The sequence below is a fragment of the Polypterus senegalus genome, chromosome 6 (assembly GCF_016835505.1).
Source record: "Polypterus senegalus isolate Bchr_013 chromosome 6, ASM1683550v1, whole genome shotgun sequence".
In the NCBI taxonomy this organism is placed as follows: Eukaryota; Metazoa; Chordata; class Cladistia; order Polypteriformes; family Polypteridae; genus Polypterus; species Polypterus senegalus.
The window spans coordinates 38,215,035-38,287,123 of NC_053159.1; the positions used below are offsets into that span (position 1 = coordinate 38,215,035).

At 36.8% G+C, this 72,089-nt stretch overlaps 3 protein-coding genes across 4 annotated transcripts in view; 2 read left to right on the plus strand and 1 right to left on the minus strand.

Annotated features, from left to right (window-relative positions):
- Positions 1 to 9,747: 9,747 nt before the first annotated feature.
- maip1 (matrix AAA peptidase interacting protein 1) lies at positions 9,748 to 21,505 on the minus strand. Its single transcript, XM_039755860.1, has 5 exons — positions 21,150 to 21,505; positions 20,836 to 20,907; positions 20,091 to 20,217; positions 16,456 to 16,606; positions 9,748 to 10,515 (listed from the first exon to the last, which is right to left on the minus strand). Exons 1-5 carry the CDS (start codon positions 21,444 to 21,446, stop codon positions 10,437 to 10,439), a joined length of 726 nt encoding a protein of 241 aa, XP_039611794.1. The 5' UTR covers positions 21,447 to 21,505; the 3' UTR covers positions 9,748 to 10,436.
- Positions 21,506 to 30,522: 9,017 nt separating this feature from the next.
- Positions 30,523 to 58,136, plus strand: tyw5 (tRNA-yW synthesizing protein 5). Its single transcript, XM_039755861.1, has 8 exons — positions 30,523 to 30,792; positions 32,801 to 32,955; positions 38,858 to 38,927; positions 49,874 to 49,918; positions 50,852 to 50,989; positions 51,221 to 51,308; positions 52,132 to 52,248; positions 54,048 to 58,136. The coding sequence occupies exons 1-8, from the start codon at positions 30,712 to 30,714 to the stop codon at positions 54,302 to 54,304; spliced, it is 951 nt and encodes a 316-aa protein (XP_039611795.1). The 5' UTR covers positions 30,523 to 30,711; the 3' UTR covers positions 54,305 to 58,136.
- Positions 58,137 to 62,514: 4,378 nt separating this feature from the next.
- Positions 62,515 to 72,089, plus strand: part of vps16 (vacuolar protein sorting 16 homolog) — a 100,895-nt gene continuing 91,320 nt past the window's right edge. The window contains exons 1-3 of one of the 2 annotated variants that reach the window (XM_039755871.1): positions 62,515 to 62,649; positions 66,700 to 66,785; positions 70,494 to 70,591. In XM_039755871.1, the coding sequence (XP_039611805.1) occupies positions 62,600 to 62,649; positions 66,700 to 66,785; positions 70,494 to 70,591 (234 nt within the window). In that variant the 5' untranslated portion in view covers positions 62,515 to 62,599. Of the gene's footprint in view, positions 62,650 to 65,091; positions 65,184 to 66,699; positions 66,786 to 70,493; positions 70,592 to 72,089 lie in introns of those variants that run through there. The other variant, XM_039755872.1, reaches the window with a different exon arrangement.

The window sequence follows — 72,089 nt, forward strand, 5'->3', positions numbered from 1 at the left end:
GAGCGCTTGTGTATTAGGTTTGCTGGTGAGGTTGGTGTTGTCCCAATATTTTTTTTATCCTTCATGTTTCTTCTTTTTTTCTGAGTGCCCTATTACAGCCATCAATAAAAAAAAATGAAAAACTAGTGTTTTAATACTAATAGACATTTAATATTTTCCACTCCATAAAGTATTTAATAGACATTCTAAGGAACTCAATCAGCCAAATGTTCTTACAACACCCACTAGCACAGAGTGTCAGGGGACTCTCAATCGTCAGTCCATCGTTTAGCCAGCTCACTGCCTAAACGTTAAAAGTACCACATGTTGTTTCTGCATTAGTTGGAATTCATACGTGACTTTGGCAGACTTGATGTTGTTCTAAGCTCCCCTGCAGCTGGCACAGAAGTTGTCCATTTGAATGATGGAATTCCAGCTCATACTGATGGTGGCTCATCCCCAGGCTAATGCAATGTATCAGCACCATGACACACGTTTGCTGAACGCTATCAGCCATGTCTGGTTAGCATGCCATCTTGGACACCTCCATCCCCATTAATGCATTTGTTATAGGGGCAGCGCTGATCAGAGTACACATCCCAGCATTATGGGATGATGCGGGAGAGAATTAGGGAAAGGACAAGGATCTATGAAATAGGAGAAAAAGGCAAAATTCAAAAGTAGAATGCTAGAAATGTTGAAAGATTAACAAGCTCCCATCTATTCTTTAAAAGAATAAAAGAAAGGAGGAAATGGACTTACATAAAACAATTAAAGTATTGTGAACTCTGGCCCTGGCACAGACAGACGGACATCATATTGTCACCACACACCATTTATTATATACACTATTTACACAAAGTTTCCTCACGTGCACCCCCAGTGCCTTCTTGCACCGATCTCCCCAAGTCCAGGCCACACAGTCCTTTTGCCTTCCTGGCCGCCTCCCGTCCTCTCTCTCCAGTTCAGTCTACTTCCTCCCGACTTCCACCACCGACTGGAGGGAGGCGGCCCCTTAAATAACGCTCCCGGATGAGCCCCAGGTGTTCCCGGCATTCGCTCCTTAGCCACGCCCCAGCGCATGCAAAGTGTCGGCTGTCTTCCTGGCAGCTCTCCGGGCGCCACATAAAGTCTTCCCCCGGCACTTCCGCCACACCAGGAAGCACTCCCGGGATAATTAGGCACTGGGGCGCCGCCTGACGGTGGCCACGGGTCCCTACAGGGCTGGGCTTCCAAGCCCTGTACCCGAGGCCCCCTGCATAACCAGGACGGACACCCCCACTCGGTCTGGAGGAGGCACTCGCCCTCCTCTGGTCCTCCAAGGAGTCCCGGCCGGGCTCCAGCCCCAGCCGAGGACCGTACGGGATAAACCGGCATCGGGGCGCCACCTGGCGGTGGCCACGGGCCCCTACAGGGTAGGGCTTCTATGCCCTCGACCCGTGGCTCCCAACAGAACCAGGACGGACGCCCCCTCGCGGTCTGGAGGAGGCACAAGCCCTCCTCACGTCCTCCTGGGCGTCCCGGCCGGGCTCCAGCCCCGGCAGGGGACCACAGTATCAAAAAGGACACCCGTGACAAAGAAGAAAAGATTGAAATAGCAGACATATTATAAAGACACATACAGGAAAACCACGGAACAGAAAAGAAGCATTACAAGAAACTCATGAGGTGTTAAGTGAAGAGGAACAGAAAGGATTAGAAGAGGAGATAACAACAGCAATGAAAGAAAAGATGATAAAAGCATGTGGGAAAGGTAAGACGCTACAAACAAACGGAGTGTCAGTTGAGTTTTATTCAGTTTTTTGGAATCTATTGAAAGAGAATCTAGCTGAAATATTTCAAGAAATTATGGAAGGCTAGGAGGTACCAGAGTCCAGCAGAATTTACTTCCAAAGAAGGGAACTCCACAGAAATTGCAATTCAGCTACCAGTAATTCTGTTCTGTTAGAATTATGAAATCTGAAGCAAAGTGATGATGAATAGTTTAAAGGAAACACTGAAGAATGTATTGAAACAAAGCAGGCATGTGCAGTACTAGGCAGATCCTTGGAACATCATCATATATTGATAAGGGACATATCTGAGTACTCAAAGAGCAAACAGTTTCTCTTAGGACTGATGAATATTGATTTAGGAAAAGCTGATAGATCATCAGTTCATATGGGACAATTTCACAGTAGTGGAAATTCAGGCGGCAAGAAAGAATGTCATGGAAAGATGATTCAAAGCAGGAACAAGTAAGGTGATGATAAATGGGCACCTGTCACAAGAAATAAATACCCAAAGAGGTATTAAGCCAGGATGTCCTTTATCTGCTGTTTTGTTTGTTATGTGTATAGAATACCTCACAAGATGCACAAGAAAGACCTGAAGATTATGCGGCAGCATATTGTGAAGACTTACTCTCAGTGTCGATGAACGAACAGTGATGACTGTTATCATTACAGACAGAGAGAAGACTCCGACTGCTACAACAATAATAAACTCATCCCTTTACACTGGCTCTGTGCCGCTCACTTTTAAAATTGCTTCTGTAACCCCAATGTTAAAAAAGTCTGGTCTTGATGCTGACAATCTTAACAATTTCCGGCCTATTTCCCACTTACCTTTCCTGTCAAAAGCTCTTGAGCGTGTTGTAGCTTCCCAGCTCGCCAATTACTTAACCACTAATAACTTGATGGAACCCTTTCAGTCTGGTTTCAGGCCGCAGCACAGCTGTGAAACTGCTCTGCTACGGGTAACCAATGATTTGCTTATGGCAGCAGACTCTGGACAAACCAGCATATTAATTCTATTAGACCTCAGTGCAGCATTTGACACTGTCAGACATGACATTCTACTGTCCAGAATGGAGAACATGCTGGGTATCTCTGGCACTGCCCTCCAGTGGTTCAAGTCCTATCTGACTGATAGGCAACAGTTTGTTAGTCTTGGCAACAGCAGATCCAGTCACACAAGGAGTTCCTCAGGGCTCTGCCATCGGTCCTCTGCTTTTCTGTATTTATATGCTTCCCCTTGGCCATATTATTCGTAGCTATGGACTGGGCTATCATTTTTATGCAGATGATACTCAACTGTACTTCAATGTTAAAAGTGGAACTTCATCAGAGCTTTCTCAGCTCACAACCTGCCTTAGTGAAATTAAAACCTGGATGGAGCAGAACTCTTTAAAATTAAACTGCAACAAAACTGAACTCCTGCGAATTGGGACTAAAGTGCAACTTAATAAAATGAGCTCCTTCCTAGTCGATCTTGGAGGTGAGCTCATCAGACCTGCCTCTACTGCAAAGAATCTTGGTGTCATTTTTGATTCCTCCCTTTCTTATTTCACCCAAATAAATCACATTAAGAAACTTTCTTACTTTCACCTCCGTAACATATCCCGTGTTCGCTCCTTCCTCTCCTTTTCTAATGCTGAGAAACTTGTCCATGCTTTTATCACATCCCGCATAGATTATTGTAACTCGCAGTTGGCAGGTGCCCCATCTAATCTTATATCACAGCTCCAGCTTATTCAAAACTCAGCTGCAAGAGTCCTTACTCGAACCAGCAGCAGCAAGCACATCACACCCATCCTGCTCCGTCTTCACTGGCTCCCTGTGTCTTACAGAATCGAATATAAAATTCTATTAATAACCTACAAAGCCTTAAATAACCTTGCACCAAACTACATCAGTGACCTTCTCCATCACTATGTGCCTGTCCGCCCACTAAGGTCCTCTGATTCTGGCAATCTTGTTGTGCCCCACACTAATCTACACTCCATGGATGACAGAGCCCTCAGCTGTATAGCGCCCAGACTCTGAAATGACCTGCCAAAATTAATCAGATCAGCCGACTCCATGAATTCTTTTAAAAAACAACTTAAAACTCATCTGTTCAGGAAGGCTTTTAGCTCTACTTGACTTCATTCCCCTTCTCTCAGTTTACCTCTCTGTCAAGATGCTCACGTAATCTGTGTGTGTGTGCTAGACCATCAATTCTGTTGTCTGTTAGGCTTTCTCTGAATTTACTGTCTTAATCTTCTTTATTTATTTATTTGGTTTGTACAATGCTATACGCTGTATACCCTGCCGTTCTTTCTTATATTCTGTAAGTGCCTTGAGCATGGGAAAGGCGCTATATAAATAAAATGTATTATTATTATTATTATTATTAACTCAGAATCAAATTTTAATTCATCTTTCCAGAGCCAAACGCCCTCATAGAAAATGAACAGTGACACCTAGTGGACAAAATAAAGACTGCACCATTAACATGAAATTATATGTATAAAAAGACTTGACCAATACCTTTCTTTTTAATAAAGGCTTTATTTCAATAATAAAGGATGGAATGAAATTGTACGAAACAGATATAAAGTACATAAAATTCACTGATATCTATACATATCAAAGCAAAATTGTACAATTGTGGTTCTAAAATAAAATAGAAGATAATAAAGAAGTAAAAACTGAAGCATTAAGAATTGTGACAGGACCGGTTTAGATTTAACTAAACACTTTATATTTTGAGCACACTGCCATTGTTCTAGCAACTTTTTATTCAAAGATGGAGATATTGTATCTTAATGTTTTATTTCCTTCATGGAAACAGTAAAATGAAACACTTCATATTACAAAGCATTTCACAGAGGTGTTACATATTGGTGACACCAGGCAATTGTTAACTGCAATATGACCACATTTTCTGTTCATAAGAAGTACTTACTGCTTTAATATCACTTCAGTTTTTTGTTGTTTTTTTTTTGTCCATCACCTCCTGACTTATCGATACAAAAAACTCCCACATACAGTGGTGTGAAAAACTATTTGCCCCCTTCCTGATTTCTTATTCTTTTGCATGTTTGTCACACAAAATGTTTCTGATCATCAAACACATTTAACCATTAGTCAAATATAACACAAGTAAACACAAAATGCAGTTTTTAAATGATGGTTTTTATTATTTAGGGAGAGAAAAAAATCCAAACCTACATGGCCCTGTGTGAAAATGTAATTGCCCCCTTGTTAAAAAATAACCTAACTGTGGTGTATCACACCTGAGTTCAATTTCTGTAGCCACCCCCAGGCCTGATTACTGCCACACCTGTTTCAATCAAGAAATCACTTAAATAGGAGCTGCCTGACACAGAGAAGTAGACCAAAAGCACCTCAAAAGCTAGACATCATGCCAAGATCCAAAGAAATTCAGGAACAAATGAGAACAGAAGTAATTGAGATCTATCAGTCTGGTAAAGGTTATAAAGCCATTTCTAAAGCTTTGGGACTCCAGCGAACCACAGTGAGAGCCATTATCCACAAATGGCAAAAACATGGAACAGTGGTGAACCTTCCCAGGAGTGGCCGGCCGACCAAAATTACCCCAAGAGCGCAGAGACGACTCATCCAAGAGGTCACAAAAGACCCCAGGACAACGTCTAAAGAACTGCAGGCCTCACTTGCCTCAATTAAGGTCAGTGTTCACGACTCCACCATAAGAAAGAGACTGGGCAAAAACGGCCTGCATGGCAGATTTCCAAGACGCAAACCACTGTTAAGAAAAGAACATTAGGGCTCGTCTCAATTTTGCTAAGAAACATCTCAATGATTGCCAAGACTTTTGAAAATACCTTGTGGACTGATGAGACAAAAGTTGAACTTTTTGGAAGGCAAAAGTCCCGTTACATCTGGCGTAAAAGGAACACAGCATTTCAGAAAAAGAACATCATACCAACAGTAAAATATGGTGGTGGTAGTGTGATGGTCTGGGGTTGTTTTGCTGCTTCAGGACCTGGAAGGCTTGCTGTGATAGATGGAACCATAAATTCTACTGTCTACCAAAAAATCCAGAAGGAGAATGTCCGGCCATCTGTTCGTCAACTCAAGCTGAAGCGATCTTGGGTGCTGCAACAGGACAATGACCCAAAACACACCAGCAAATCTACCTCTGAATGGCTGAAGAAAAACAAAATGAAGACTTTGGAGTGGCCTAGTCATAGTCCTGACCTGAATCCAATTGAGATGCTATGGCATGACCTTAAAAAGGCGGTTCATGCTAGAAAACCCTCAAATAAAGCTGAATTACAACAATTCTGCAAAGATGAGTGGGCCAAAATTCCTCCAGAGCGCTGTAAAAGACTCATTGCAAGTTATTGCAAACGCTTGATTGCAGTTATTGCTGCTAAGGGTGGCCCAACCAGTTATTAGGTTCAGGGGGCAATTACTTTTTCACACAGGGCCATGTAGGTTTGGATTTTTTTTCTCCCTAAATAATAAAAACATCATTTAAAAACTGCATTTTGTGTTTACTTGTGTTATATTTGACTAATGGTTAAATGTGTTTGATGATCAGAAACATTTTGTGTGACAAACATGCAAAAGAATAAGAAATCAGGAGGGGGCAAATAGTTTTTCACACCACTGTATGCTATTCAGCTCGTCTTGACTTGAAGTTGTGAATGCAAACCCCAGAAAGTTCATCCTTCAGAGCCCCTTTGTCTCCAGGCTTGAATCTTTTTCACATTCAGGAGATCTTTTACAGTAGCTCCTTAGTCCAAGGCTTGTTGTTCGGAAAGCAGCACATAGTCTTTGAGGGTTACTACAGTGTTGAAACAAACGTTAATATGGTTTATAATGCAGTGACTGAGCTTCTTAATGCCATTCCCATGCAACTCACACATCATTTCCCAGTCTGTGATTTGGAAGCAGTCATTCAGAGCCATTTCATCTCTTCAGGCTCTACATCATCACTATCCTGGTGTTAACAAGTTACCATTTAATAGCAGGCTTGTACTTCAGAATAAGATGTATCAGGTTGTGGTCAGAACTACGCAAAGATGCTAAATGTTTACATTTAAAGGCATCTTTAAAACTTCAAAAGAGCAGGTCCCATGTGTTACTTCCATGAGTGGAACGAATCACAGACTGACAAAAGTTTGTCACTGTTGCTTCCAAGTTCCGAATAGTCATTATTAGAATATTGGCAACAGTGTAAATCATTTTCTTTGCTGCATCCCCATTTGTAGAGAAAGGAATAAAAACATTAATAAGAATGATGCAACTTATCTCCCTGTATGGTGGGACAGTTAATAGTGCTGCCTTCTCATGGATCCTCAAACCTTGGTTTGAATCACACACACACAGCATGTTGTCTCCCTGTGTCTGCACAAGCCTACATCATCAAACATATGCAGGTTACATTAACTGGCAATTCCAAACTAGCCCAGTCAGAGGAGTGTGGGAGTATGGATAAGTGGGCAAGGTAACGGCTTTGTCCCCTGTGCTACTCGCATAGGCTCTGGTTGTCTGTGACCATGAGCTGGATCAAGTAGGATTGAGAATGCGATGTTACTATACAAGACAGTACATGAAAACTGTACTTCAGTCTTCTGAGGGCTGATGGTTATTAAACTCCAATCTAATGACAATTTGCACAGACACACCAGTGAAAAGTGGATTGTAGCATCCAGTACTCAGCTCATGATGACAATACATAGCATTTTTACATCAGAGGGTAAGAAAAGGGATTTAAATAAAGCATTATTTCACAGGCAGTAGAAAGGTTACAGATCCCTAAAAAATGTACACGTTGCAACGCTGAAATGGTTCTGTAAGGAGAAGTAGGCAAAACCTCCACAACGTTGTGAGCAGTCAATGAGTAACTACAGTAAACGTCTTTGTAGCATTATTTGCAAGCAAAGAGGCACAATCAACAAGTGAGTAACTGATACTTAATTCAAGGATATTACAAGAAATGTAAATGAATCAAAATATTCCATAATCTGGTTGTTCACACTCCCTGTAAAACATCATATACTGTACTCGAACAACTGAAAACACTCAGTGAGAAGAATACAATGTTGAAAATCAAATAGATTCCAGATTTCTAAATCCATCCACCTATCTATTATCCAAACCTACTATCTCATAACAAAGGGTCACGGGTTCTGCTGGAGCCAATCCCAGCTAGCACAGGGTGCAAGGCAGCAACAAATCCTGGGCAGGGCGCCAGCCCACCGCAGGGCACATACACATACCAAGCACACACTAGGGACAATTTAAGATTGCCAGTGCACCTAACCTGCATGTCTTTGGACCGTCGGAGGAAACCCACGCAGGGAGGACCAAGGAAGCGAACCCAGGTGTCCTTACTGCGAGGCAGCAGCGCTACCACTGCTCCACCCTGACTTGTAAATCTTTATAGATTATCAGTGCACACTGTCACTATTTATAACTGATATTTTTTCCCAGGATTTTTCTGTAACAATACCACCATATCATGTTACTTTAAATAAGACAACAAGAAATACATTTGATACACTTGATGGTTAATTTGTAAAATATACTGTGATACCGGTAGAACATTTACTGAAGCCTACAGTAGTGGAGATTTAAGTGTGTGTCATTTGAAATACTGTCTACATGCTTAACTTGCATGTAAGACACAGTGAGGCAAAGAGATCTGTACATTTCACCAGTTTACTTTAACAGTAATCAAAGTAAATTGGGGAGGAAAAAATGAATCATATATCACAAGAGTTTTCATTAACTAAGAAAATGTCATTTTCATTTTGTTTACTCTTCCATGGTACAGATACATCTACACTGTAAGATAAATAACTGCCCTACCTGGTTTATATCACTAAAGACATATTTTCAGGTTGTCATAAGATGGTAGATTATGTTGCCAAACTTAAATCTCATACATTGCTGGCGTAATTATACAAGGAAGTAAAAGGTGAGTGGTCTAAAACTTATGTTGGGATGCAGGTTTTATTGAAATCAGTTTCCAAACCGTGTGAAAGGCGTCATTAAAAGAAGATATCCTTTGTCACATTGTTTATCAGCTGGGTATTTATTTCTTTGTCCCTTTCTTAAAACAATTAACAAAAGATTCAAATCCGTTAGCTGCGGTGGACTGGCACCCTACCCGGGGTTTGTTTCCTGCCTTGCGCCCTGTGTTGGCTGGGATTGGTTCCAGCAGGCCCCCGTGACCCTGTAGTTAGGATACAGCGGGTTTGATAATGGATGGATGGATCAAATCCGTTCGTACCTGCAATAACACAGATCTCCTCTTCCTAAATATTTTTTTTTTCCTAACAGCCACATTATAAGTAACTAACAGAGCTGCAAACACCTATGTAGCTGCAAACCTTCAGCAAATAAAGCTGCTTAGCAACACAATTAAAGACCCCTGACTTGGGCGAACCTTGACTGAAGACATTTTTAATAGTAATGTTGTAGCTAAATGTCATAACATGATATTCATGGTTTAAAGAAAATAAGTTGTATTTTATGAATTAGGGAAAATTTGGTTAACCATTAATAAAAATAAATAAAAATGGAATTATAACTAACCACAGCAAACTTTACACTTATGCACTTTTTAATGAGATTAAACACTCTGGAAACTAAAAAAAACCCATTAAGCTTTCTTAATTAAAAATTTCTTAAATTATTTTCTTCAATATACAACACTCTATATGCAGAACTGCAGGTTTTCATTTTAGAAAAACCTGGAACAACGATTTTAGTAGTCATATAAATCATTGAAAATGTCAAAATCCCGGTGGTAATTCTTAGCCACTAAACAACAGGTGGTAAAAAATAAAGATATTACAGTTCACTTGTGACATTACAGACTGAACTGCTCACCACTTTTCAAATATTAATAATTCTGGATGATTACTGCTTGCTTTTTAAATTTTCAACCTCTATTAAAATACAAAGAAAATTGGAAAAGTTGTAATAAAACCTGGAAACACATTCAACCAGCAGCACATTGGAATTAAAAAAGACATTTTTATTCAACATTTTAAAATTAAGTTAATTTAAAGAGAACCATTAAGGACAAGCTTTATTAAAATTGTTTTTGGGTTAAAAGCATTTTATTGAAGAGGCTCATCCACCCAAACGTATTATGATTTCAACTTTATTGTTAGTGCAGTGGAAAACCCCACCAACAAAAAATGAATTGACAACTATTGCTTTATAAATAGTAAACCTGTAACATGGAAAGCCCTCAGTAATACTAATTTCCACTAAGATTCACTCCCATTATAATACAATACTTCAGTAATACTTAAAATCTCAGATTAAATGTTTCAAGTACTATTTTTTACATTGGCATGCAACAATTATTTTCTTCAAAAGTTTTAAAGGAAGTAAGGAAACAAATTTTAAAAAACTACCTGAAAAAGATTCCAAAATATTGTCAGCAAGAAAAACATTGTTGAATCATTATAGTTTCAGAATAAAACATGAGAAGTGCATTTATATGAAAACTTGACTGTTCCATTTGTGCATATCCATAAAACAGTGAAGGACAGAACCAAGAAAGGTTCACTTTTGGCAAATAAAGTACTGATGTCAAGTAGTCAAAATTAGCTTCTCCATACAAAATAGAAGAAATTTAAAGAAAAACGTTTTCTAAAAATCAGGAGTTAATGATCACATCTTCCATATCTTGTTCCAGGGTTAATCCAATAATCTGGAGTGCTCAATCCGTGTAATAGTCCAGTCTGGAGCAACTCCTTGTGTAAATTCTCTTTGAAACCTGAAAGAGAAAAATGGCATTTTATTAACTGCTTTTGAGCCAAGTCCACATTTTCATATTTAGTGACATATCGTACACTTCAATCTAAAGATGCACATTTATCATTTAGGATTGCAGTAATCATGTTAAACATTGTTGGGGGTTGGTTGCACCTCTTTATCTCAAATATGGCATCGTGGCAGCCATTGCTGGTGCTGCGGCTTCATTTCTCCAGGGTGGGTTTAACTGAGTGCACTTGCAGACAACTGGCATCTTAGCTTTATGCACCGTGAATAAAAATGTCCCTGAATCTAGTAGTACCAATGGTCCTGTACAATACTCCAGAATATAGTGAATACACAGGATGGCTGTGTTTTCCAAAGCACCATTGTTGTGTAGGTCCTGAACAGGAAGGAGCAGTGTTCAGTTGCTATCTTTTAATGCATCCCCACTGATATTAAAGAAACTGTTGTCTGCCTCCTGCTTCCTGAAGATTATGCCTCGTCGTTTGGTTTTGCCAAAAGAGATAATAATTGTAGCACCACTGTATCAGAAGACCAAGAATCAACATACTGAATGATGGTTATGTAGGAGTGTAACCAAGATAAGCAAAGTGCCCATGGGGTATCTGCATTGTGAATCAGTGTGCACAATGCAAAGTTGCTAATCTGTGTGTGTTGAGTTCTGCCAGTTGGAAATGCAAAATGCAACTGCAATAAGTGACAGTATGTCCTGCGTCTTGGAGTTCGGTGATCAATCCAGAAAGAATAAGAGTGTTAAGTACTATACTAAAATCAGTACTCTAGTATAGAGGCTTTTGTTATCTGTGTCTACCAGGACAGCATGAAGTGCAGGGGATACAGTATCCTGCATGATGCTGTAGTGATATGAAAACTGGTGATCATGCAGAATGTTGCATTTAATGATAACTACTACAAGTTTCTCAAGGCAGGATTGAGACCATAATAAAATATTAAGTTTAAAATCAAGGATGTAATTTGCTAGATTATCTTCTCTAACTTTCAGGAGATGATCACTTTTGTTCACAACTTTTATTAACAAAATTAATCACAGATATTTTAAGTATTTAATAATTAGTGTTTGTGGTCAAAAGACACCTTTCTATAAACCTCTAAAATAAAAAGACTGGAGATTTCATTCAGTACTCTGACAAGGGTTATTAGAATATTGCACACTACCATTTACTGTACATTTTTTACAATTGCTTTGGCATGTCTGAATTGACAATTAATGTTTGCAAAACATCTTATTTTCGAACCATTCTGTTGCATAACAGAATGCAATTCCTCATTGTCTCCTACAAATTTCAATAGGTTTAGCAAGTATATGTAAATGTGATTGTACAATTATCATCATTTGGCATAACTCAGTTCCTTAAGTCTTGTGGATCAAAATGGATATTGTATGTTTGCAGTGAATTAGTCTTACTAGCAAGACTTTATAAGTATGTAATCGTTTTTTAAGCAAGCACATACAAAATACATCAACAAACTTTCATAAGTCACGAAAATATTGCAAAAACTGCAGTGATGTGGTATGGTTTGTGGTATGTCTGATACTGTCAGTCACAGTAAATGATGAACTCCAGTCATAAAGGGGGTGTGTCATATCATGGCTCAATCAATTGGGTTGGGCATACACTACCTTATAAACTGGAAAACATTCACAGTCTGCAGCAGGACTCTAACAGAGCTGTTACAATGCAAAAACAAGTGCAGCAAAATTTTGGACAGGAACAACAGTCTGCTCATGGAAGATGAATTGGAATAAGAATGTGTGTTGGGGCTAGGGTCATGGGAAGAAAACGTGGCAGAGGAAGAAGCAGAATAAATGACACAGACTAATTAGCTACAGGAATTATTTGCTTTTGTAATACAACTTAAACGTTTTGTGAGTGTACTGGCTTTTTGTTAACTATTGTCTGAACGTTTGTGTAAAATTAACTTAAAAGTAGTGAAAATGTTAAGAATGTTCCATGAAATGTGCCAAAGAAATTGTAAAAAAAACAGTAAGACAAGAAGAGGTAATGCCAACAAGAGGTAATCAATACCTCCTTTACTTACTAAAGGTACAAAGGCAATTTTTTATTTTGCTTTTCCTGTCAACTTGCACTTTCTCAACAAACAGCTGATTAAAAATTAATGTAAAATATGCTAAACAAGCTGCTTTGTTTATTTGGATAAAACAAATTGTTCATGGCTCAGTCTGGCCTAATTATGGCTACGGTTTAGCACACAACTAAAACAGTGATCATCAGTTTGTTATTTACAACTATCCAACAGAAAATTAAAATACTAGTTGACATCTACAAACAGTAACAAGTGCAAAAATAATTTAATTCCTGTATCCCTGTGGAAAAAAATGCAAGACTTTTACAAACATTGTCCACATACAACAAAGGTCAATCTTTAGTTAAGCAAAAATTTATAACACATGAATTCTTGATATCCACATCCATCTTTAGGTTACTTATGCACTCTGAAGTAACATTGAAAGGAAAAAAAAAAATCCCAAGCAGAGATTTTTCTCTCAATGATAAACTTAACCATTGTAGAAAAATATATACAGTAATCCCTCGCTATATCGCGCTTCGACTTTCGCGGCTTCACTCGATCACTGACTTTATATGTATTTGTGGTACATGCATCCTCCGTTGGTTTGCCCAGTTGATTTCATACAAGGGATGCTATTGGCGGATGGCTGAGAAGCTACCCAATCAGAGCATGCAGTTAAGTTCCTGGGTGCCGATTGGCTCAGCAAAGGAGAGCAGCATTGTCTCATTCAGCATTAATGTGTTTCGCTGTGTAAAGAGTTAACTTTTGTACTCTTTTGTGTTTATCTTTGTGCGTAGTCAAGCCCTTATGTCTCCAAAATGATCTGTTCCTGCTACTGCTTCTGGGGCAATGCCCAAGCGCCAATGGAAGATGCTAACGATTGCCGAAAAGGTAAAAGTTTTGAATATGTTGAAGGAAGGAACAGCTACGCCGCAGTGCTACACAGTCGCCTGAACAGGCTCCTTCAGAAGAGCTGCAACGCTCTCCTTTGTTGTGCAGTAACATTTATGTCACCGTTATCGGACAAGTCGTTGTGTCATTGTTGGCGAGTACCCATAACTACAGTAAATTTCTACGTACTTTGTACATGTATGTATGTTTAATGTAACTGTACTGCATTGTAGTTTATTGCTGGTGGCCTGTCTATCGTAATGGCTGTAACATATGTGATATCGGAGACGCTCGATATCTTTAAAATAACATTTAGGTTTTATTTATGTTTACATGTTGTACAGGGTGATCCATGATCTAATTCTGCAATTTTCATTACGCTATAACTTACATTTATTACATACAGAATTCACAAAAAATTATTTTTGTTGCAGATAGATGGCAAGTAGATAGGTTGTCAGTAGAACAGCAATTCTTTTGTGTTGTATTGTTTTCCTGCATTGTATTAAAAGTTGAATAATTAGATCTGGACCACCCTATAGATTTTTCATTTATTTTTATATTACCTAATCAATTACAATGTGTTTAAAGCAGTATTACATATTAAATAAAACTCCTCAATGTTATACGAAACGTATGTTTGTGCGTAGTATATTAACAGTGTGTTTACATACATAATTTCAACGAATCTTACCTAATATCTAAGAGAATATAAAGGGTTTATGCTGTATAACTGTCCGGGAAATGTTTATAAGAGTGTGGGAGAGTTTATAGGGGCTTAAAATATATACAAATAACCATATAAATATAAGGTTTTTACTTTGCAGATTTTCACCTTTCGTGGGGGTTCTGGAACACAACCCCCGCGATCGAGGAGGGATCACTGTAACAGCACATTCTATGAAAGACACAAAATAAATAAGACTGATTGCTAATTTCAAAACTCTATGGAGCAGGGAAACACAGATCCTAAACTTCTCTTTCAAAAGAATGTGGTATACAAAACATGGTGCATTCAATGCTCCATCAAATGTACTTTAACCATTTGTAGCTCTTTAAAAATACAGACTTGCAGTACTGACTGGATTCTGTTTGTTTTGTTGCAACACAAATGCTGCTACTCTTGACCACCTATGTCACAAAAAAAAAAATCACCAACCCTAAATGTTCAACATCTCTTTACTTCCTCCTTGTGTTTTTCAAATCTGTCTGGATATTTAAAGTAGCCAATTAAACTCCATACAAATAATCAGATTACAGTTCACATTTCTGTGGCAGGTGAGGTACCTCATGACTCCAACAACAAGACATAATTCTCTTCAGGGACCAACAATCACTGCAGTGACCTGTATCAACACATAGTCTGAACTACTACCATAACAGTAATACCACTGGAAGGAACAAATCGCATGCTATTCCACATTTAAGGAATAAAACATCACTTAACATTAAATAACAAAACAAAAAGAAATAAAAGCAAGGTGTTCCAGCTTTCATTTTACTAGGTTGTACGTGTTTGTGGTAAAGAGCAGTTAATACGACAGTGTGCCACTTCTGAGCTAGAGTATGCTGTTTTTAACTAGAAGGGCATTGGTGCACACAGTAGAATGGCAGGGCAGCCATGGGGCATTTATGAGGGAAGTGGCAAGCCGATGTTCACATGTAGAAGTGCCCGGTTCAGCCAGTTTCCTCATTACTGCTCTGGGTTGCATAATTAGACAGGTGTACCCACTGACGTATAAAAAGAGCCTGAGCAGAATAGAGAGAAAGATAAAAAAAAAATAAAAAATAAAATGAGTAACAAGTCTGGAGGTTAAAATGAAAGAAAATGAAAGTGACAGAAGGGAACGAGGTAGGTTCATGGCTGAGACAATGCTGCTGAGAGAAAGAAGCAGGCAGTCAGGAAGTGGCACTATAGGTGCAGGAGTGACCAACTGTTCCAAGTGGGCTCCTGCTGAAGCCTGAGGGAAAGTGGTGGAAGAAAGGAGCAGAGCTTGCGGGGTCCTCACAGACACCAACAGATGGTGGCAAGGACAAAAAACAGGTTCAAAGGACTGCGCTTGACATGAGGCTTCTCCTGCAGTAGAACAGACCTGATAGATGACCAGCATTGATGTAATTTATGAAAGAAGCATTGGTGCTCATGATGGATTAAATAAATGGAATATGTTAATGATTTTAACCTTGATCTTAATGTTGGATATTTATTGATTGGATATTTTAACCTCCACCAAAACTGTTTTTGTTAAGGATTTTTATTAGATTCATTTATTGAAGAAGAAACAGCACTGCACTTTTGGACACAGTTTAGATTGTTTAAGAAAAGCACTTTGCACATTTACTCCAATCTTTATTGGTTCAAGTCCTCACTGCACTGGCTGAACCTCAGTCTAGGACTATTTATGTCAAGGGAGTGATGTCAGCTGCAGCCAACCCAGACATCAGAGTGTTCAGCAATTATATCTTATGCCACTTACTCCCTACCCATCCTATTACCCTGCAATCATTTTAAATATAAGCTTTTAAAGATAAACATAAAACATACAGATTTGCAGTGATCATTTTGTCAGAACATTTAGACAGTAAATAAAAACAAAAAAGAGCTGCAAAAATAATACCTCTATACATCAATCGGTGTAATAACTTTTCTTATTCAGGTGAAAATAAAATGTATATATCTATTTACAGACCCATTCATTTAACCAGTAACTATGTAGAAATCTGTACTTTTCTTCCTATTCTGCTATTCTAACTTCATTTATAATTGCTGGTACAAAAAGAGTACTCTTAATAATTCAAAATTTTAGCTAAAGCTACTAATACAATGGAAATTAACATTTATTGGGGAATTAACCTAATGTTTATTCCGCTTAAAGAGGAAACAGTCAGGGTGTATTGAACTGAACTGTTTAAGATATTTTCATTTGATGATTTACTGCTAAACCTGCCAAATATAATAATAAACAATCTGAAATAGTTGCTCAAAGGAACTTACTCATAATTGGCTGTGATAAGTTTCCTGGTCTCAATACTCCCTTCGTCTTTAAACATTACTTGGAACACCTTAGAACCTTCTGGCGTTTCTTCTGGGATGTGTGCACTAGTCAGGTACCAGAAGCGCATAAGAATGCTGACAAATTTTCTTCCTAGTGGAGGGATAAAACCATGGCAATGGAATGGAGGAATCAGAGAAAACATTACTTTAGCATACTGAACAAATTAGCCAAAAATAAACTTTTCTTCTCAAGCTGATTTACAGGAATATCTAAATACAAAAAACTATAGTATTTTACTTAAATACACTCACAAGGAAATAACTAAAAAACACATTTTGGCTCTGTGCCAAGCCATACATATCCAGCTTCTTTAAAAACATGGTGACACTGACTGTTGCCTTAGCTTTACACTGCTAAGCTACTCTTCCGAAAGTTCTAATTTCTGAAATCTCAAAAATCAAATAACTGCAATCTGTTTTTCTTTGCTAAATGTTGTAATTGACTGAGAAAAGTATATTCTTCCTTCTTACTGAGTTCGGGCCCTATGGGCAAAACACACCTGAATAGAACCAAATGACAAACTATATTAGCCCAATTTATAAAGAGTGCAGTCAAATTAAGTATCCGAGTAGATACTCAGAGTTACAATCATATAAACCACCAATTAAAATCAATTCATTTTAAATTAATATTTCTGTTTTTACAAGCGCATTAAACACGCTACCTCTAAAACTGGGAAAAAAGTGTAGAATTAACAACTTTGAAATGGAGAAAACCCAAGCAAACATAAGAAGCATGAGCAAATTATACACCTACACTGCCTGGACAGACATTCAGTAGCGGCGGCACAAACCACTGTACTACACACCATTTAATAAATTATATAAAATTTTACAACATAATGCATTGATCTTTATTACCTATAGGTTTACTAACATGACATACTATAGTCATTACAAATACATGGCCATTATAGCAACTGTTATACACTTCCTGAAAGCAATAACAATCCATCCACAGTATATTTGGTAATATACATTATGCAAAGATCATATTCTTGTTTCCTTAGTAGTGTCTAAGTATACCGCTGTACACATAACAGGCCTGACTATTTCAGAGTAGTTTTCCAAACACATAACCCTTGGCACGCATTTTTTACCCATCTATACAGTATATATAATTCACTAAGGCAAGACAACCATGGAAAGCACGCCAGAAGGGGCGTGGATTTACTAAGCCGCCGACAAGTGAGACACCTATGGCGCACGCAGGAAGGAGCCACACCCACCAACTCCAAGACCACTGGATATGATGACAACTCGCAGGGCCACGCCCACCAACTCGGACGCGACAACACAGAAAAAATGGCGTCATTTATATTCGTCTGTCGTAGAGGCCACATGCAGTGCAGGTCAGGTTAATGTCATGTGCATGTCATGCACCTCCGAGCTACGTTGACTGTTCATAGAGGCATGTTTCTCGCGGAGGTGAATCACCATATGCAGCGTGTGAAACGGTTTGCGAGGGGTAACCCATGGGATCCTTAAAACAATCCTTTACAACTAAGGTTAAAGCACAATGAAGTAAGCAGTCTTTAAAAAACGAGTTTTCAGTTACAACGCACGACCACGTGCACCACAGCAAACTGTTTTACACGCTACATACAGCAATTTGCATCTGCGACAAACATGAGTCTTCTTAGATGCTCCTGCACTTTGTACACACCCACCTCGCTACCACCGTGGTCGGGTGTCTTGGTGGATTATATATAGAAAGGCAGCCAAAACCGCACAGAGCAATGAAAAGTCTTCGTGAGTCACAGGTGCATCTGGACTGTACTAAGACGACAACGACTCGAGTGACAAGTTCGAGGTGGGCACATGAGCAGGCAGTGCATACTGAACGAGAAATCAGCACACTAGCATGACGGAGGGAGCAGAATGGACATCCTTCTCCTCTCCTCCCGTTCCACCCTCTGCGCCTGAGCGCCGCATGGACGATTGTATGTTGGTTCGTTCCGTGCATTGTTACAATGTTGCTTTTCTTGCTGATTTATTACATTACCGATTTTTCAAATGTTAATTTTCTCCCTGTGCTTAAGAATCATTAAAAAAAGGCCTGATTCTGCGGCGTATTGTATGTCGCGGGTTGGCTAGTAGTATATATTTAGTGTTTAATTCTTTAATAACACAAAAACACCCAGAGGTTTAATTGAAATACAAGTCTGGCCGCATGTGTGTGCTGCAGTGCTTTTGCCTCATGGGTCCCAAGTCCTATAATCAAAACCTGGCCTGAACATTGCATGGATTTTTCCTACATTATACCCATATCTAGATAGGTTTTCACTGCTCTGATTCCTACCATAACACAAAAGCATTCTAAATTGATCCCACAACAAGTGATTCTAGGCTGTGGTTCTCCATAGCCCGGTAATGAAACAAATCGATGAATGCAATGCACAGTAATATACTGCAATAGAAAAAAATGAAGCTTTCGCAGGGGAAAAAAAAAAAACTGTATGAGAGGAACAGCAAATTTAAATCAAAACCTGTGACACTGTTCTGAAACAAATTTGCCACACCTTTAACATTAACAGAAGTATTCATTATTATGCATTCATTAAACACACTTCACTAAACACTTCTAGTTTAAATATGTTTACTATATATACTCAACAAAAAAAGAAACGTCCTTTGACTTTCAACTGTTTTTACTTTCAGTAAACTTAATGTGTAAATATTTGTATGAACACTAAAAGAGTAAACACCATAAGACATAAACTAAAAATGTTTCACAATGTGTCCCTGAATGAAGGGAGGCTCAAAATCAAAAGTACCAGTCAGTATCTGGTGTGGCCACCAGCTGCTTGAAGTACTGCAGTGCATCTCCTCCTCATGGACTGGGCCAGATTTGTCAGTTCTTGCTGTGAGATGTTACCCCACTCTTCCACCAAGGCACCTGCAAGTTCCTGGACATTTCTGGGGGGAATGGCCCTAGCCCTCACCCTGCGATCCAACAGGTCCCAGACGTGCTCAATGGGATTGAGATCCGGTCTCTTCCACTGCGAGGATGATCAGCTGTCCTTCCTGTCTCCCTGTAGCGCTGTCTTAGGCGTCTCACAGTGCGGACATGGCAATTTATTGCCCTAGCCACATCAGCAGTCCTCATGCCTCCCTGCAGCATGCCTAATGCACGTTCACGCAGATGAGCAGGGACCCTGGGCATCTTTCACAGTCAGTTGACAAGTCTCTTTAGTGTCCTGCGTTTTTAGAACTGTGACCTTAAATGTCTAGTTTCTGTAAGCTGTTAAGGTCTTAACGACCATTCCACAGGTGCATGTTAATTAATTGATTATGGTTATTTGAACATGCATGGAAAACGTTGTTTAAACCCTTTACAATGAAGATCTGTAAAGTTATTTGGATTTTTAAAACATTATTGTTGAAATACACATTCCTGAAAAAGGGACGTTTCTTTTTTTGATGAATATATAACATGACTAACGTCACGAAATTTTCACTCCTTAAAATATGTTTGCTTTCTAGTTTTGTTTTAAGCTGCATTTCACACTGTCTAATAAAGTCCAGCTTTATACATTTTAGAGTGTAGAAATACCTTCCCATCAGGCACACACCATTATCATCATAATAGATGCCTATATCCCCTGGCGTGCTGTACATGATGTCACAAAGATCAGCAGCCAAAGCTTGCAGGTGATTTGTAGGCAGAAGTCTGCATTTCTCTTTGATCTTCTCCAGCAGCTGCAGAATAAGGACAGTATCAGCCATGAACATGTACACTCATTCACCATTCATAACGTATATTTCTCTATGGTAAACACTCTTGCAGTAAAAGAGATCCTGATTATCTTACTCATTTCATCCTTTCATGCAACAGGGAAAGCATGCCTTTTCTCACTATGGTCCAGTGTTTGCAAATATTAACGACTGGCACTTTTGGGCCAAAATGCATGCGGCCTATTTCTTTATTAAAATACAGCTATTTATAAAATATACCATTAATTTTAACTTTTGCCGTCTTTCTTCTAGAAGTTTCATTAAAACATATATACTAATATAAAGGATTTTACATTTATTACATGAATGTCAAATAACCTGACACCAAAACTGAATAAATTATACAGTCTCAAATAACAGATATACGATAAAAGTGAATAAAGAAGTTTTTTAGAATTTCATGAAGGTGTCGTGGATTACAAAGAGCTGGAGTTGACAAGTTTCCTTAAACAAGTCAACACAATCAAGACCTGGAAATCTGCAGTGTGCTAAAGTGTTCAACAGCGCGATGTCTGGTAGGAATAATTAAGAAATGATAAGGACTGTTTTCAGACTCTTCATTGGCAGCATCTCTATACTTACATCATTTGCTACGAGCCCATCCAAAGCTTCAAACTTACACTGAGACAGCAACTTCGAAACGTGAGCAAAAGCCTGCCGAAGAAAAATATCCGGAAAATGAAATGCATTCAGGATAAATGTGGCAGCAAAACCACTTTTACACCACGGATTTCAATAGGACCACTACGGTTAAAACCATACTTATGCAACTAACTCCATGGGGCGGATCAACGTCAATCCCCAATTTACTGGAAAGAAACGATACCGTTTTTTAAACGAATAAAAAATTCCTTAACTACGCCTCAGCGCAAAGTTTCTTGCTTAAAATGACGCACCTGTTTGGCTCCATCGCTGAACTCGTCAATGCGAAACTCCTGATCAAAGTATGCTCGAATCAAAAAGTAATAAATGCGGGTTCTGAACCAAATGAAAGGATTAGGAATGCCCACCACAACCACTTTTTGCTTGTTTTTAGAAATATCGTCGCCCTGAGAACAATAGTGTCGACTCCACTCGAGGGGAACAAAACGATTTCTCTTCTCCGCCGACAGTCTCAAACTCCAGTAACATCCTGGTCGTTTAATCAAATGGCACACAGCTCTGCAAGTGCGGAACATGGGCAGCGCCATCATCTTCCACTATAGTCCCGCCTTGTATCCTTGTGGCTGGGAGTAGTGAAATACGCACATTGTATCGTCACTGCCCCCTGGTGATCGGCGGTTCATCGTTGCCGCCCATCCATTCACTCAGTCCTCACAACCACCTGAGCGTCGAGGAGGTGGAGTCTACGCCATCGAATGCGACTGTACAGTTCGAGGAGGCCACGAGTATGTGGCTGCAGGAGGGAGCTGAGCATCTCGAGGAGAGCAATGGTTCTCAAACATGCTCATGTGGACCAGCTATGGCTGCTGGTTTTTGGTCCAACCAACTGCTATTTTTAATTGGACTGCTAGCCAAATTAAATGAGCTGTTATTTCCCAGTTTCTGCGTTTTTGGATCAATGCAGAAGTTACACAGCTGAAAAAACTGTAGTAAGCAGTTATATGGGATTTTTTTTGTTCTTTTTAACAATACTTTCATCTTAATTTTAATTCTGCCTTTCCAAGTGTTCTAGTTATTTCAAAGTCAAGTCAAAGTCAAAGCAAACTTTATTGTCATCTCAATATGTAATATATTATATTTATTATATTATGTAATATAAATAATAAATAATAGATATAGATAATACAGAAATTATCAATGTTTGATAATAGTTGTTTAAGACGTGTGTAAACAATGACAGTTCAGAATGTTTCACAGCAGAAGGATATAAAAGAATGTCAAAGTGCAGTGTGCAAAATGGTCAGTATGAGATTTTCAGTTCTTTTCTACATGCACACTAGTCTTTGCAGGAAATGGCTTGCATGTATAAAAGTTCTGTTTTTAGAGGTGGTTGAGGCAGTGTGGAAGATCCCAGGTGGCAGCATGATGTTAAGGAGTCTAACAGCTTGGGGGTAAATACTATCCTGCAGCCTGGCAGATCTGGCTCTGATGCTGCAGTATCTTCACTTGGATGGCAGAAGTGTGTAAAGTGTATGTGAGGGGTGTAAGGGGTCCTGCACAGTGCTGCAGGCCTTGCAGACACTGCGTTTGTAAAATATATCCTGTAGTAAAGGGAGAGGCACCCCAATAATGTTCACTGATGTCTTCGCTATCCTTTGCAGGCACTTGCGGTCGGATATGTTGCAGTTGCATTACCATACAGTGATGCAGAAGGTCAGAACACTCTCATTGGTGCCTCAGCAGAACATGGTGAGGATGGAAGGGGGAAAACTTGCTCACTTCAGCCCCCTCAGGAATCCATTTAATCCATTATTTACTCATCTGTGAATCTGACTCTGAAGTAGTTGCAACTTTTCATCATTCATGTTGTTTTCCCATGTGTCTATTCTGTTTCTTTTTGTCAGTATTAGGGCACAATGAAGAGAATATCTACACAGAAAAAGGGAAAACTAAGCGTCAAACAACAAGAGAGTTAAGCATTTAAAGTTATAGCAAAATATTTCTAAACATTTTTTAAATGTAACAATCATGCTGCTGTGTTTTTCTGAATGCAAAATAAGAAACTATATAAAAGGACCAGCTAATTAAATTAACACAGGAGGCAGAGTTTCTTTTAAGGAATATGCAACAGCTGAAACTGGCAAATAGAAAAGATTAAAATGAGTAACAGCACAGAGACATTAGATGGAAGATGACTGGAAAACATCATAAAAAGTCTTCTTTTCACTGTTGCAGTTGATACTGGCATTTGGTGTGGATTTAAGCACACACTGGTTGAACTCCCTGTGCATGGCAGCGAGGTGTCCTTCTATCAAGCACCAGGATCCACATTTCAGCAGGGTATTTCACTTCTTGGAGGTCTGACCATTTCCGTTCTTGGCCTGCAAGGCAACTTGGTGGCACTCTATGATTTCAACAAGGCTCTCCATATTTTACCAAAGTGCTGCTTCACAGGCTGAGTAAAATCTTCCAAGAGGGCATACACCAGGAAATCACACAGCACCATCTTGGCAACCCTCTCGACTGAGTTTTTCCCCAGCTTTAGCCACGGGGAAATGTTTCATTCATTGGTCTAATACTTGGAAGCAAGTTAATCTCTCAGGATCAAACCTCCATTACCCAGCAATGCTCTCCTCCAAGTTCTGCTAAAAGGCTATAGCAGGCAAGGATATTGTTTTTTACAAAGTTGTAGTCTACTGTCCTACGCTTGTCCAGGTCTTACTAGGTCCACTGAGCCTCTCCAGTGAAGTGTTAGGATCACTTTACAGCTCTCATATTGCAAAAAGGGCATCTAGTGAGAATGAAGCTGTTTTTGTTAACCATAAGCAGTGTTATGGCATTAACACTAGGTAATACAGTATGTGATACCAGGATTAGACTGACAGACGTCATGTCTCGATTGCATGAGCCTACCCTTGATTCATTTATTTTGAGGCAAATTAGCTTTGCAGACATGATGGCACTTTACAGTGTAATGGTAAAGGACTAAAAGTTGATATAAAGCAGGTCATTGATATCGGCCTATCAGACCATTTCCTTCTACTATTTAATATAGAAATAATGATACAAAACATTCATGAGAAGCATATTGTTAAAAAACGCTTCTTTGACTCATCAGCAGCTTTAAAACTTACAAACATTCTAAGCAATCAGTCCATTTATAATGCCAACTATAATAGCGAGGATAATGTAAATAGTAAAGTGGAAAACTTTAATTCTAAAGTAAGAGCTGCTGTTGACATAGTTGCCCCTGAAAAGACAGTTTAAAAATCTTCTAGCAGTGTTATTCCATGGAAGACCCAAAGAGTGTCTGATTTAAAAAGAACATGTCGTAGAGCTGAGCGTAAATGGAGGAAAACTAAACTAACTATCCATTATGAGATATTGAAGGTTAAAATAACAGAATACAATAACACAGTCCGTCTTGAGAGGCACTGCTATTTCTCTAAGATTATAAATAACAATGCTAGTAATCCCAGAGTCTTATTTTCTACAATTGATCGTCTGTTAAACCCAGGTAACACAAAGGAATGCCCCCAGAATACTTCCAGTGAAACCTGTGAGAACATTGCTGTATTTTTCAATTAAAAAATTAATGATATTAGAAATAACATAGTATATCTCCCCAACACTGCAGAACCTCCTAACCCCCAGTACTCCGTTATAAACAAATTAAATTCTTTCACCAGGATAGATTTACCTGAATTACATAGAATAATCTCTCAACTGAAACCCTCCACCTGCGTCCTTGACCCAATACCAACAAGGTTTTTCAAAGAAGTATCAGGCATGCTAATTGACAATATTCTTGACATAGTAAATTCGTCATTAGATACGGGGGTCTTCCCAGACTGTCTTAAGACTGCTGTAGTTAAACCCCTGCTCAAGAAAATAATCTTGACCCCTCTGCTTTTGAAAATTTTAGACCCATCTCTAACCTGCCCTTCTTAAGTATAATTCTAGAGAAGGCAGTCATTATGCAGTTAAATGACCACCTCAATAAACAGGCTATTCTTGATAAATTTCAGTCAGGCTTCAGAACAAATCACAGCACAGAAACTGCACTCGTTAAAGTAGTAAATGACTTGCGGGTAAATGCAGACAGAGGCCATTTATCTGTTCTCATCCTCTTAGATCTGAGTGCCGCATTTGACACCATTGATCACAATATTCTTAGAAATCGCCTTAGTCAATGGGTGGGCCTCTCTGGCAGTGTCTTAAATTGGTTTGAATCCTACCTGGTAGGTAGAAAATTCTTTGTGACACATGATTTTCGATATGGTGTTCCACAAGGCTCTATCCTGGGTCCACTGCTCTTCTCAATCTATATGCTTCCGTTAGGTCAGATTATCTCAGGTTACAATGTGAGCTACCACAGCTATGCTGATGACACACAGCTGTACTTATCAATAGCACCTGATGACACCGACTCTCTCGATTCACTAACACAATGTCTTACTGGTATTTCTGAATGGATGAATAGTAATTTTCTCAAACTAAATAAAGAGAAACTGAAATTTTAGTAATTGGCAATAATGGATTCAATGAGGTTATCAGAAATAAACTTGATGCATTAGGATTAAAAGTTAAGACGGAAGTAAAAAACTTAGGGGTAACTGTTGACTGTAATCTGAATTTTAAATCGCATATTCATCAGACCACTAGGACAGCATTTTTTCACTTAAGAAACATAGCAAAAGTTATACCTCTTATATCATTGAAAGATGCTGAGAAATTATTTTACGTGTTTGTTTTCAGTTGACTATATTACTGTAACGCACTCCTCTCAGGACTACCCAAAAAAGACATAAATCATTTGCAACAGTGCAGAATGCAGCTGCTAGAATCCTAACTAGGAAAAGAAAATCCGAACACATTTCTCCAGTTTTGATGTCACTACACTGGTTACCTGTGTCATTCAGGATTGACTTTAAAATTCTGCTTATGGTTTATAAAGCCTTAAATAATCTCGCTCCATCTTATATATCGGAATGTCTGACACCTATATTCCAAATCGTAACCTTAGATCCTCAAATGAGTGTCTCCTTAGAATTCCAAAAGCTAAACTTAAAAGAAGTGGTGAGGCGGCCTTCTGCTGCTATGCACCTAAAATCTGGAATAGCCTGCCAATAGGAATTCGCCAGGCTGATACAGTAGAGCACTTTAAAACACTGCTGAAAACACATTACTTTAACATGGCCTTTCTCTAACTTCACTTTAACTTAATCCTGATACTCTGTATGTTCAATTCATCATAATAACTATTCATAGTGGCTCTAAAATCCGTACTGACCCCTACTCTCTCTTCTGTTTCTTTTTCCGGTTTCTTTGTGGTGGCGGCCTGCGCCACCACCACCTACTCAAAGCATCATGATGCTCCAACATTGATGGACTGAAAGCCAGAAGTCTACGTGACCATCATCATCAAGTCCTTCCATGAGAACCCTAAATCCAAAGAGGACTGTTTCATTTATGTTAGGTAGAATGCCCAGAGGGGACTGGGCGGTCTCATGGTCTAGAATCCCTACAGATTTTATTTTTTTTCTCCAGCCGTCTGGAGTTTTTTTTTTTTTCTGTCCACCCTGGCCATCGGACCTTACTTATTCTATGTTAATTAATGTTAATTAATGTTGACTTATTTTTATTTTTTACTGTGTCTTCTATTTTTCTATTCTCCATTTTGTAAAGCACTTTGAGCTACTTTTTGTATGAAAATATGCTATATAAATAAATGTTGTTGTTGTTGTTTTTGTTGGTACTAGCTATAATATTCAGCCAGATATTCAGTATCTGGCTGAATACTTAGTTTTTCATATGGCCTTTAGTATTCATTGTACCAGGTTAACAATCGCTACACACTTAGACACTGGTGCATTACACCATTCCCCGACCCCGAGAACACAGAGGACAGACACTACAATACTAAGCATGATCTTATGTGGTTAATTGTGGAGCAGCGCCAGACACGCTTGAATGCAAGTAATTGTGTCTAGATGCATCAGGAGGAATGCTGCTGTGCCAGCCAATGACGTTTTACAGCATCATGAACGAATATGTATGAGGTATTATTGAATGTGAATACTTGAACAGTACTTGAACTGAACTTAGATCCTGCCCAGTTACACCCTGAAACAACCACATATGGACTAGGCTAATCAACCTTGTAAATATGCAATCACGATGCTGCATACCTTGACTGGCAAGTAGAGCAGCCTCCTTCCTGACTCATCCACACACTGCCTATTGCATTTTTATGCCATACTTTGGGGGGGTCAGGGAAAGGTGTAAGATGCCAGTGCTTGAACAATACTGAAACTGAATGTGGTGCCTCATCAGTCATTTATGGCTTCTACCATAGTGGACATCAAAAATCCGACCAGTCCCTAAATGCTAATCCATCCATCCATTATCCAACCCGCTATATTCTAACTACAGGGTCACGGAGTCTGCTGCAGCCAATCCTTGCCAACACAGGGCGCAAGGCAGGAAACGAACCCCGGGCAGGGCGCCAGCCCACTGCAGGGCGCGCACACACACCACACACACACACACACCAAGCACACACTAGGGACAATTTAGAATCGCCAATGCACCTAACCTGCATGTCTTTGGACTGTGGGAGGAAACCAGAGTACCCGGAGGAAACCCATGCAGACACGGGGAGAACATGCAAACTCCATTCCCTTTGTATATAACCAACAATAACAACAACAACATTTATTTATATAGCACATTTTCATACAAATAATGTAGCTCAAAGTGCTTTACATGATGAAGAAGGAGAAAAGAGACAAAGTAAGAATTAAAATCAGAGAATACTAATTAACATAGAATAAAAGTAAGGTCCGATGGCCAGGGAGGACAGAAAAAAAAAAAAACTCCAGATGGCTGGAGAAAAAATTAAAATCTGCAGGGGTTCCAGGCCATTATCGCCAAGTCCCCTTCTAGGCATTCTACCTAACATAAATGATCAGTCCTCATTGTATTCAGGGTTCTCATGGAAGGACTTGATGACAGTCACGTGGACTTCTGACCTTTAATCCATCAATGTAGGGAAATCATGGTGCTTTGATTAGGTGGTGGTGGCGCAAGTTTCTATAGTCTTCAAGCAGAGGCAAATAAGTCATGTTGTGTCAAACCATTGCACTATAAATAGCCTGCAGCACATGATATTTATGACTTTCTTGATATGAAAATTGATTCTTTTTAGATTTATTTAGTTCAGTTAACCAAAATGATTCTAATATTAGAATCTTTGAATCACTGATTTGTTCAATTCAAAACTAAAAACAAGCTTTTTTCTAGTTTAAAATCTACAAATCTGTAACAACTTTAACAACCAAACAATATAAACAATACAAAGAGCAAGCAACAAAATAAATAGTTCACACATAATAATCAAATAAGCAAACATTTTTGTAGCCTAGATGTCGAAAGAAACACCACATGTGAGTGCTTATATCTTTTATGACGAAATAAAATTGACTTCAGTTTTGGATTAATCTCCCACAATTTCCTTCTTTTATATTCCATCCTTTCTGATGCAATCTCTTATACATACATCAACAGTGAACTGAACTGAGATTCAGTGTACTAAGAGTCTCTTGTCTGCAGTTTGTTCATCCATTCAGAATCTTTCGGTGAATTATTTCAGCATACTGTCCTGCAAGTCTGTTGTCATTGGTTGAATGAACTTGCAATTCTCTAGATTAGTAGGGGTATACTGGTTTATTCAATCAGTCAGTGATAACTGATCAATGGGAGGTTGTGGTGTCACCTACAAAGTCAGTCATTGGCTAGTTGTCGTCATGACTGTTTTGCTGATACAGTCTACTGATAGGCTATTTCCCAAAGACAACAGTCATTTACAGTAAGTAAATATGATAGATCTGGAATGTTGCGGACTGCAATATAAAATGTAGCACGCACTGCTTGTGCCTTAAAAAGATTTGTTCTTTAATGACATTGTGCCAGTATGTTTGTTCAGAGAACTAGACAAGTTCTAGTTCAGATTGCAAATCACTAGTACACACATTTTACACATTTTACCATGCTTTGGTTTTTAATCCTTGAAAGTAAACAAGCCAATGTAAACAAAAATGCTCTTCAGTGCAAATACGCAGCATTGATCCTCTAAGAAAGAAGACTAAAATAGAGTCTATATATCATATTCTTGACCTTTGAGGTTAATATGTATGTCACATCAACGCATATGATAGCAGATCAGTGATATTAATTAGTATGTATACGCATGAGTCGTCATTTAGATGGTTTGTTTGCATTTTCTTACTTGATCAAGGGTGTCGTCATTTCCCAGTTTCCCTGAAATGTTGCCTACAGATAAGTCAGAGTTGCCGTAAATATACGCATGTTCCCCCATTAAGTTGTCCTTCACAAATCCTGACGTTTATGTGAGAGGCTGTGTATGCATGTACATTTCAAGCCTCTTTTTGTGTGTATGCAAGTTTTATAAATGAGGCCCCTGTGAGTGAAGTATTGGGGTATAGAATTTCCTCTTTGTCTGGGTTCCAACAGTGTGATTATTTCCATAGCATTTTGTATACACATGCAAAAATGGTCAATTTGTCAAAATTATCAAGTAGGTTGCTCTTCTCCATAAGGGCTTACCTGGCTGGTTGTGTTTTTTCGTCTTTATTTTAATAGTCTAGGTAATCCATGTGTCTCCTTTGAGAAACAGTATTAATCTGAAAATAAACCTGTCTCTGTGGTGTTTTGATTTAAATAGCTCTACTTAAATAATCTTGCTCCATCTTATATATCAGAGTTTCTGACATCTTCCATTCCAGATTGTCACCTTAGATCTTCAAACGAGTGTCTGCTTAGGATTCCAAGAGCTAAACTTAAAAGAAGTGGTGAGGTGGCCTTCTGCTGTTATGCATCTAAAATCTGAAATAGCCTGCCAATAGGAATTCGCCAGGCTGATACAGTGGAGCACTTTAAAAAACTGCTAAAATCACATTACTTTAACATGGCCTTCTCATAACTTCATTTTAATTCAATCCTGATGCTCTGCATATACAATTAATTATCATTACTATTCATGGTGGCTCCAAAATCCATACTAAGCCCTACTCTTTCTTCTGTTCTTTTTCCGGTTTTCCGTGGCGATGACCTGCATCACCACCACCTAATCAAAGCACCATGATGTCCCTACATTGATGGATTAAAGGTCAGAAGTCCACGTGAATGTCATCATCAAGTCCTTCCATGAGAACCCTGAATACAATGAGGACTGATCATTTATGTTAGGTAGAATGCCTAGAGGGGGCTTGGCGGTCTCATGGCCTGGAACCCCTGCAGATTTTATTTTTTCTTCAGCCGTCTGGAGTTTTTTTTTGTTTTTTCTGTCCTCCCTGGCCATCAGACCTTACTTTTATTCTATGTTAAATAGTGCTCTCTGATTTTAATTCTTAATTCTTTTTTTCTCTTTCTTCATCATGTAAAGCACTTTGAGCTACATTATTTGTATGAAAATGTGCTATATAAATAAATGTCGTTGTTGTTGTACTCTTCCGTCACAAAATCAACAAATTCAATGCAAGTCTAGGCCATGTACAGGAGTATTTCAAACCACTACTGTGATGGAAGAATTCACTTTATAATCGTGACACTGATTCTCACAGCAGGACTGATTTTCACGTCGAGAGTTTGTTGCTGTGGGGAAGATTGAAGGGACGCGCCTGAAAGTGGATTTAACTAGTGCTGAAGATCGTACAATCTGTCGCGCTGCTTTATTAATATATACGCCCATTACAAGCGACTTATAAACTGAAACTACAACTGCAATGCATAATAATTGTATGTGTGCATAACTAATTTCCACGTCTATTTGCAATGGAGTGTCAGAAGAGGGAGACGCTGCACGAGTATAACGATGTCGACAAAGATAAGTTTATTAGGGAGATTTATCCTTTGGTAAGAAAGCATTTCTTCCTAGTAGGAATAAATGGACCATTCCGAAAATATCTCAGTTACATTTGTCAAAAGCAACATAACATGCAATAATATATAATCCATATGGTTCATGTCTTATATCCAGTGCTGCAGCCGTTTAATCGAAGTGCATAATTCTGAAGGATTTGCAGAAAACGGCAGGTCATTTTGGAGATCAGTTTAAGTAACTAGACTGCACTTGATCAGCGTCTTGGTTTTGAATTCCACGTGGTTGTTTGCCACAAGTATTTCAATAAAACATTTTGAATTAAATTGAGTTAAAAGTGAAAGACTAAGGTGTGAATGATGTGCTCTGAAAAGCAAAAGGTGCGATATTAAAAACTTGCATAAAGCACTAAGAAGCTAGAATTTCTGTCAGGAAAGATTTTATTAATAAAGCTTCTATTTACGAAATTGTTATTTTTACTTTTATTTACAAATTATGTAACTCATCCTAGTGCAAAATTAATGCTCACAGTTTCAGGAAAAATTGGCTAAGTGTGCACACCCCACAGTACAAACGGTGAAATTGGTTTTAGTATTACCAATTAATTTATTTAAGTGTATTTGTATTTTTAAAAGTTTATTTTTGCAATGATTTCAAAAATGAACTAGCATATTTCGGTATATGTAATTTGAAATTAATAGTTTGTAAATATGAAACAGCAGTGTTCTGTTAAGCATTACGTAAAATCTGATTTAGGTTTGGCTTAGTGATTAGAAATGTCTTGTGGACCTGTCTTGATGGGGTGGAACCTTGTATTTAATTACCAGCTATGTAGAATAAGCACATTCTTCTCATGTTTTCATTTTCTTTCCTTAGATTAGCTAAGTTTTCCTCTTATTTCCTAAAGAGCATTTCATATTGATTGGCAATTCATAATTTTTCCCAAGAGAACAATGGTTTATTAATGAGTAGGCAGTGTATTAGAATGGTGCCCCATGCAGGTTTGGTTCCTGCCTTAAGTTTGATACTTCTGAGATAGGCCCTGGCCCCTTTGACTCTGCATTGGATAAAGTAGATTTTGATATACAGTACTTGTAACATTTCAGTTGTTAAATATGTCTATGAGTAGCTTTACCATTGCTGGGTAAATAGATATCTGTGATTGTATAGCTGTAGCAGGTAAAATGTTGATATTTTAATTTTGTTTGGATGATATGGGGAAATGCATCGAATGTTCATCTGTTTTTTCAAACAATTTATGACCTTATCATATGTGTGAAATATAATTGCTTAAACAGATAATCAAAAGACACCATTTATTATTTCATACTCTGATTCTGAATTAAGTTCAGTGAGGGAAAATGTAATGATTTTGTTGACAATTTATTTAAATTTACATAAGAACGGTGTATGTTGCAACTTGACTCTGTGATTTGTTTGTGAAATTGTTGAAACCTTCTCGAGTTTCTCAATCTTAATTTAACTACATTTGTTAATTTTCATTGTATGAATCGGGGGCCTATTCATGGTAATATTTTACATGGTTTACTTGTGGGGATTATAGTTTTTTTTTTCTTTGTTGTGTAAGAGGGAAGGTTCTAACAAATTATAACCTATTTTATTATCATCATCTGCTAATTTAATGCACACTAATAGTACAATGTATGTTTCCTTAGTAATAGTGATGCAATTTCTAATTTATCTTGTTTCAAAACTGTTTTAATTTCCATTGTAGCAAGTTACAATTCTTAAGAACCACCATCAGTACTAAAATCCTTGTAATACTATTCAGGACTAATCTTTAAATTATCAGTGAAAAACTTTATTTATTTATTTATTTTTTTTTAAGAAGGTGATCAATTTAATATACTGTAATACTCCACCAAACATTTTGCTAATCTGATGGGGGGCTGAATTTAGGATTCTAACTGAATATTGTAATCTCATTAAAAATATAATTGCTTGGGAAAGTGTCAATATTTGGTGGTTTGTAAAAAAATTAATTGTATGAAATTAATTTTTATAAATTTGTGTATTTTTCAGAGAAAGCCAGCTTTATTAAAAGGGATTGATTTGGGTTCATGTACAGAAAAGTGGACTGTTGATTATCTGGCTAATAATGGAACAGACTGCAGTGTGAAAATCCATGTTTGTAACATACCACAACTGGACTTTATTAACAAAAACTTCTTATACAGGTAGAGTGGTGTGAAACTTTACATCTTTTATAGTTTTAAAACTCAAGTCAAAGAGGAGCCCTTATATTGCAGATTCCTAGTTTTGTGACTTCACTGTAGTATAGGTTTCCATTACTGTCCCTGGTGTTTGTGGATAAACCTTTATTAAGGAAAGTCACCCATCCAAGACCACATATTTTTTGATCAATAATATATCTCTTAATAAGATTACTGATACCACATATATTCTGTAAAATGAATGCAATACAAACAAAGGTAGCCATGATTTAAAAGTACTTACTACTGAAATATTAGAACACTTGCAACATTACAACAGTAAAGAGTGAAACAACATATAAATCCATAGAACTTTTAAAGAAAAAAGTGGGCCAAATAATTCTTGGAAAAGATGCTAAAGAAAGGTAAAGTAACATTGATTTATTTTTCTTGTCATAATGGAAACTAAATGTTCAACATCTGATCCAGCCCGGTTTCCCTGAGGATGCAAGTCAATCTTTTTCATTTGTTTTACTTGCTTATTGCAATGCAGGCTTTGGGCTAGAGCCTGCTTTGGCAACATAGAGTTGAAGTTAGAAGTTTACATACACATGGGGTGAATTTTATTAAAACTCCCTTTATAACCCCTGCACAAGCTTTATATTAACAAACTATAAATTTGGCGTATCATTTAAAAAATCTTCTTTATGCAGGGCTAAAGTAATTTTTTCCAACAATATTCAAAGACAGAGTATTTCACTTTTTATTGCCTATATTGTAATTCCAGTGTGTCACAAGTTTGCATATACTTTGTTAATATTTGTTAGCATTGCCTATAAATTGCTTAACATGTGGCAAACGTTTTGGGTTGCCTCCCACAAGCTTCTTACAATAAGTTGCTGAAATTTTGTACCATTCCTCCAGACAGGGGCAGATAAACTTCTGACTTCAACTGTATGGCAAGTCAGGAGGCACTCCTAAAAAAGTGTCAGTATAATACAGGTTGCACTTGCACATATTCATAGAAGCCAGGTTAGATCCTGCAGTGAAACCTATCTGCACATTTTTGAAAAGTGGGACAAATCTAGTGAAAGGGTTTTTGAGGAGAACCTGCAAACACCACAGATATTTAGTGTGGGCTACCATAAGTGACTGTGTTTAAATCATACTCCCTTATTTAGAAAGGCAATGTTTAAAAACTAAGCCATAGAATTAACTTTTAATGCAACATTACAGTCTCACCAGAGTGTGGACCAAATATTATAATGAGACACCATTTAAAGTTAGAAAATATCATATGTGTTTATGAAATACATAATATTGTTCATATTGCATGGGATAGATAAGAAAATGCAAATTGTCTGAGAGATTCTAGCTCATGGTAGCTATTACATTTAAAATAAAACTGTTCACATTTTAATATTATTTTCAACTGTATATACCCCGAATGAAGCCAACACAAATTCTTTTTTTTGAGATGAGCAGGGATAGAACATTTCTTCCTAAATTCAGTTCTGAGAAACCCTATAGCTGCTAGTTTTTTTAATTAACTAATTCTTTAATCGGATGGAGATTTATACCTTCAGTTGATCTGCTTGTTTCATTTAAACACATCATTTGTAGAGTAAAACATTTAATGAGATATTTAACTTACATTTGTTCATTTATTTCATCACAATTTTTAGTACATTATATATAAAATATGTTCTTCATTATGTGCCCATGTATATCTTATTATGGATTGGTGCCCTGTTCAGAAGTGGGTCCTACCTTACAACTACTCTCTGGCATCCGGTCTGTCCTTTTTCAAATAAAAGGGTTCTGAAAATGTTTGGAGTTCGTATTTTAATTACCTTTTTGTCAAAATATTCAATGATTTGTTCTGCTTCAGTTTCAGAAAACACAGGTACACAAAAATAAGGATGCCAGTGGAAGAGCTCCTTCCTGAGTTTCAGGAACACTTTTGTATGATCATCTTTAATATGGTCACTTCAAACTATATTTACATAAAATTACAATCACAATTAATAATGTATTCCTCTGTGTAAAATCAGCCTCTATTTTTCTTATATTTCTTTGAAAGTTGAGCACAGAGTTTAGTATTTCTTGACTTTTGTCTTCTCACAGTTTACCTTGTCATCTCCAAAAGGGAATTAGAGACCCATCATTTCATTATAAAACTGTTTAACAAGAAAATCAAGTTACATTAGTCACCCAGGACCACAAACCAGGACCATCATTAAAGACACAGATCAGTGAAGGATGTTCTGTAGATTTTGCTTGTGACCCCCTAAAAAGTGAAGCATTTTATCTTTACAGAATTCTGACATTGATTATTTTGCATTAGCAATTCAGTTAAAGACTACTAATAAGCCCTTTATCAAATTTTTACTGGCATCCCTTCCAGGTTTAATTCCTGGTTTCTAGCTGAGGCTGTTTGGATAGGCTCCTGCATCTCATGACCGTCTTTCGGACAAGGGGTATTAAAAAAACTGGTAAATGGACGGATGAAAATGTCTCTGCTCAGGATCCCCTTCAGTTCACTGAAGGTGAGTAAACACAGAGCAGGCTCATCAAAGGGGTTTTAAAATCTCCATTATCAGTTAATAATGAGACAGAATAATCAGTGCAGATCTCCAAATAAGAAACCGTGGTATTTACACTTCTCTTTCTTTAACTGTGGCAGAGCTAATATACATCTTACGGTTATAAAGTTATACTTTTTTTTTTTTTTGTTATAATAAATACTGAAATGGGCAGATTTGTACATATTCATACATACATTCTCAAATACATTTATTCCATTTCACAGTTGTGGGGTGTAAAAATCTGTTTTGACAGTGCAGAACTCAATGTAGACTGAGCACATAGTGAGAAACAGTCCTGTACAGTCCACCAGTACATTGCAGGGTGCTCATACACAAATAGCGACAGTTTCAAGTAACTACTTAACCCAATCTTTGGATCCAGGTCTTTGGAAACGTGAGAAGAAAAACAGAGTTCAGAAATAGACAGAATGTGTAGACTGCATGGACACAATTACCAGGTGTGTGATTCAAACTAGGAACAGTATACAGTATCTGTTTTCCAAGGTGACACCCTCATTCAAAATCATTTTATGCAAACTGACATTTTAATAATCATTTTTTTCTATTTAATTCCAATTATATTCTATACAAACATTAATATTTCACTTCTTTTAAATGCTTAAAGCAATTTCTTAAAAAGTTAACTTCTGAGAAAGCTTCAATATATTTGTGCTTAAGTGATGAAAATAAAATATGAACCATGGTTGTTATCAGTCTTTTAGTATGCCCAGCAGTACTAGTTGGATTGTACAGTATGTGGCTTGTTATCAATTCCAGTTAAGGCAAATCAAAGTAAACGTATTCATAGGATTCAATGACTATCTTTGTGGTAATTGACGTTGACAAAAAGTTGGTTATTTTCCTCTAGCAATGTTTTTGACTTAACATTTACATTTCTGGTCATATTTAATATGTACTGGTACCCTGTCCAGGGCTCTTTCCAGCTTTGTGCCTAAAGGTGTTATGAAATACTCTGGATCTCCAAACTACTGTTAGCACATGTGTAACATTTTTTTCCAACAAGATATGGATTCAGTAGATATGAATGTAATCCCTGACTGTGTGTAATTTATGCATTTTCCTTTTGCCTGCATGAACTTTCCTCTTGAGTTCAGTTTTTTTTTTCCCTCCTGTATCCCAAATATGTGTGTGACAGCGTATTTTTTGTCTTGCTTAGTATTAATAATTGTAGTTGTCTAGTGACCTGTCCAGGATAAGTTCATACCATGTCTTCAATACAGCCAGGATAGCTTATGGCTCAACTTGAACATGAAAAATATGGAGAAAGTGAGTTCAGCATATGGATGAATAGACTTTAAATTAGTTTAAGTATATAATGTAAAATACATGTACAAGACTGAACTCTTAAACCTTATTTTGTAGTTTTAAAGTCAGTGTTTTTTGTGAACAATTCTTTTTTTTATATGGACACAGAGACCATGTCTTTCCTAGGTGCAGTTAACCAAACATTCTTTTATGTAAAAACCAAGAGAAAAGCCACTCAGAAAAGAGTGGAAGTTGCCAGCCATGAATCAAATTGTACCACTTTATATGCAATGAAACAGTTCAGTGTTCATTTTTGTAATGCAATCATAATATCAGACCTTTTCAGCTTTAATAAGAATTTGTAACCAACAGTACTTAAATGAAAAACCTACACCATAATTAAAAAAAAAAAAAACTTTTAAATGCCCTGGATCCTCAAAGATGAATACTCCTCATAATGATGGTTGTAACTCAGATTTGACCAGTCTCATTCCAAGGTCTCGTTAAAAGGCCAAACACCAGTAGCAAATCCCAGACTTCTTGCCCTCCAAAAAATACAGCATGTTCCCACCTGTTCCAAAAATCTGTTAATATCTGACAATCTGAGGGAATTTTATTGAAATTCTGTTGTATCACCTTCTGGTGCACGTTAACTCACACGGACGCTTCAAAGGGCCATGAATCATTTTCATTTACTTAAGCCAACTATGATTCCAGCCTTTTGGGGGAGATGAAAAAACAAAAATCAGTGATATTACATATCTATTTGTTTTACATCACTGTCTGTGGTGTTTAATATACGAAGTTGTGAATTTTGGCCACATCATAATGTATATATTATAATGAAGCAACATGGCTGCCACTCTCATTATTAATACTAAGCTCAAGCATGCCAAATATAATATTTGCGTGACTTAAGAATATATTGTAGCACTGGCGCTTAGTGGCAGAATGGATCCTTTGCTCTTTACATGACTCTTTAAAGTGGCTTACTGTGCTTAAAAGGACTGTTTGCCTTTGCCACACTAGTTGAACTTCTTCTGTTTGCGACTCTGTAGGCTTACCATTCCCCTGCCGCAGATGATGGGATGCCATCTTATACTATGGGTAATTTATCCCTGGCTGATTCAACTTGTCAGCGCTGTTACAATATGTTATTAGATGGACAAATCTACTTATATATGTTTTAAGGTTAAAGTTTTTACTGACTTTATTAATTAAAAGTATACGCAACATTTAAATTCCTGAAATATGATTGGCTTGCTATGTTTGGAAGAAGGTATCTTTTGAGACCTGGACTTGCACCATGACAGAGCTCCGGTGTAAAGCCAGTGCTTCTTTTTTGCTTTAAGTACACATTATTTTTCTGTTGTTTCAGCTCGCAGTTAAAAGGGGTTTTCATCATGCTGGTGCCCCGACTTATTCCAGAGTGGTCTGTGTCCTCTGTTACACAATTACAAGATGTACAGTGCTTATGCATTTAAATGTTATATAGTTTTATACTCTTCCTATAAGTGCTTTACATTTATAAATATGTATAATCGTTCTGACCTTGTCTTCGGAGCACAGAGCTATATATGAATACGTTAACATAAAAAGATCAGCAGATGAGAAGAGATATTTCAGTCTATCAAGCTCATTTGATTAGCTAGTAGCTAATATCTCATGCAAATGGTTTTTAAAAGTTGTGAAGGTTTCATCTTCTGCTATTCAACATGGTAGTTTGTTTCCAATTCCTACAACTCTTTGTGGAAAGAATGCATGCTGCCTGGTTTAGTTTCCACTGGCGTGCTGAAGAATGTGAATTTTTATGAATCATATTACACTGAACATTATAATGAAGTATTTCTTTGTATGCTAAGCACTGTGTCTCTAGCTTTCTTATCAGTAAGAAAAACATACTGGGCAAATTTGTTTCAGCACTTAATCAGACAGTATTGTAATTAAATGTTATTTACTCAAATATTTTTCAGTATCTCTGTGTATCCAGTAACTCCGCTCTAATACATTGCTCTGCCAGAGACACACAAACAAAGTAATAATAGTTGCATGTATGTTTTCTATTCTTTTAGATCCTTACCATTTTCTGTTTTTGTAAGGAGAGCAGCAGAGGATAAACATATGGAATATTTTATTTCTGAGGTAATGTCAAATTCACTTCTTTAGTTTTGGCTAAAACTTTCTTCCGTAAGAATATTTCTGTTAAATTAAAAACGTCAGTTTAAATACCTGTTAAGTCTTCTGAAAATAATACTTGTATGGCCAATTGGTTTTACTGTTTAATCTATTTGGTAGATCATGCAGGCTCTTGTCCCAATGAAAATTTATGCATGAGCAATGAACGTTTTTTGTTCTAGCTATTGAATTACACCAGGATAGTATAGGCTTTGTGGACATTATAGTTTATCATTTTAAAAAATGGAAGGTGGGGTTGCAGGGCTGTAGAATGTGACTAAAATGGTTACAAATATGACAAATATTTTTCTTCTATAATAACCACAGCTTTTTTATTTTATCTTTGGTTATTTAAGTACAGCGCTAACCTCTTTACTGTCATTTTCAAATACCACTGTTCTCATGTGCAAAGTTAACTTGACAGTTGTATGTAGGCAATAAGCACAAGTTTACTTGTCTCAGCATAAACAACAGGTGCTTTCTCAGTTAATCGGTTGGTAAGTGTCTATCTGAACACATTTTTTAGCCATGTTGGAGAATGGGAAGGTACAAAGTGATTTGTAGTATGAATGGAGTAATAATTCTTCAGATAGTGACAGCTGGATAGATAAAGTTGATAATAGTAAACTTTATTTGATTAAGTTACTTCTGAATCTGGATAGTGAGAATCACTGCTGCTAATCATTGAATGAATCCTCAGAGAGTAGAACAGATATATTGAGTTTAGACTATCCCTTACAGTATTCAACTTTGTTCATAGCTGACTACATTAAATATTATTGTAACCAACAGACGTGCCAAGAAACTGATAAAGCACCACACACTAAAATCCAATTGCAAGCTGAATACAATTTCCTTTTTTTGGCTTGTATATATATTTTAAGTTGAATTGTGGTCAATAACATTTTTACATGACTACGGACTCTTGAAAAGGCAACATAAAGTTGTCCATGTCCAAATACAGGCTCAGATAGGTAAATCCCTACAGGTTGTGTTGTGTTGTTTAGGCGCCACCTACTGACTCTGTGCGCTTTCGGCGCCACCTAGTTCCTTGATGGTGACGGCAGCGGATTCACGTGTAGAAGTGACCATGGCGGCGGATCCCGGCTTGGAGATCTACATTACTAAACGAAGGTTTTATATGCAATGGTGTGCGCGTTCGGGCGGTGGTTGTATTGTGCACAGCTTGCTTCTGGCGTCTGGGATCCGTGCATATATACAACCTTTGTTTAGTAATATAGATAGTTAAATGAACTGATCACCAAAAGGCATAAAGTTAAAGATGACATATTTCTTTAATATTTTATGCAAGATTACATTTTTATTTCCATCATTTACAGGCATAAAATACCAAAAAACATGAGCAGGGCCTAAAGCAAAAGTTTTGCTACCCTGCATGGTCAGTACTTTGTAACACCTCCTTTGGCAAGTATCACAGCTTGTTAACGCTTTTTGTAACCAGCTAAGAGTCTTTCAGTTCTTATTTGGTGTATTTTCACTCATTTGTCCTTGCAAAAGGCTTCTAATTCTGCAAGATTCTTGTGCCATCTTGTATGCAGTGAGATCTATCCACAGATTTTCAATGATGTTTATGTTGGGGGACTGTGAGGGTCATGGCAAAACCGTCAGCTTGCGGCTCTTGAGGTATTCCATTAGATTTTGAGGTGTGTTTCAGATCATTATCTTGTAGTACCCATCCTCTTTTTGACCAACTTTTTTACAGATTGGTGTGATGTTTGTTCAGAACTTGCTGTTATTTACTTGAGTCCATTCTTCCCTCTACCAATGAGATGTTCCCTGTGCCACTGGCTGCAACACAAACCAAAAGCATGATCGATTCACCGCCATGCTTAATAGCTATGGACAAGTTCTTTTCCTGTTGTTCGGTACCCTTTTTTCTCCAAACATACCTTTGCATATTGTGGCCAAAAAGTTCTATTTTGACTTCATCCGTCCACAGGAGTTGTTACCAAAATGCATCAGGCTTGTTTAGATGTTCATTTGCAAACTTAAGGCACTGAATTTTGTAGATGGGACACTGGAAAGGTTTTCTTCTGCTAATTGTACATGAAGGTCATATTTGTTCAGTTATTGCTACACAGTGGAACAGTGCACCACCACTCCAGAGACTGTTGAATCTTCCTGATGGTCTTCTATGGTCAAACAGGGGTTTTATTTACCTTTCTAGCAATCCAACGAGCAGTTCTTTCAGAGTGTTTTCTTGGTCATCCAGACCTCAACTTGACCTCCACCGTTCCTGTTAACTGACAATTTATTAACAACACTACAAACTGAGGAAACACCTACAGTAAAACGCTTTGCTATCTTCTGGTAGCCTTCTCCTGATTTCTCAGCATCAATTATTTTATTTTTCAGAGAGCTAGACAGCTGCTTAGAAGAAACAATTGCTGTTGAATTTTGGGACAGTTTTTGAGGAGTCGGAGAATTTACGCAGCTTTGCAATTTGCACCACATGGGCTTTCCCAACAATGATTGTGAACAAGCCATAGCCCTAATTTGAGACCTTGGTAAAAGTTATCTGAGACCTCATATATATTGAGCTGCCCAAACTTTTGCTTGGTGCTCTTTTCCTTTTTTCACTGTACAATTGTACAAAACTAAAACAATACACTAATCTTGCATAATACTGAGAAGAAATGTCATCTTTAACTTTATGCCTTTTAGTGATCAGTTCATCTTCTGCTCACTTAACTATTCACAGTAGCAGACTTTTTAAACAAGGGTGCCCAGACGTTTGCATGCAACTGTATATGCTAGATATAAAGGTGGCATATGTGAATATAGAGTCAGTTGGCAGTAGTGGAAGCAGTAGTCTGTTTGTGTGAAGCACTCTTGTTGTATAATTTTGTTTGGTGGTAAACTTGCAAACATAGTCTTTACCTTGTTGGTTTCATTAAACATTGGTCAGGTCATTAAACGTTACTCATTATACGGTTTAATACTCTCTTCTGCAAAGTTTTCATATGATAGCTTATTTGTTATTAATGGTGAAACGTAAATTTACAACAAGCATTTTTAGAAAGTTTGGTACATCTCTATTGGTTCTTTGACTACTGTGGCTGATCCTTGGAAATCACATGGCAAGTTTAATGTGAGTATTGACAACAGTGTATCTCAATGACTACCTGAACAGAGTGAGTAATTTATCAGGCCTAAATTGTATTTTAGAAGCGTGTGTTTTTCAGAACATCCTTGACTTGGACATGATAACTTAAACAGCAGATGTATTGCAGCTTCTTTGTTGTAAAGCCAGCCATGAAGTTGCAGAGAGAATGTAGGCAATGAAATGCTTTAAAAAATTAAGTGGTTTAAAATATACCCACACATACACACACAAGGTCTGAAAATGCTAATGACTGTGTAAATGCAAAGTGTGCCCAAAAGCGACACCTATAACTCAGACCATGTATATAGTGCCTGTTTGAAAGAAAAAAAAAAACTGGCAAAAAAGGACTATGTTAAAAAACTGAAAATAAAAAAATTCAATGTAAACTGAATGTGCGCCTGTTGAGGAATTACCATTCAGAAAATATATATTGCAAACATTGCTAATAAAAAAGAATTGAATGGATATATCAAAAATGTATTAAAACAATACAGTATGCACTAAATAAATTGGGTGGTTTGCAGATGAGCTTAAAATGTAAACACTGCAAAGGAAAACAACAACTTAGTTATTGCAGACTGTGGAACTTATGCACCTGGAAGAGATAATATGCATACTTCAGGAGTATTTCTTCTGGTTTAACTGTGAACAGTCATGTTTGATTAGCTACACTAAAACATGGCCTTGATCAGGAAATGCTAAAAACAATAAAATCTACATTTAAAAATGCACACCAGCATAACTGTTGGAAAGATAAAATCTGTGCATTAGGTCAGACAGAGATAGAATTACCATGGATGCATCAAGTGGAGAAGGTGCATTCCTAAGATGAGAGACAGGAGAACATGTGCTTCATTTAACCATAGTGATGCAGAGGTTGTCCAGGCAGATTGGATATTTCTCAGATTGCTTGTCAAAGAACAGTATGTAGACATACAGTGCATCCAGAAAGTATTCACAGCGCATCACTTTTTCCACATTTTGTTATGTTACAGCCTTATTCCAAAATGAATTAAATTCATTTTTTTCCTCAGAATTCTACACACAACACCCCATAATGACAACGTGAAAAATGTTTACTTGAGGTTTTTGCAAAGTTATTAAAAATAAAAAAAACTGAGAAATCACATATACATAAGTATTCACAGCCGTTGCTCAATACTTTATCGATGCACCTTTGGCAGCAATTACAGCCTCAAGTCTTTTTGAATATGATGCCACAAGCTTGGCATACCTATCCTTGGCCAGTTTCACCCGTTCCTCTTTGCAGCACCTCTCAAGCTCCATCAGGTTGAATGGGAAGCGTCAGTGCACAGCCTTTTTAAGATCTCTCCAGAGATGTTCAATTGGATTCAAGTCTGGGCTCTGGCTGGGCCACTCAAGGACATTCACAGAGTTGTCCTGAAGACACTCCTTTGATATCTTGGCTGTGTGCTTAGGGTCGTTATCCTGCTGAAAGATGAACCTTCGCCCCAGTCTGAGGTCAAGAGCGCTCTGGAGCAGGTTTTCATCCAGGATATCTCTGTACGTTGCTGACTAGTCTCCCAGTTCCTGCCTCTGAAAAACATTCCCACAGCATGATGCTGCCACCACCATGCTTCACTGTAGGGATGGTATTGGCCTGGTGATGAGTGGTGCCTGGTTTCCTCCAAACATGACGCCTGGCATTCACACCAAAGAGTTCAATCTTTGTCTCATCAGACCAGAGAATTTTGTTTCTCATGGTCTGAGAGTCCTTCAGGTGCCTTTTGGCAAATTCCAGGCGGGCTGCCATGTGCCTTTTACTAAGGAGTGGCTTCCGTCTGGCCACTCTACCATACAGGCCTGATTGGTGGATTGCTGCAGAGATGGTTGTTCTCCTCTCTCCACAGAGAACCTCTGGAGCTTTAACAGAGTGACCATCGGGTTCCTGGTCACCTCCCTGACTAAGGCCCTTCTCCCCTGATTGCTCAGTTTAGATGGCTGGCCGGCTCTAGGAAGAGTCCTGGTGGTTTCGAACTTCTTCCACTTACGGATGATGGAGGCCACTGTGCTCTTTGGGACCTTCAAAGCAGCAGAAATTTTTCTGTAACCTTCCCCAGATTTGTGCATCAAGAATCTTGTCTCGGAGGTCTACAGACAATTCCTTTGACTTCATGCTTGGTTTGTGCTCTGACATGAACTGTCAACTGTGGGACCTTATATAGACAGGTGTGTGCCTTTCTAAATCATGTCCAATCAACTGAATTTACCACAGGTTAACTCCAATGAAACTGCAGAAACATCTCAAGGATGATCAGGGGAAACAGGATGCACCTGAGCTCAATTTTGAGCTTCATGGCAAAGGCTGTGAATACTTATGTACATGTGCTTTCTTTTCTTATTTTTAATAAACTAGCCGAAGCCTGCCGTAGCATATGGTGGTGTAAGAACAGGAACGGAAAACGGTGAGAAAGAAATTCAGTATAACAAAGGCTTAGGAAACCACCGTCTCAGTATAACAAAAATAGCAAGGAGTGAAACCAATGCCAATGGTCGAGAGAGTACCTTCCTGTAGCAAGCTACGGATAACATAGACATATATAGATAGACGCCGCATTCACTGTGTTGCCCAGTTGACACGATACGTTAGCGTGTCTGCCCTATTGCAAGTGGTAAAAGTGCCATTTTAACTAATACAGGTAGATGTGGTAACGTTTTAAACAGCATCGTTTACATACAACAGATTTTGGTGAATCGTTTACATGCAATTATTTATATCCATTTATTATTATTTATATCCGTCTGTGTGTGTCTCACTCACGCGCATCTGCCTCTGTGTGTGTGTCTCTGTCACACGTGCATGTGTCTGTCTGTCTGTCTCTCTCGCGTGTGTGTGTGTGTGTCTGTCTCCCTCGCACGTATGTGTGTGAAATAATTCCTCCTGTATAAGTAACATTTCTTGGACTGCTTTCTTCCATCTCCGAAACATTTCTAGACTTCGTCCTGTTCTTGCGCAACACAGTACTAAAGTATTGGTTAATGCCCAAGTCACCTCACATATAGATTACTGTAATGCTATTCTACCTGGCATCCCACAAAAATGTATCTATCGCTTACAACTTCTTCAAAATTCTGCTGCCAGGATAATAACCTGCCGTTCTAAATCCACTGAACATACTACACCTATTCTCTCTCAACTTCACTGGCTCCCTGTTAACTACAGAATACAATACTAAATACCGCTCTTAACATTTAAAGCTCTCCACAACCTCACTGATCTCCTGCAGACTGACACTTCTCTCGCTCACTCAGATTCTCACCTGCAGCTCGACTTTCTGCACCACACATCAAACTCTGTGCTATGGGAGCTCGAGTGTCTCTCATTGTCCTCCTCAACTCAGGAATTCTCTTCTCTCTCATATACATCAGCTCGATTCAATAACACATTTTAAAACTACACTCAAAACTTATCTTTTCAAACTGGCATACCAATTGTGAATTTTGCACTGTTACTGCCAGTTATCTTTATTTGTTTGCTAATTATTGCTGTTTGATTTAGCCTTCTCTTTAGCCTCGAGAGCGATGGTGGACGTGGAATTAGGATTAGAGATTGTGGGTGGGGCTCTGTCGTGCGTTCCCCATGACGCGAGAGGAGAGTTAGAGTGGGTGGGCAGGGCTCTCTGTCTTGCGCTCACTATCTTGCGTGCCCTTAGTGAATTATATATATAGATTTGCAAAAATCTCAAGTAAACTTTTTTCACGTTGTCATTATGGGGTGTTGTGTGTAGAATTCTGAGGAAAAAAATGTATTTAATCCATTTTGGAATAAGGCTGTAATATAACAAAATGTGGAAAAAGTGATGCGCTATGAATACTTTCCGGATGCACTGTATCTTACAGAGTTTGTGTGAGGTCATTCTTACTGCACAGAATTCTAAAATGTATAACATCAAAAATGCAAAAATCACCTAATGTCTCAGCTTTGGAGGATTTGATAAGGATCATCTCAGAAGGCTGGCCAAGAGACACTCGTATTTTGGTGGTCACTGATACCTGTACTGGCTTAGAATCTAATGAGTAGACACACTGTGTGTGACTGTATATAGTTTTGATGTTCTAACAAAACAGTACATATTTTTCAAGTTAAAGCAAAAGAACAATCAGCAGTCAGAGGTTAGCCTGATTGGAGAAGTTCAAGAATTAGGGAATAAAAGAGGTGAATAGGTATAGCACAGAAGACACAGTAAGACTTTTTTGAGGTTAATTTCCTGAACAATATTGTTTCTATAATTTAAGCGACTAAAAAAGTAATTTAGGGGCTAGTTTTTTCTTAAGAGCATTTTTAGTCTGTAGCCTTAGGGTATGGTGAGCAGGCAGACTTTGAGTTTTGTGGAGCAATTTACCATTTTATTCACAGAGTGGTGGCTCTGAGGCTAGGGATCTGTGCTGGTATCTGGAAGGTTGCCGGTTCAAGTCCCATTACTACCCAAAGGGATTCTATTCTGTTAGACCCTTGAGCAAGCCCTTTAACCTGAATATTGCTCCTGGGGTGCTGTACAGTCTCTGACCCCCAAAGGTCATGTGAAAATAAAGTTTTCCCTCAAGGATTAATACAGTATATCAAATAAAATCAAAAAATGACATATAATTCTATTACCTCATTGCAGCAGAGATCTGACATTTAACTGTTAATTGTTAAAGCTTGCCAACATACTGTATGAGAGCAACAGTTATACTGTATGTGGGGAAAATGAATATTCCACAGTAAGGCAAGTGGGAATGGAATTGAAACTTGCTAGCAGTTTAAACGGAATAATCATCATCAAAACAACCTATCGTGGCTGTTAGTCCAATAGTCCAAAATACCAAAGCCCAGTTTGCTTTAATTTGATTTTTGATCCAGCTAATAATGCAATGAAAAGAGAAGCAATTCTATGATAAAGAGCATAGATACAATCAAATAAACTAATAAGGACACTGAAAATTATTTTGACTGTTACTGTTTTGTGAAGATATTACCAATGAAGAAATATTGATTTAGTAGTAGTTATAATCAGTATTTCGCTAATTGTAAACCATTTAGAAATGTTTGGAATCACTGTACCAGAAAGATTAAAATGGCTAAAACCAAGTAAATTTTAAAAACTGTAAAATATTTATTTTGAAATGTTTAGAGTGGTAGCACTGTTGCCTCGCAGTTAGGAGACCCGGATTCGCTTCCCAGGTCCTCCCTGTGTGGAGTTTGCATGTTCTTCCTGTGTCTGCATGGGTTTCCTCCCACAGTCCAAAGACATGCGGGTTAAGTGCATTGGCAATTCTACATTGGTCCCTAGTGTGTGCTTGGTGTGTGGGTGTGTGCAACCACCCTGCACGGGGTTTGTTTCCAACCTTGTGCTCTGTGTTGACTGGGAATGGCTCCAGCAGACCCCCGTGACCCTGCAGTTAGGATATAGCTGGTTGGAGGATGGATGTTTAGAGAAGCTAGTCAGTATATGTTCAAACTGTTAACATCCATTTTTTGGAAGTCACTACAAATGACTAAGATTTGCTAGGACTAGAAATCATCTAGTTCTTTTATTAAACATTCTTAATCCAGTGTAGGTTTGTATGGGAAGACAAAAAGTACACTAGTTAAGAGTAAGAGCAAGAGTATTGCATTGAAATATAAAAATACATTTAACTGAGAGAAATATAATAGATTAAATATGTTACATTGTACTGTAATTGAAATACTGGAACCTTCAAAATAAAAATTGGCATTTTTTAACCTGTTTAGATGTTGTCTTTGTTCATGTTTATTGTATTGCCTATATTTTTGCTGTTGCTACAGTTGGTGTTGGTATCTGCTGTTGTGTCAGTAGATTTTATTTGGGCATATTGACTTTGATATTTATGCAACAGTTGAGCAAATAATATGATTATTCTGTAGGTCAGTTTACTTTAGATAATATATTTTAGTTTTAGGATTATGGGTTATCAGGGGCCTGGAAAAATTCCCTCATAGCCAGTACTGGATAGGGATTTGGTTAATTGTTGAATCACTTATAATGAATCATTAATACAAGTAGTTTTTTATTATTATTTCAAGTTTGTGCTGTATTGTCAGTGTGAGAATGCATACCTGTTCTGTTCACCAATTTTAATGCTGATGGTTGATATCAGAAAAGGCTACTACAGTCTAATTTACCTTTTAATCCTATCACCATTGCCTTCCAGAAATTGGAACTGGTCACATTCATAAACGTACTGTATAAACATAATTGATACCTACCCACAGGCAACATTGCTTCTTATCTCTCCTACATCCCTACAGTGTTTTATTTTATTATTTTTTTAGGCCTATGGAGCCTTTTCAGTGTACTAAAACAACAGAAGAAGGATAGATTGGATTTGAAATATGCATAGATATCTCTGCCTTAGCATATGATATTGTTGTCTCCAGTTACCACCATGTTCTGAGGAATGTCTAGCCTCCCCCACACTTCCTTTCCCAATTGGCTATTACTAAAGTAAAAAGTACCTATTTTAAATGTATTATAGCTATACTCTCCCATCACCTGCTTTTGAAATTACTCAAAGGTCAGATCCCTTGTCTCATGGCACTGAAATGAAATGCAGAAAACTACTCAACCTTAGTCCCCAACAAGTGGAAATGTATTTACAACCCTATGACAATATAATTGAATGTACATTCTTTGCCTGATCTGGAACTGGATTGCCCTTCTTTCTTACTTGCCTTCTTGTCTTCCCAGTGAACTTCTAATCTGGTTCACCTCCACAGCTATCTTTCTTGTCTTTGCTTCTCCTTGCAGAAATTTCAGACACACCTCCACGACTTAGTCCACTGATTTTATATGCTCTTCAGATATGATAGGTACTCCCACGCTCCAGTCTTTCTTTATGAAGCCCTTGGTGGACACTCCGTTATCCTTTCTTTCTGCACCCAAATGAGCACGCTTGTAGATATGGTTTGAGTCAGGGCTTGAATGTTCAATTTGCAGTCTAGCATAGTTATCCTAATCTCCCAGCTTCTTTCTTTTTTATGTCCAATTGCTGTTATTTCTTAGGACATATTGATCCTCTATTCTTCCTTTTCCTTCCCACCCTCTCTAATTTCTCTTGCACCCTTATCTCCCTGCAAAAGACCAGTCTCTGTTCCTTATGCTATTCTGGAAAAATCACCCTACAGTCCTCTTCCAGTATGGGCAACTTAAAAGCATAATTTCTCATCCTCTCCTGCTGTGTCATGGAATACTGTTCTTTAAAATTAGTTTTTTTGGTATTTGGTACACTGTATTAGTCCCCAAGGGAAAAATTATCATTTCGTTTAACCTTTTTAGGGGTTCATAGCACAGGGTCAGGCAATTTACAGAGCCCCAGGAGCAATTTTCTGGTTTAGGTTTTTTCTTTTATCGATTTGACTGTTTTTGTGTATGCAATAAACATTGATTAAAAAAAACAATAAAAGTTTATTTTATGTTTATTCTGCCGTGGTCTATTTTTTAGCATTGGTGCCACCATTTTTTGGTTGGCAGTTGACGGTTCCCCGACATATCATGTTGTCAGGACCTGCCTATAAAAGATGGTGATGCAGCAGGGTCATTATCTTGGGTTTGGGACAATTTATAAAAACTTCACATGCTTATGCTTTGGTTAGTGCAATCTTTTTACGTCTTTGAATTTCTGACATTGGTGTTTATTTTGTTTCCGTATTCTATGTTTTTAGACATCCAAATCCTTTCAGTTTTTTTAATAACTAGTAAAATTAATCACATTTATACTTTTTGGTAAATTCTGTTAAGATGCAATGCTTGTATATTTGCAGGATGAAAAATATTATCTACGGTCCCTGGGCACTGACCCAAGAAAGGTAAGAGTGGTGTCAAAATTAGGACTTTATTTTGTAATTCCTGTTCTATTAGAGATGCAGTTTCTTGAAAGGGTTAACTAATCAATGTACAATGAAAATAAGGAAGTGACAACAATATTAAGAAAAAATACAATAAATGCTAATCTGGGAAACTTCACAACACATTAACTATGAGATATTCGTACTGTCATCGCATTTTTTTTAAAGTTTATGTATGTAGTGTTACAAAATAAATTTGCAGTTCACCCTTCTCCACTTATGTTTCTTTCTGTTGCTGGACAGTGCTAATTATGCTACAGATAAAACTGCCCTTATGCCTTTGCAAAACCTTCTATTTAAATTCCTCTGTTATATTTTTGTTATATCATGGCTCAATCCAGCCAATTAACTTTAATTTGGGACTTCAACATAGAATTTACTCTCTATCAGTTGCTTCTTTGAAAATGTTATTTTTTAGAAATTTGAATTGCAGTCGCTCATAGACCCACAAGATTCAGCAATAACTTATAATCAATGTCATTTTTGCAGCACTTGAATTGGAATCCACTGTCTATGAAAGCATTGAGCTACCAGAAGCATTTTATTACTACTGGTATTTTTGAATATGACTCACTGTTGCAAAAATATTTAACAAACAGAAATTTCATAACAATCTTTTAAGAAGTAACAAAAAATGTAGAATGCACAGGTTTATTCCCCAAATGCACCACATATACATTTTCTAACTTACTTGTTCTGTGTCATACAAAATTGATACATACCTTTTGTCCAGTGCTGTCAGGACAGACTCTTTTTCTTTCTGGTACCGTAAAAGAATATGGTCTTGGGAAAACTTTTTATGAATGGATTTATGTTTGTTTTTACCATGAAAAAATCATCACATATTAAACAAATTGGTAATACATTTTTAAACTGTTGCCATTTATGTTACAGGATATTGCAGATATAAAGTTTCAATTTCCAAAACTGGCAGAGGATTTCAAACTACCTGAATACTTTCAGACTGACCAGTTCTTCTCTAGTGTTTTCCGTATCAGTTCTTGTGGTCTACAGCTATGGACTCACTATGATGTAAGGCAATGCATACCATTTTAACTTTACTAAATTAAAATAAGTAGGCTTGTAAATTAATTAAGGATATTTACCTAAGGAGTACTTGAAACTTTTTCATATTATCTCTGATATTACAGCTTCATTTCTTAATTCAGTATAATTTAAAATGTTGTTTGCACAAGTAATGTAACTTTTTAAGGCAGCTAACTACAATTTTTCTGCTGTGTTTTCTGTTTTCACTCTTTTCAGGTGATGGATAATTTATTGGTCCAAGTGACAGGGAGGAAGAAAGTTGTGCTATTCAGCCCTCAAGATGCAGCTTACTTGTACCTCTCAGGTTGATTTTGAATTGGTTTACTTGGACATCGTTTCTGCTGTGGTTTTCATTATTAGTGAGATTTTTATAGAAAGTGTATCAGAATTTATGTAATATCTAAACATATTTGATTTTCTAAGCTTATTGCATTGTCTCCTTAGAACAGATATCTTTTGAATGCAATTTGGATTAGTTTAATTCAATCACAGATTTACTTTATCAGTACAATCTTAGAAGTTCGAAAGACAAAGGAAATTTCCTAACATTAATAATTCTGATCAGTTTAAAAAGTCACCTTTTCTAAGTATCCCATATCTGCTATGTAACTGCTAATAAAGGTAAGACTGGAGAAGACATTGTGTCCTTTCCCTTTATGTACCTACTAAGGTACTTATGACCAGGACATAAATATAAGGCCTTCATGCAGATTCACCTTCTGTTTTCTGTGTACAGTGACTGCTAGTTGATGCTGCCATTCCCCATTTTGGCACTCTTTCACACACAGATCCTTATGGTTTCTCAATCAGCTAACAGATTTCAGCATGGGTTTTGAGTGTTGTTATGCCAAACTTAGCATACCCAAGAGCTACAGTTAAGACAGAATTAAAAATGGTTAACAGTAACAAAAGACACCATTTAAAGACAGAGCAAAATTATATGAAATATGTTTGTTACCTTTCAGACAGAATTAACATAAAACATTCAAATTGTTATAAGTCAGTTTTGTTTATATTAAGACTTTTTAGTATCAATTTTGCATTAGTTGAAGAGTAGATACTGCTTGCTTTTTTTTTTTTTTTTTTTTTTTTACTTTTTAGCATATAATTATATTTTTATTTTATAGGTGATAAATCTGAAGTTTTGGATATTGACAGCCCTGACCTGAAGAAATACCCTGAATTTATTAAAGCTAAACGTTACGAGTGTTGCCTCAAACCTGGAGACGTGCTTTTTATTCCAGGTATACATAGCTTGTTATTTTCTTAACTGTTAAGTTAATTATTCAATTTTGAAAGGGTTTGAAACAAGTTATTTATACTTAGGATTTTGCTGTGTACTAAAGAACTTTTTACTGATAATACTTCAAAGCCTAAAATCATTTCAATTGGACAAATAATACTGGCTAAAGATCTGTCAGGATGTTCATTTATTTTGTAGCTTATCTTATATTTTTCCACATTTTGTTTTCTTGAAATTTACTGAATAGATTCCATTCTTTTTTTGTCAAGTTTGTTAATGATATCACTCAGTGGTAGCATTACATTTATTTCAGGAATGCTCTTTCACTGTGGTTCTGCTGCTGTGCATAAATCAATTGGTGGAGTGATAAATACCATCTTATTTACTGTAAGGACCAGGGGTTTGACATGCGCCTTGTCCAAAAGTTTTCGTAAAAGTAAATAAAGACTCCTTTTTGCAACTTCTTACAACCCATGGCACATAGAAAAAGTAAATTGTATAATACATTTTTAATGATATGATTTTTTTTCACTGTTCAAAGGATCTCTGTCAATATAAGAATTTGAAAAATAATGAAAGACTACATGACCAGTTGTGAATGATCCCATTTACAAACATTCATATATTTATTTTCAAACACAGTTTTATCTAAATCGTGATCATGGGGAGACTTGGCCTATCCTGGCAGTAGTGAGGACAAGTTAGAAACCAACTCTGAACTAGTTACTATAACAGATGAGTGAAAGGTAGGTGACAACCTTGAACTAGCTGCCATTGTAAGGTAAACTCACGCCCATACCAACATTCACTACATAAAGTGACATTTTAAAGTTAACAGTCAATTTCTCTGTTTATTTAAATATTGTGCAGATAAAAATGTGCACCTTTTATAGAATCTGCTCTAATTAGGCACAGCAATTAAGGCCACAAATGGCCTATATTCAGCTGAGTGTTACCAATTCTTGGTTATGTTTTCTTTTAAAACCATGACTATGCTTGAGCTAAATTGAAACATAACCCCACTGTCCCACACCAAAAAAAAATCTATTTTTAAAGAACAACAAGCATTCCTTAAAGCTAGCTAATTAAGCTGATTGTTTCAATACTGGAGTATACTATTAAATTAAAATAAGCTCAGAAAAGCCTAAAGAATCGTCCGACATTCCTACAAGTGTCTTTTTCTGGATTCAGCAAAGTCAGCCAGCAGCTTTCTGCAGTAGGAGAAATGTTGTTGCTATTTTATAACCATTATTGCTCTTTGTTTTCTAAAGTATTAATTAGGTAAAAGTGCATGTCTTTTCTTATTTTTATTCTTTCTTAAAATGAAGCCGAAAGCTAATCTGTGTTCCATGTGCTCACAGAGCCTTTCCCACCACCATTACAACTAGCTGTAATTTACTTAAAAATTATGCATAAAATCTGTTTTTTCTTAATATGTTTAGTTATGTAGCAAGCTAAATAAATATATATTAATTACTGTGAGTTGACACTCAGCAGATGAATGCACAGGACCCCAAGGATAACATAAAAACTATACATGTAGATAAAATATCTATTTTCATTGTCATTGATACTTTTGTTTTTAAAAATTTGTTTATTTGTCCATTTGTAATTTAAATATCTCTTCAAATCTGTATTTCATGAATCACTTTTGTTTGAATACCAAATTACAAAGTGATATAATTAATTCCTTCTTCTACATTATTTGCCAGTGCCCCTATTACTAGCCATAACTTTGTACAGTAATTGTAATGTTCTTTCAGATTTTCTTTTTTTTTTTTTTTTTTTTTATTCTTTCAGCTTTGTGGTTTCATAATACAGTAGCAGAGGAGTTTGGAGTGGGGGTGAATGTCTTTTGGAAACACCTGCCTTCTGAATTTTATGATAAAACGGACACCTATGGAAATAAAGATCCACTGCCTGCTGCCAGAGCTATGCAAATTTTGGACAGAGCCCTGAAAGCTGTAGATGAACTGCCAGAAGAATATCAAGACTTTTATGCAAGGAGAATGGTCCTAAGAATTCAAAATAAGTTCTACAGGACCAGTCTGAATTGAGTGTATGTTTCTAATGCTGCAGATGGACTGATATTTTAAATGTATATGCAACGTTGTGAAATGTGCATAATTATAAACACGGTTAACTAATGTAAAGGTATTTTTTTCTTTAAACCCTTATGTTAATTGAGAGTTCTATTATTCATTTCAGGTGTCTGTTTGAGTGGTGGGAGTATTTGCACATGCTACCAAGCTGCTGCAAATGATTCATAATGTAGCTGCATATCTTGTATTCAGTCAGCCAAGACGGGTGTGTGTCTCCCCTATTTTCAGGTTGCTGCACTCTGTAGCAGCACACATTAAGTTCATATCTTTGGTGCTTGCCTTCATAGTCGTCAATGGGTTAGCACCTATGTATATGAAGAAACTCATGATTGCCCACTCAGTCCTGCTAATGAATAGGATCTGGTGAAATTGTACCACCTCAACGCAAACCTTATCAATAATAGAATGTTTATTTAAATAGTTGTATAACTGCTGAAAAAACTTCCTTTTTCTAGTATTTTACTTGAAAAAGGCTGGTTAGAAATATGGTGGGAAGCTGTCAAATACAGAGAAGTCTAGATTATTATTCTTAAGCAGAGGTTTAACCACTGCAGTCTTTACAGAAACAGGGGAAGACCCCCATATCTAATGTGGAGTTAACTATGTCAAATACACTATCAATAAGCAAATTGGAGACTTCTTTGAAAAAGCCTGTTTGGACTGGGTTAATGACACAATTTCAGGTAAGCCTATTTCAGTGAAGGAATTAATTTTACTCAAAAATATTTGCTGAGGGTTCATCAAGATTCATTTTGGAGATATGTATTATATAATATTTTAGTTACACAAATCTGGCAGAATAAATCAAAGTATACTAAGAAAACACAAAATTCGGGTAAAAGGGTAAACTCTATACACAACAAAGTACTTGGCTAGATAGTGTTCAAACGTAACTATACTGGCACCTTTATTAGAGCAATGAATGGAACCAGTGCTCCATTTTTGTTTCTCTTGTTTGTCCCACTGCACAAACAAATGAACTTGGAGAAGGGAAACCTATCTGCAAAAGGAAGGAAGGAACAATCATAGCAATAAGTTTAAATTTGAAGGTATAGTCTCGATATTAATGATTATATTTGCAAAACTAAGGGTGAGACGATGGTAAGCGCTGCTGTTAGACAGATTCAGTGTCCTAGGCTCACAATCATTGTCCATGTTGAGTTTACTTGTTTGTCCAGCATTATGTATGAAAATTATCAGAAGAAATAACAATTTTTCTCAAATCAAAACTACAGAATGATCATTATGGAGTTTATGTGCATAAAAATATGATGCATAAATAATTTTTTTTAAAAGCTCATTGTCATGTGTACACAGTACAGTGAAATTCTTACTTGCATGTACAAATCAACATGCAAAACATTGTCATTCTGTAGCGCCATGTTCACTGAGTATACAGTAACTACCTTATCTCAAAAAGTGTATCTTTCTTACCTGAAAAACATTGGTGATATATAAATTTATAAAGTATAAATAATGTGATGCATAAAAATAATCCATACTTTATCCCACTTTATCGTGACAGGTAGCTCATGCCTTTCTTGGCACTACTGGGTGCAAAGCAAGAACCGACCTTGGACAGGACACCAATCTGCATGGCACACGTATGCACATACCCACAGTGAGCCTCTTTAGAGTTACCAGTTAACCTAAAACATGTGTGTTTGGAAAGTTGAGGGGAAAATCTGAGACACAGAGCCCTTCACCTCAAATTTGAACCCAGGACTCTAAAGGCATGAGGCAGTATTATATAACTACTGTATCACCAAGCCACATGCAAAAACTCAACAAGAAAAGCATATTATAAATAAAACTTTTCAAACTGCTTTTCAGTTTTCTAAACGAAAACTAGTGCTTTTTAATACTTCACTACAATATTCCTCCATTTGTTTTTGAAAATTCTTGTTTGCATTCAATTGCAGAGTCATAAATATTCTTGTATATTATAATATATTGATTGTCTACCCTCACAGATGTCATAGAAACCACTTACTTCACAGGATAGGGTCAATAAGCTGTATAGTTTTCATTATCTTTATTTACCTTAAACCATTACAATCAAACAGTTATCCAGCCATATGTACATTTTCTAAAAAAATATTTATCCAACTCAGGGTTTTGGGGAGCCAGAGTCCATTCTGACATCATCAAGCCCAGGTAAGAACTATACATGGATTTATCACAGTGCACACTCGACTCACTCACGTAGGGGCAATTTAGATTCGACAGGTAACTTTTATGTTTGTTAAAAGTGGATACTACAACATGCAGTATTCTGTTCGATAGCATTGACACTATCTACATTTTGAAAATATTATGGTTAGTTATATTAGTGATTTAAGGAGGAGAAGGGTAGATTAGATTGGTGTCCTAGCTCTCTATATCCTTAGATATTACTATCAACATCTCTACACAATGCACGTTTCATCATCAGTACAGTCTAGTCTTACTTAACCTTTTACCAATTTATGTTTTTTGCAAAATTTTGGTGTTTGTTCTACTTATTTAGTTAATTGCTGGATAGTATGGAGACTTTGTTCAGTGTTTTACAACTCCAGAACTCTGGATTCAATTGTTTTTTTATATGAACACATACCAATACAGCAAAAAACTATCCAAAATAATTCCACTTTCAACCCCTTGTTCTAATGACTATGTGTGCAGAGTTTGCATTTTCCTCCTGAATAATCTCAGGTTGCTCTGGTTTCCTCCAACATGCCAAACACATGAAGCTGAAGCTAAGGTTGTCTAGTGACCCTCAATTGGTTATCAGTAACTGTGTAAATGTGGGTGACTGGCAACCCATCTACTGTTTGTAATCTTTATGGTTACACACAGATTTTCTCGGGGGACTCTGGTTTTCTCTTATATCCCAAAGATTGAAGATTAGGTGGTTTTCCTGTACGAATTGAGTGTAAATATTTAAGCAGTGGCATGGTAACCGTGTGGAGAGGACAGAAAATACCATTGGTCCACAAGCCTGAGCCCCCCCCACGCAATTTCCCTTTTTTTTCAAAAATTCCCACCTTTTCACATTTACCCATCCATGCAAGATTGTAATTGCCGATTTGAAAGCCTATAGTTTCAAATCGTTACACCAATGACAGCTCCTGTTACAAGTTCTAATAGCAGCTGTCATTGAAACTGGTTAGTGAACTGATCAGCAATACACTGTGATATAATACAAAAATTTGGTTAGAATGTCAGACATGTGCATAATAAAGAATATGAAAAAGTGAACTCCCTCTTGCAATGGGGCCAGTCTTCTGCAAATTTGTATGTTTTTGAATTTGTTACTTATCACATGAAAAAGTGTTATGGAGAGTGCACTGCTTTCATGGAACATAATAGTAGTGCTGTAAGGCAGCAATTAAAGTACTGAACAAGGTGGCTGCGTGTGTATTGTTGATGGAAGGCAGCAAAGCTCAGAAGGTTGGACCTATGGATGAGTTTCTATGTATATAGTGCTTCTAGTAAATGAAACTATAAGCAAGTTACAATAAACTGTGTTTGTATATTTGCATCAGTCAGGGCTGTGTTAAGTATGTATTTATTTTTTGTTTTAATTAAAGTGAATTATTTACTGATTTTGTAAACACATCGAGTTATCAGCAGTGCAGTAAACTTAATATGTAAAATGCTGAGCATATAATGAACAATAATATGAGAACATGATTAACATGGGTTTTTTGTGTAATGTTGCAGTAAATATTTATAGCATTTTTATAAATTGTAAGTCATACCATGTGAAATATAGAAAATAATAAATTGAACTGACATAATAAGTCAATGTATGCTTTCTGTCATTACTATTACTATACACATTAATGAAAATGGCATATAAAACATTGAAGTGTCCAGTTCTCCTGAGGTGCCAATACAATAAAAGAAAATCCATGCAGCAGTAGTTTTAAATTACTTCAAATTAACTGTCCTTTTAAGTAAATTAATAAATAACTTAATAATGTTTTACCAAGTAATTTAAAGTGGCCTATTCATGTTTCTGAAATAACGTAATATTTTGTCATCCTTTACCCTATATTTATTTAAATATACTGACTTTTTAAACTTTTTTCTTCAAGTCTTTGTTTCTTTTCCTTAATATTATATGAAGGGCCCCAATGTACTAGCTGCACCACAGTGTTTGACTGTGTGTGCCTTTTGAATGACTGCCTATCCAAGGTTTGAAATCAGTGGGTTCAAAAAAATTGTATAGGTGTACAACATTATTTAATTAGATAGCACAGTTTCATACAGATTATGTAGCTTAAAGTGCTTTAGAAGATGTCAAAGAGAAAGTTACAAGAAAAGAAAAAACAAATAAGATTAGGAAGAATATTAATAAGTAACAAAGAAAAAAATCTATACAATCTTATAAAACATACAGTAGATATTGTGAATGAGCCCCGGACACAGACCGGCAGACATGTTGAAATTCCACCACCACACATTTATTTACAGTATATTTACAGTTATTAAAGTGCACCACAAACCTCACAAGTCCCCAAAGTCCAGGCCTCTCACACACTTTGCCTTTCTTCCGGGCCGCCTCAGATGGCCCATTAGTGTAATAATATAAAATGCTTAAGTAAACAATATTATGCTTTTTGATTAAGTAAGGGGAAGGGGGAGGAAGAAGAAATTATAAAAAGCCAATCGAAAAATGGAACTTTGCTCTTCTGCCTTGCAATGTAGAATCCATGTACTCATCTGTGACTGAATAAAAATCTAATTGATTGAACTATTCCTGTCTTCCTCAGGGGGTTTCTTCCACATTACATTGGTTACTCGTGTCATTTAAAACTGACTTTAAAATACTACTAACGGTGCATAAAGCTTTAAACTATCTTGCCCTTCTTATATTTTGGAAATGCCTGTCCCCATACACTCCACGTTGTAGCGTTTGATCTTCTAATGATGGACTGCTTATAATTCCAAAAGACAAGCTTAAAAGAAATGGTGATGTGGCCTGCTAGGTGCTGTTATGCATCTAAAATCTGGTATAGTTTACCAATAGATATATGCCAAGGCTAAGAGTAAGAAACATTAAAAAAAAACTGCTAAAAACCCATTATTTTAATGTGCTTTTCATAACTATATTTTAGTTTTACTCTTATATATAGGCATAGAATTATCATGCTGTCGAAGAATTTCCAATCTTTATTAATGTCTGCTTTTCTCTTTCTTTTCTGGTTCTTCTGTGGGGGTGTGTTGTGTCACCTCTACTTGAGCGAGTCACTGTGCAGCAACCTGAAATGCAGAAATGAAGGTGGGTGCCCCAGCTGTTCAAGAGACCAACTGCATTAAATCCTCTCAGACAAATCCTGGAAACAATAAGAAAGGACTTAAGAACATCTATGTTAAGTAGAATGGGGCTTGTAAGTCTTCTGGCTTTGCAACAATATAATAAAATAAAGATAAAAAGAGTAATAAAAATCATCACCCCAAAAGTGGATAGTAGATGTCACATAGTATATGTGTACCAAACTTCAGGTCAATAGGTCAAATAGTTTGCGCGCTACAGGTGATTTAAAATCCTGGACAGACAAATGGACAGCCGTAGTAGCGTGATATATAAGAAGATAACAAGAAATAACAAGTAAGATATTGAATCAGAGAGACCAGAGCATCAGGGTCATCAGGTGCTATCGATAAATAAAGTTGTGCGTCATCTGCATAGCTGTGGTAGCTCACCTTGTTATTTGAGATAATCTGGCTCATTGGAAACATGTACTGTATTTCGAATAAAGCAGTGGACCCAGAATAGATCCTTGTAGTACACCATATACAATATCATGGATCTCCAAAGTACAAGCTACTCAGCTAACAAAGAATTTTCTTCCTCTTAAATAAGACTGAAACCAATTTAATTAGTAAAGCTTAATTGCATAAAAAACCAATTTAGAATGTTTTTAATCTGCAACAAAATGTGAAATCAGTGATTAGTAAATTAATTTGAGATTGGTTTACCCCTATGCTCTTTGACATTTACAATAGAGAAGAAATTGTTTGGATACATTATAACCCTCCAGTTGTTGTTTCTGATTTTATCGAAAGACCCCCTAAGAAAGTTTATGTTGCGTTAATTTCTTAGAAGGTTAGTGTCCTTCTACATCTGCAATAAGATGCTGAAGATGTTCTACCAGACTGTTGTGGCAAGCTCCCTCTTCTACGTGGTGGTGTGCTGGGGAGGCAGCATAAAGAAGAAGGATGTCTCAAGACTGAACAAACTTGTTAAGAAGGCAGGCTCTATCGTAGGAATAAAGTTGGACAGTTTAACATCTGTAGCAGAGCGATGGGCACTAAGCAAACTCCTGTCAATCATGAAGAATCTACTGCATCCACTGAACAGGATCATCTCCAGGCAGAGGAGTAGCTTCAGTGACAGACTTTTGTCACTGTCTTGCTCCACTGACAGACTGAGGAGATCGTTCCTCTCCCACACTATGCGACTCTTCAATTCCACCCGGGGGAGTAAATGCTAACATTATCCAAAGTTATTATCTGTTTTTACACACATTTGTATTACTCTTTAATATTTTTTTTTTGTATCAGTATACTGCTGCTGGATTATGTGAATTTCCCTTTGGGATTAATAAAGTATCTATCTATCTATCTATCTATCTATCTATCTATCTATCTATCTATCTATCTATCTAATAAACTCAGTTTTTGATTATGAATGTGTTGCATAAGGGTCAGCATCATTTACTCTCTTAAAAAGATTGGATGAAGTTCAGCTTCAAGCATTAGGGATGTGCTGGTGTGTATTTATGTCATCCCCAAGTTCGGCAATGCAAGTGGAAATGGGTGAACCATTAACTCTGATTTCCTGGTCTAAATTACGGGAATAATCCAGCCACATTTAATATTGAAAGATTGTGTGGAACACCACAGTCGTAAGGTAGCTTGCTTTGGGTGGAGGGGTAATGAATGGGCTCAAGATATTGAAATTTCACAACTAGAATTTAGTCCTAGTGTACCCTTCTGTTAACCCCTCAACCTGCCTATAGGCTTTTAACCAATGCCTGTAATAGACTTGAGTCTGCAAATCTTATGGGATGTGGGGTATGTTTGTGGTGGCAGTAGTTAATAAATACTTGCAAGTTAAATATTATGAGTGTCTTCAAATATTTACTGATGGCTCACAAAATCCAGATTTTGGGTGTATGGGAGCTTCATTTTATATATATTATTATTATTTCAGATTTACATTAAGAAAACACTTTCTAATAATATATCAGTTTTTATATTAGACCTAATTGCTGTTATGGTAGATTTAGGATAGGTTGAAGACATGCACCAGGTTTTAGTGTTAATAAGTTCTGATTCATTATCAGCTCTGAGCTGTGCAAAATTGGGTACATCAGATTGATGATCTGATATTTTAATAGACATAGGGCAGCAATTATGGAGACTACAGGGTAGGTGTGCATTTCTTGGTAGTTTCAGCTCATGTGGAGATTTGAAGGGAAACGAGATGTTGATATTCTAGCACTATTCTAGCAAAACAGTCTCAGAGGAGTATGGTGATTGATACAGAAGTTCCTTGAAAAAAAGCAACATCTGTGATTAAGAAATCCATTAGGAAAATCTGACAGAATTATTGGAATTGGAAGGGAAAAAAAGACACCTGTATAACATCCAAAAGGAGGTTGTAAGTCAGTGGCAGGGTGGAAATAACATAAGGGAAGAAATGATACTAACAAGTCTTAGAATTAGACATTCTGGATTAAATAACACATTATGTAAAACTAATAAACATGAGGTAGGTTATTGCAGAAATTGCAATGAGCTAGAGACTGCACAGCATGTTTTATTTAAATGTAAGTCATATGAGACCCAAACAACATACTTTATGGCTAAGATGAAGGAGTTGGCAGTTGTACAGGTGTATCTGGAGAGTGTTTTAAAAAGAACTTGTCATCACGAAATACACGTGTTGCCTATTTGGCTTTTTGAAACAGACTGGGTTTCACAATATCATGAGGTTTTTATTTCAGTTCAGTAGGTGGCGGCAATGCACCTTAAGTTGATTTTCCGATTGCCATAAAACATTAGAAAAATATTTTTTTCTCGGTACAGTATAATGGGTTTAGAATTGACCAACCTGCTGTTTCACCTCCAGGGCAGCAGGGGGCGCGAAATAATGCTCAGTTTCGGTGATGTAGAGGCAGCGGGAAGAGGAAGTGGCAGCATCAGTTGACAAGTCTCATGTAAGCAGAAGTGCTAGAAGATCAGCTGATAGCTATGGTCTTCATGACAGCGAACTGGCACCCCTTAGGGGATGCGTTTTACAGGTATCGTGCTTCCGTTATTTTAGTAGTTTTGAAATGTCATCCCGGGCCCTTGTTTTGCTGGTAACCTCTGTGGGTTTGTGTCCCGGAATATTTGAATATACACTCCTGTTTGGGTATCTGTGCTCAGCAGTCGGAACTGCCTCTCTTGAGTAAATGTTTGCCTACTGTCTTGTAATATTGTTTCTAACGGGCTTCAGAATCCCCGTTTTCTTTGATGTCTTTTGTAGGTGCATGCCCGTCTCAGTGCATTGGTTCGTAACTGTGAACCATGTCTTGCATTTGATGCGTTCGTATGTTTCGATGTCGCTGGTTTGTTTGTACGTGTTGGAGAGAATCTCTATGTAGAATGGGGCTTGAGTTTGAGTCTGTCCGTCTCTCATTCAGCCCGCCTGCACCTACCTGTGCCCAACTCTATGCATGTACCTCGCAATGACTGACTGTAGAAATGCTTGATGGTCGTTTGGTTTGCTTACGAGTGTCAGTCAGGTTCAGTTAGTGCGTTTAGACTGTGAATTAACGAATGCTTTTTTCACATATGTGGAAGTACATAACCTCTCGGCAGTAATAGAGCAGTACTGTTTATATAAAATAGGCGGAAATCTAACAAGTAAGCTTATCGTGCACCACGGGGAAATTAACAGAAAGAACTATTAATTATTTTAACTCCGCCTTGGTTTTGGCCATTTTCTGCTACTTTGGCTTAAGTGGCCCAAATATCTTCATGCTTCACTCAGTATAAATGTTTCCTATATCTGAGTGAAGTTAAGAGATTTATCTTTCAGAATATTAGCATCTTTAGAAATGTTATTTGTATAGAAATAACAGTACAGTAAGTTGAACAATTCTGTCACACTTTTACCAAGAATACACTTTTTTTACCATAAATGTAAGAATAAGCTTCCAAACATCATAAATGTGATGCGAAATGAAATGTGTGCACCGTTAACATGTCAGTTTTTATTTTTTGAGATAAAAAAATTCTGATTTTTACAGTCATCAAATAAATGACTGCATTATGAACATGCTTTACTGAAAGCACAAGCACTTTATACATCGAGTGAAGAAACTACGTTGTGATAAAAAATTACAGTATTGTGTTTTTACAAATTACATACACTTGCAATATTACTTTTCTTGTCATAAGTGCTGAAATATTTTCCCAAACACTGCAAAGACAGCACCAAATGTGTGTCCAGATGGCTGGGGACAACTAAAAAAGTATGAAATGCTAGCAAACAATTTATAGACTTCTACTGTGTTGAAACAGTAAAAATATAGATTTTCTTTCAGCACTTTTGCTTATTTCATATCAATCATCATATAATGAAACATGTCTTGGTGAAAATCATATATACTACATATGTACCTGAAGAATATATATCTGGAGTAGGAATTACACTGTGTGCACAAATTACAGCACAAACAACTGCAAAATTAAAAAATGTATTTTTGAAAAAAAATTTTTTTTAAAAATATAACACCATTATCATTATGATTTATACTTCTATACTATAAATGTTTTGAACCTGATGAATTTTTCCATTGTGCAAAAGAGTTTTGTTCTTATATACAATATACACACACACTGTACATAAAATATATGTCCAAAGACATGCAGGTTAGGTGCATTGGCGATCCTAAATTGTCACTAGTTTGTGCTTGGTGTGTGTGTGTGTCCTGTGGTGGGCTGGTGCCCTGCCTGGGGTTTTTTTCCTGCCTTGTGCCCTGTGTTGGCTGGGATTGGCTCCAGCAGACCCCCGTGATGCTGTAGTTAGGATATAGCAGGTTGGATGATGGATGGATATATATAAAACTGCAGAAAAACATTATTTGGAACATATTCAAAATAAAAACAGAAAAAAAAACACTGGAACTGAATGAAGAGCATTAGCACCTAAGTATATTATATGAAAAAAGTATGTACACCCTTTCATCATCATTATTATTCTGGAAGAAGGCAGGAACTCATCTGTACTATACACCCTATACACTAGTTACAAGAACTGAACGAATCAACACCTGATCCATTATTTTCACTATTCGCAATTACAGTATAATGCTCAAAGTTTCTTGGCCTAGTCATGGGTTTTGTTTTCTTCAGTTTGTTTTCTTTTCTGTATGACCGTCTCAGTGGAATTGTGTGAACACAGCTGAACTATTCCTGCTTTTGAGGTTTTTACAATATCTTGCAACCTGTAGCTGGTACATGGTCAAGCTTTACCTTATTAGAAACCTGGACAATTTAGAGATCTGATTGGAGGGGGGGAAATGTCTATGCAGTAGGTGGCAAGCAAAGGCAGACCTTGCAGCATTCATGATCAAATTGCCTTATTTAACAATCCACACAATATAGGAAAGAATGACTGGGAGCTGAAATACTCTGTTTTTTCCTTCCACTTGTGATAAGCAAGTTTGTCTGTCTTTGCAGGAAGATGGAAAACACAATTTTGAGATGTACAGACTCTCACAGTATGCTGATTCCAAGGCAATCTGTTGAACTTTATGTATAGTGACTTGAAACCAGGTGATCTCTAGTAGGTTATTTTTTTAAACGAGCTTAATGTCAGTGTGTGCTACAAGAATTGGGGGTAGAGTCTAAATTGTAAAGAACACATGGCTAGTGAGCAGTTAATAAGGGTTCAGATGATGTAGCATGTGTGTTATTAATATACTAGAATTCTATTATGAAGCAACAAAAGCATATGATATTATTTTTCTTGATTTTCAAAAAGCATTTCCTAAGGTCCCACATTAAAGATTGGCATCAAACTAAAAGAAGTGAATTCCAGCTGTAGTGTGTAGATACATGCAAAATTGGCTTAAACACAGGAAGCAAATGGTTATGGTGTATGTAACCATATAAGACCTGGGTTTTGTTAAAAGTGGTGTCCTTCAGGGCACAGTGCTGAGACTACTGCTATTTTTAATATACTGTATATAAACACTTTAGATAGGAACATGAATAGCCATCTGTAGTTTACAGGTGATACCAAGCCAGGTGTGGTAGAATGTTTTTCTTTACATATAGAACAATACACACATGGAAACAAATTACCAAGTAATATGGTAGAAAGCAGGACTTTAAAATCAGAATATTATTTTGGAGAAATTGAATAGCCTGTTCTTGTCCAAATATTTCTAATGTTTGTAAGCCCTAAAATCTCTTTATTGGGATTTATTGGCACATAACTTGCGGTGCATATGCACTAACAACATTCATCATCACAACTTCAATTTCCAGCTTCATAATCATTACTCTGCCTGACACTATTTTCACCTCCAAAACACTCTTGACATACTGTTCCTTCAGAATAACTCCTACCCCATTTCTCCTCCCATCCACACCATGATAGAACAATTTGAATCCACCTCCGATCCACCTGGCCTTCCTCCCTTTCCATTTAGTCTCTTGCAGGCACAATATATCAACCTTCCTTCTCTCCATCATATCTGCTAACACAATCCCCTTACCAGTCATACTGCCAACATTCAATGTTCCTACCCTCAGTTCCACTCTCTTTACTTTCCTCCTCTCCTCCTGCCTCCGGACACGTCTCCCCCATCTTCTTCTCCTTCTTTGGTCAACAGTAGCCCAATTTTCGCCAGCACTCTGTTGGCTAACAGTACTGGTGGCGGTCGTTGTTAACCCGGGGCTCGACCGATCCGGTATGGAAATTTGTACTGCTGTCCGCATATTGATTTGGCAAAAGTTTACACCGGATGCCCTTCCTGATGTAACCCTTTAAAAAAAAATTACAATATCATTTACCGCACCAGGTAAGGCTGTTTGCATGCTGTGATGTGGACAAAAGGATGACATAAATGTATAATTTCTGCGACTCTAAACTTGAATTTGGCAGGGTGTCAAATGTAGATGGCTTTTTTTGAGACAAGTTTAGAGATAGAAAATAAGGAAAGTTTAAAAGTTGTGACTAATAGTTAAGTTTGTTTGAATATAAATTTTATTTCTTTAATAAAGGTGTAGCAGTAGCATACTAGCGTATGATGATTTTTGAATATACTGCTGATAGAAGCCTTATTGTTTTTCAGGAAAACAGATTTATATGAAATGGGGTGGAACATTGGAGGACTAAGGGACTGCCTTATTGCTGCAGCACCATATGGTGGGCCAATAGGTAAGTGATTTTAATGCAATGCTGTGAAAGAGAAAAGAGGTAAGAGTTATGTGGTTTTCAAAAATTCAAGTTAAAATAGTAGAATTTTCTCCCCCGATCTGTATACTTGGGTGAACACTTTGATACTTTATTTAATTTTTTCTAGTGTAATTTGTTAAATGTTTATATCAAATAATCTTGTGACTCTAAAGAAAGCTTATTTAATTGTTTTATTTTTACCCAAAACATGTAATGTATTTTAACAATTTTGTTGAAATCACTAACAAAACTGGCAAATACTGATGCAACCTTTTAAATAATGTGAAAACTACTTAATGGAATAGGTGAAACTCATAAGTCAACTTGTTATTTAATGTAAAGAGTAAAGGCTATGTTACATTAGATGACTTTTCCTGTGATTTTCAGTTGTAGCTTTCTGTTAAATAATCTTGGCCAGTTGGAGACAGTCACGGCATGCTACTGTAAAGGCTGACATTTCCTAGTTGTCTTTGTCTGTTTATTATAAGAGGAGTCATGCCAGTAGTTTTGTCTGAACATAGCTAATGGCAGCGACTCTGGATTAAATAAGCTAAATGCCAAATTCTGAATGCATGAATGCTGAAAAGGGTTTGTCAAAAGCAATTAATAATCTGAGTCAAACAATATGCAAAACATATTTTGCAGAGTATTTCTTTTAATGATACCAACAGTTGCTTCAATTTAGTGGATAAATCACAAGGAACATTTTTTATTGACACATGCAATGGTTTTGGCTTTCTATCTCCTTGATATTAACAATCATCAAAATTTATTAAGCTAGATCTTATGGGTAAAACTGTAAGACTTTAGAACATTCTAGACGAGAGAAGGCTATTCAGCCCAGCAAAACTGACCAGCCATATCCACTTAATTGTACATCAGGTCTAGTTTTGAAGGTCCCTAAAGTTCTACTGTCTACCACACTACTTGGTAACTTATTCCATGTGTCTATGGTTCTCTGTGTGAAGTAAAACTTCCCAATGTTTGTGCAAAGTTTACATTTTACAAGTTTCCTACTGTGTTCCTGTGTTTTTGTTCAATTTATTTTTAAGTAAAATTCTAAATCCACAGTACTGATCCCCTTCATAATTTTAAACACTACAATCATGTCTCATTTTAATTTCCTTTTACATAAACTGGAAAGGCTCAATCTTTCCTCATAACTCATCCCCTGTAGCCCTGGAATCTGCCTAGTTCCTCTTTTCTGGACGTTTACTAGGGCTGCTATGTCCTTTTTGTAGCCTAGAGACCAAAACTGTATGCAGTATGCCAGATGAGCTCTATTAGGACTATTAGACTTGTTGTCCTGCACCTTTTGGCAAATGTAAGTTTAGAGCATACATGTAATTTTGTTGTGAAGGAAAGCATTGGTCAAGGAATAAAACTTTACATTTTTGAATGAAATGTTTTCTCCTTTGAACAAACATTGTATTTTTTAAGAACCTAATTAATTGAAATGATAATTATACAGCTAATGAATTAGCAAAATAGTTGTTACTTACAGCCCTAAGTTTTGGCATTGTATTACTCCAAGTGCACTATGTGATACTACTGTGTTTTACAAATCTGTTTTTGTACATCACTTCCACTATCATCCTTTTTTAAATGATTAGTTAGTTATATCAAAAATGGACACCTTTCTGTTTTTTAAACATCTCTTAACAATGAATTAATTTTTGGACATGACGTATTTTGTTCTAGTTTATTTCCCTGCTTTTGCATCCATAGTTGTAGGAAGAGCAGATGTTTTTGTGTTCTGTAAAATTACATGAATCTGAGATACCTTTCTTACTGCTGCTTAATTTTTTTATGTGGATACTCAGATCTATTTCAATGTTAAAAATGAAAGTTCATCAGAGTTTCTCAGCTCACAACTTACCTAAGTGAAATTAAAACATGAATGGAATACAACTTTTTAAAACTAAGCTATAGTAAACCTTAAGTCATACTAATTGGCCATAAAGCTCATCTTAAGATAATGAGATAATTTTGAATCACTTATGGTAATAATGTCATCAGACCCTATTATCCTTTTAGGAATCTTTGTATCATTTTTGATTTATCCCTTTCTTATTCTACACACATAAACAATGTTAAGAAGCTTTCTTACATATTCAGTGTTTGCTCACTCCTCTCCTTTTCTTATACGGAGAAACTTGTCCATGCTTTGTTTTATTTCATTGTGCATTGGCCACTGTAACTCCTGGCTGACAGCTGCCCCTTCTAATCCATTATCACAGCTCCATTTGGTTTAAAACTCTGCTGCAAAAGTCCTTACACCGACCCACAACAATGAGCACATAATGCCCATCCTGCTCTGCCTTCACTAGCTCCCTGTGACTTAAAGGACTGACTATAAAATTCTATTAATAACTTATAAAGCCTCAAACTGCCTTGTACCAGGCTACATCAGTAAAATCCTCCATCCGGATGATATGTGTTTGTATCACAAATTATTTTATTTATTCATGGTTCTCATGTAGTATTTGCCTTTTTGTGTTTTACTATGGTTTATTATCCGTTATTCTATATCAGTGCTTTATTTATCTTTATATGGCAAAGATGCTCTATGAATAAAATGTATTTTTATTATTGTTATTTATCTCTATTATATCTATTATATTACCATTAATGACAATGAAAAATAACTGCCATGTATCTGATTTTTCCTTTTATTATTATTATTATTATTATAGTGGCTTTAAAATTTCCATTTTAGAGACCTTGTTTTATCAGAAATGCTCATTTAGCCACTTGGTTTCACATGCAATCAGAGTTGGCTTGATTGCCCTGATGTGATGCACATTACCTATATTAAAATTGCACGCTTTTTTTATTGCCTATATTTCTTTAGGTCACACACATTTTTGGTACAACTGTAAAGGAGGGGAAAGAGAGAAGCTTAGTTTAGCTTATTTCATTATGTTAAACCTTAGCCAAACACTCCTTCCCATAGCACTAAACTGGTGTACTGTGAATTATTGTGTGAGATTCATCACAAATCTGCCATTCTGCCTTCTAACTTTTTGTACTTTCATTTAAAAGTTTGCTGTGTATTGTTTGCTTACATAGTAGTTTCCTGTTTCTCATAAACAGTCAAATTAATTTTTTCAGATTTTTTCTTTGTTGCTACAGATAAAGCCATCCACTTAATGAACAATTATACAGTACTATGCAGGAAATATTTTAAAAGCCATTCTAATGCAACATTAAATACGTTCATTTGTGAAACTTGTACAGGCTTACAGTGCCTTGGTTTATGTAGAAGAGAGAGACAATCATTCTATTTCATCTGTCCATCAGGAACAAAGAAGTATCATAGCTGGCAAAAGCAATATTAATGTATTTGAACAATCATGGGATATTTTTCTCTGGGTTTCTTATGTGTGTTACAAGCAGTGCAAAGTGTCTTTTTTTAATTTACAGGCAGGCAAGTGTCCCTAGATCTGCTTTCTCTTTGATGATGCCCATTTGGGTGAATAGAGAATCATGTTTTTCTTTTGTTGGAGTTGTATGTTGCCTCTGTGTTCTAATCTCTGAGCTTACAGTTCTGATTCTTAATAGCTTTGAGTATTTCATAAATATGACAATGTTTCTGAAATGACACAAATTTAAACCCTTTCCATATACAGTATTAAAATGAATTGTTTATTATTTTTGTTTTTTTGTCACTTTTCTTTCCTGATATAGCTTTGCTAAAAGGATCCCAGCGAAGTGAACGTTCACATAGCGTCAGACCAGTCATGGAAATGTATACTTCATCTGGTGTGCCTCTTGCAAGCTTTCTGGTAAAGCATCAAAAGTTCATTTGCAATTATGCATTTTACATAAGTGGAAAATGTACTTTTGTTTAAACCTAGGAGAGAAGAAGATGAAAAATACACATCAGTAGATTTCTTAACTTTTGGAAACAGTGGTGAGAAACTCGGTTAGAACTGAGTCCCAAATTTGTAAATTACATAGTAATCTGAACATTATAAAACTAATAAAAATAAATGTCATATGTATTGTTTGTAGTTCATTTTCTTCATTGTCTTATTCTTGGTAGACAATTAATTACACATTAGTTTTCCAGGTTAAATCTGTATTACACACACACTTGAAGACCAACTATGTAACCCTGATTTTGCACGATAAGCTCCAGCACCTGCTTTTGCAATCAGCTTTTTTTATAAGTCACTTTAAGGCCAATAGCAGAAGTGTAAAAGAAAACAAGTCAAGCACTTTCAGTAGCTTTCAATGCCTTTATAAGTTGAAAGGGTTTAAGTCCTTTTGAATTTAACTTGGAAGTGTTTAGTTGTAGCAAAGGGTTCTGAGATACTTGTCAGTATGAGGATGAAATTTAAGTTTATACTGGTAATACACATATCAAGGCAAAAGTTATATGGTTAGAAAAAAAATTAAGGAGTAGTAACCTTAACTGTTCTCGTAATATTTTGCTGTACCTTTTATGATGTAGTTTCCTCTTTAAATTTTGGATATTCCTGAGATGCCGGGACTTGAATTTCAGTGAGGAATTGAAGGAATAATGCCTTTTCTTTCCAAATCCGCACAAGTTTGATTTTATAAAGAGGGAGAATTATACTTCTGTTATGAGACAAATATTATAGTAAAAAGAAATGTAATACTTTCATTATTCAAAATTTAGTTTCTTATGTTGTGACATCAGAAGTAAAAATACATAATTAATGGATGAATTGAGAGAATTATGTTGTGACTAGTTACTTGATTGTAACCATTTTAACATGTGGTATCTCATAGTTGAATGAAGAAAGTAGAAATGATTGCTAGATTGATCCCAGGTTCATAAATGCCAAACTTCACTCTGATTAAGGGAATGGAGTATTTACATTCATCCCCTGAATGTGGTGGATATGACAGTAGTTGTATGCCTATTTTTTCATCCATCTCTCCATTTTCAGGTTCATGAACCATCCGGGCAGCATTGGGTAGAAGGCAGGAACCTGTCTTTGACTGGATGCTGCTCGATTGCAAGACACATTAAGTAAATTAATTAATATAATACTTTTTTTATTCATTCTATTTGTCTTAATCAGTTGATAGATAGCAGTGTGACACAAATAACACAGATCCCAACAGACATCCACTTAACTTAATACCATTTGCATCTATTTATGTTCTGTTTCAGTGACAAATTTGGAAGGAAGAGGGTGATGAAGGACTGAGAAATACTAATCTGATCTTGTATGTGAAACATGCTGATGTTTTCAGTAAAGGAAAATAAACACTATTAGTTTTTAACCAGCTGAGATCACTAAGAATCCA

Coding starts and splice junctions, on each gene's coding strand:
- maip1 (XM_039755860.1), bottom strand. CDS start 21,446: ATGATGGCGCTGCCCATGTTCCGCACTTGCAGAGCTGTGTGCCATTTG. Junction 16,607..20,090: donor CATCTATTATGATGATAATG/GTGTGTGCCTGA, acceptor TCCCTCCACTAG/GAAGAAAATTTGTCAGCATT. Junction 10,516..16,455: donor CTTATCACAGCCAATTATGA/GTAAGTTCCTTT, acceptor TTTCTCTTTCAG/GTTTCAAAGAGAATTTACAC.
- tyw5 (XM_039755861.1), top strand. CDS start 30,712: ATGGAGTGTCAGAAGAGGGAGACGCTGCACGAGTATAACGATGTCGAC. Junction 38,928..49,873: donor TGGAATATTTTATTTCTGAG/GTAATGTCAAAT, acceptor GTATATTTGCAG/GATGAAAAATATTATCTACG. Junction 51,309..52,131: donor AGCTTACTTGTACCTCTCAG/GTTGATTTTGAA, acceptor TTTATTTTATAG/GTGATAAATCTGAAGTTTTG.